Genomic DNA, 72,089 nt, shown 5'->3' on the forward strand with positions numbered 1-72,089 from the left:
ATTAAAACTACCTCATTCATATTTGCTCTTTTGAAAAATAAAGCAATTAGTGAAAATTCAATGGCTGTTATAGCTAAATGCTTTCACAAATATTTTATGTTTGTAGTCTCTTTTTTGCATATTTGTTTTCTTAAGAACATTATCTGTTCGATAATTTGAATAAGAATATTTTATATGTAACATCTATATACCAAAACAATAAACCACTTTTATTTTCTGGGATCAAAATTTTAGTCAAATATTTTGGCCTTTCAATTTTATAAATTGTCCATTTGGTTAAAAAAATAATGTATAAATATAAATGAAATGGAAGAGAGTTTAAAAGAAAGTAATCTAAGCAATACTATCCTATTTCAAAATAAGATAAGATTTATCTTTCATGGTTTTTCTTTCTTTCTTCTTCCTCTTTTGTTTTTAACATTCAACTACCTAATCCATCAGAATTGATTTTTATTAAGGCATGAACAAAGACCAAAAAGAGAAAAATTAAACACTTCCCTCATATCCAATTTTCTCAACACATCTTTTTGAATATGAGGTTCTTCTTCATTGATTCATTTATGCTTATTTTGTTATTGAGTAGGCTTATTTTGTTATTGAGTAGGCTTATTTGAAGAAATTATGTGATGATTTCGGATACGTCTGTAATCAGCCATCAGTACTTTATTAGCGGTGTTTAGATTCAGACATTGCTCCTAAATTTAAAGAGGTGTACATTCTCTCTCAAAACTTTATATAGAAGAGATTATCCTAACTAAGGAAGTCCCCAAATAGGAGATGAAAATGAAGTACCTTATGAAAAGTTTCTCATCCAGAAAGGAGCAAAGAAAGAGGAAGGGAAAAGATACAAAATGACTATACAAGAAAAACAAAACAAGAAAGGGAAGGGAGGGGAGGGGAGAGGAGGGGAGGGAGGGAGGAAGGAAATGCTGTAAGATCACAGTTTGATTTCAGTGCCTAGCATCCCCTGTTGGAAGCTGATCTACACAGTCCTAGATTATATATATAGAGAGAGATGCCAGTATACATGACACAGGCATCAATGCATATGATGGAAAGTTTATTATTAACATGGCAAACAACAGAGTTATTCCCCGGGAGGGACTATTGTTCTGTCTGGAGTAAAACAAGAGAAGAGGGTGGAGAGGTTTGGGGTTTTGTTGTGGCTAAAGGGGAGAGCCTAAGGAAAGGTATCTATTGGGTGCAGCTTACCTTATTTGAAATTTCCACCAGGGCCAAGGGATGAAGTGCTGGGCTTTCCTACTGGGTTGCCCAGACATGAGGCAGAGTAACGGGGAGGGGCGAGGACTTGAAAGTTGTGGGGGTCCAACGTAAAAAATGGTGTCTCTTAAGTAAAATTATAATTGTGCGTTTATTTTAAAATTTCAGTATAAAATTAAAAAACAGTTAAAATAATAAATTTTTTCTGATAAAAGGAGAAAATCTTTATCCTTTTATTTAAAAAAATAGTGTCCAGTCTAGATTCAAATTACGCCCTATTGTTCAGTTATGAATAAATTATAAGAATCTTATACAAAATAAATTGTGACATGCATATTAAATACACATACCAGGCAAGGGAAAATTATGGAAACTACCATGCATATGCACAGTACTAACAACTTGAAATTATACAGCCATATTCCTTTTCTCATTAGCTATTTAGTCAGCATGAGTATTATTGGCAACTAAATGACCTTACATTATTTATTTCATTCGCATTGTTGTATGATTTATGGCTCGAGCAAGATGGCAATGTTTGATCAAGACAGAGGACACGGGGTTTTAGCAAAAGGCAATGTTTTGCAAAATTAAATTACCGACCTATCTTTGCCTGAATCTTCCCTAAAGTAGATTTTTTCCTGCTAAAGTATAAAAGCTATTGAAGCATTTTTATTGTCTCAAAAAAACTTGAAATAATCCATTTCCTCTCAACATGACAAAGAGTAATTGTACTTTTCTGCTTCCTTGTTTCAAAATCATCTTTACAGAATGATTGCCTCAATCCTCCTATAGTCTCCGATTCATTCTCTCTCTCTCTCCCCCCCCTCCCTCCCTCTCTCTTTCTCTCTTTCTGTAATGAATCTTTAGGAACTTATAAAGGAGAGCACAAATTGTAGGGAAGGTTTATGATATACATGATCTGTTATTCCTTCTGTTTTCACATATTCTATCTGGTACGGCCAAATATGGATGGGCTGTACTTATGCAAAAAAAAATTATTCACAGTTTATCTGAAATTCAAATTTGACTGGGCATCTCATGCTTATTTGGTAAATGTGGTACCCCTCTTTCTATACCAGGAAGTTCTCCTCCATTCATGGTTTTCTTCCTCCTTCTCTTTGCTGACCACTGCCAACCCCTACCCAGCCATATCTCCCCACCTAAGATGCAGCTATAGATTCCCAGCTGCTCACTAGATGCTTCAATGGACACATAGATAGTGACCTCAAATTTAGCATTTCTAAAGCTACAAGTTTCATCACTTAACATTTCTAATAAAGGTTCCTACCCCCACCCACCAGCTCAAACACATCAAATTTACATGCATTTATTTCACAAGTATTTGTCCAGTGTCTCTTGTACAGTGAACAAAATAGGCAAATCTCCCTATAACATCTATTTCAAATCCTCTAGGATCTGAAAAAAAAACACATCCTATGTCTTCAAGCAGATTCTGCATGGATCTCCAGAATTTCTCCTATTTGCCCCATAAATATGTCACCCTTAATCTTGCCTCTGCTTTTGTCCCCTTTTATTTCTGCAACTTCCTACTCTTAGAAGAGTACTCTTCCTACTCATCTCAAACAGATTAAAATCGAAAGAGATGATTTATTTGCTCATAAAGTTACATCATCTAGAAGTAGGAGTCATCTTTCCAAAAGGCTGCACCCCGTGGATCAGTGACCATTACCAACTCCAGGTTCTCCTCCTGTCTCCAGTCAGGAGCCAACCTCCTCAAGGTGTAGTCTTCATTGTGTGTACTTCATTGTTCCCAGCACTGGGTCCACAGCATTTGACTTCCACTCTCATTAATATTCTTCTTGTCCAAACGATTGTGGTACTCTGCAAGCACAACCCAATTGACTCCTTGCAGTCCTCGTTTAACTTGATTTGTCCAAAGGATTTGCCCTTGTTTTCAACTCTTGCATCTTATATTTTATGATACCTTCTGTTCCTGACTCTTTTCCTGCCTCAGTAAATTCCTTACAGGTCCTTCTACCCATTCTCCACATAGAGAGAACTGACTATGGTTTTCCACAGAGTTTCATCTTTGAACCTATGCTCTTATTGCTTTCCATGCACAAATTAATTTAAAATATGTGCCTTCACCAGCTCCTATCTCTTTTTTAATATTCAAGCTGGATCTTTCTTCTGAACACCTATACCATATCCTGAATTCTCCACCAGCACTTAAACTCAACAAAACTAAGTTTGTTACTCTTCAATTTCTATGTCAAATTTGATCTCTTTGATTTCATTTCCACTTGTACTTCTTGATACCTCTCTCCACTTGGTGGTCTACACCAGAAATCTCAAGAATCATTCAAGAGTCTTCCTATGTTTCACTTGCCTTACTTAATTCCATTCATTCGAGCTTGTGATTCTTTCTAAGATAGCAAAACACTCCCCACTTTCATGCCTACTCTGGTCACTGTAGCTGAAACGTATGTGTTTTAGGGATTCAGATATTCTGTTACACATCTAAGCGATCACACAGCTTCAAGACATAAGGTATTCCACTCTGTTGACTATTCCACATCAAGAGTGGCCTTTCTAAAAACATCTTTTTCCAATCTTTCCATGTCTTATCAATAAGATGAAGTTCAAACTCTTTAGTGTGCTATAAGAAGCTCTTCAGAGACCACTAGCTTTTCATGTCTGAGGTTTATTATTCATTCTTCTTCATTCAGAATCATTCTCCATTCACCACATTCCTGTGCCTCTACACAATGGTGACATTTCACACATTTTTTGATTCCTTACTAAAGCATCACTTCTTTGAATCCTTTCCTAAACTTCTCTATCTACTTCAGGTAAAGTTAGAAATGCCCTGTATTATAACCTTATTGCACTTGGTCCAATGTGTTATGTCACAAGTTGTTTTGACTTGCTTGTTTTCTTTTTTCTGTCTCCCACTGCACTATGCCCCCATGGTGCATGTACTCTTTCTATCCCTAGAACATACCATGTAGGCTCAGGCTCATAGACTTTAGCCACAGTGAACTCTTGGCCATTTATTCATTCAACAATTACTTACTGAAGACCTTGCACAGTCCAGGACTCTCACTGGTGATGAAAATACAGCAGTTAAGAAAGTAGACAAATGCATACTGTTATGGAGCTAATATGCTAATGAATCCCCAGGAATAATACATATCAACAGTCATGTATCCAATTATTACTAAGTCCAGAGCATACATTTACTATTTAATAAATATTCATAATCAATTGATAAAATTTCCCTAAAACTTAGAGCTAAATGATAACCCAAGTTTCTCATTAGAGAAAATTTTTAAATCTAAAAATATGAATATTTGGTACAAAAACTCATTGTTTTAAAACCATAGCCTCTATTTTATTGCAATGCTGAGTTCTCTTTTAGGAAAATAAAATGAAATCAGAAAAGGTCACATAGGAAACTTTTCCTATAACCTCTTATTATTTTGATCTAGTATGTGGTTGGGCAATTCTCAATTTTTAGCTGTGTTATGAAGTATAATATTTTCTGTTCATTTATGGGGCAGTAGATCCTGCAAACAACAAACTACAGAGCCCCCAAAAATGAGTGGTTGGACTGCAGGAGAGGCTGCCAATCACAGCAAGTGAGATGGTAAAGACATAGGGAAGGTCTGTCTACAGAAACTAATGGAAGGAATACATGAATAATCAGAGAATATGTACAGAACATTTTAAGTGCCATGTGTTATTTAGCAACCTTAACTTGTGTTAATTTATATATTAACATATTTCTTCCTGTAGCATTCTACTTTAGCAGATGTCACACAATTTCCAGAACAAAGATCCTAGGAGAATTCTCTAAATCCTACTATGTTCTATTTGACTAAAATGGACTGCAATGGACCAGGAACAGAGATGATAGGTGTTTTGTATTGTTTCATGGAAAATTATTAAAAGCCACATAAAATGCTGACATAAATATGTTAAGTTGTTTAAATAATTAGCGCATATTAGGGTTAGGATTAAGGTTAGCCCCAAATAGTGTAATTCCTGAAGTCATTTTTATCAGTCTAGTGAGGGTTCATTGTTCAAAACAAGTTTATCAACAGCAAAAATCACTGGAAGAGATCTTTGAAATATCTTTTAATATTAATGAATTGCATTAAAATGTATATATGAGTAGTTCAGGGTATTTAAAAGAACAGATAATACTGGTTATTCAAATACTATTCCTATAGAGATGCCTTTGAAATGGCAATGATTAAACATAAGCCAAATTATGTATATTTAACTCTGTTGTCCTATTGGATAATTAATAATTCAAGTGGATTTTTTTGAGCAAACACTTTAATTGGCTTATTCACTTATATTCTTAGTGCTTATTGAAGGTGGGATACTCTTTCATTTTGGTCCCTCTCCAAAGAATAAAATTAAAAAACATAAAAATAATGTTCAGTTTTTTCAGCTATATATTTTCATTTCTCCTGTAAACCAATGCCAGAGAGCTCAGCAAGTAACATTCCTAGCTATCTCTGTAGTGGTTAGAAAAGCAGATTTACTTTCAATTTGCAGTAATTCTTGGACTGTACATTTCCAGTTAAATCATTTTTGCCATCTTCATAAGATGAGGACAATATGAATTCCTTCAACAAAAAAAATCTATGAGATTCTTGGGACACATGTTATTAGGCTATAATTTTATTGAATTAAAACCCTGTATCTGGAAAATAATCCCTAGAGACCTTCTATGTCATTTTTCTGATGAAATGGCAGCCTAGCATACTGACCAAAATAAGATAAATGCATGCTCTCATCAGTTAAAGAAACTTTTCCTTAAAATCTACATGAAAATTTCAGAAAAAGACTTTAAATTGAACAGACATAAGCATTTTTCAGTGATTTCACAATCAATAATTTCTAATCTTCATCTTATTTCATTCTCTGTCAAAAAATACCTTTAGATTATAAGACCATAAATTGAGTTATTCCCTTAAATCTTATTGCACTTATGGGACTAAAGCCTCTCGCTTTCATCAAGAGAACATGTTTATGGACAGAACAATTATTCCAGACTTGATACAAATCCATAAACTCTGATAAATTGTAACGTATCAAATTTTGTATCTTAAAAATAACCCAATATTGTAAAACTTTGTTGCAGTAATGGAGGACTAATGGAACACTTTCCATTTCTCTAGAATCTGGACCAAATGCTGGGGACAGAGATGGGTGAGACATTGCACTTTCTTAAACCTGCAAACAGTGGGAGCCATCAACCCTCCTGGAGTTTGCCAAAAGGCTAATTACTTCCCTTCACCCAAGCATCACTTGCTGTCCCCAAGCTATAGAAACAGAGAAGCAGTGGAGAGGAAGAGAAATTCAATCACTGGAGTGGGCAAAGAAACAATAAAAATAAAAAAAAAATTAAAAAAACCCTGAGCTTCTCAGTTAGGCAAAGAAACAGCTGTAAATAAAATAGACTTGTCTATCAGGTGAGGTGAGGGAGCATCAGAGAAGTTGGCATCTGCCAGTCACGCAGGGCAGTGTCAGAGGGCTGCTCCGGAGGAGAATGGATTCCTGCGGGTGCCCTCACTGCTGGCCTGAGTTTCAGGCATCCTTACTGATTGAGAGGCAGATGGGGCCAGGATGCCAGCACCAGGTGTCAGCACAGGCCTTGGGCCAGAAGAGGATTAAAGGGAAGCTGCTTCTGCCTCAGGAACAGTGTGCTGGCCAAACAAGTGCAGAAATCTCAGATGCAGGAGACCATGATGAGTCCAGAGGATGCTGAGAGGAAAAGGAAACTCTGAAACAGGACTGAATTTCTTGATGACATGACCAATCAACACTTGGTAGATTCTTATCTGTACAAAACTCATCAATTTTATCAATAATGAGTAGATAGGAAAGCATGTGATAGGAAATTAGAATGGGTTACAGAAATGCAGATACAAACATGAACCCTGAGCTTTGTCCTGAAATTCACATATATTTCATTGGTATTTTTATAGTAAATATATCAATGATTTATTCACAGACCAAAAATCCCCCCAAAACTAAAAACCAAAGATGTTAGCTATATGACAATGGTAGCAAGTTTACAAAAGATATTTCAAACCTGACATCAGTAACAAAAGGTACATTTACATGAAATGCAATTTTAACAAAACCACGGTTTAAAATTTTAAGTTCTGTGAAACACTTGACACCTTACAGCTGTACAAATAGAAAAACCAAGATTTCCTTCTTAACTGCTTTAAGAATTATACAATGAAGCCAGGCATGGTGGCATACGCGCAGTGACTCAGGAGGCGGAGACAGGAGGCTCTCAAGTTTGAGACCAGCCTCAGAAACTTAGCAAGGCCCTGTCTCAAATTAAAAAAGGAGCTAGGGATATGGCTCAGTGGTAAAGCCCTTCTTGGGCTCAATCCCCAGTGCCAAAAAAAAATTATTATTAGATGTTAACTCTAAACATGTTTGATTACAATTCAAACTACCAGAAACAATGAGAAATGCACAAGTTTCCAGCCGTCAGGAGATGACTACACTTCACTGGGACAAAACACCTATTTGCTTATAAGTCCTCCCCAAAATCTTTTCATATTGATTTTCACACCTTCAGAATTTAATCTAAAATGCAGCAGGTTGTTCTCAACGTCACTGACTCATTTAGCCTACAGGCACTATCCACTTGCATGTGGTTTTCACCTCTTGTTCATCCCCTAAACCTAGAATAAATAGTCCCTGGCCTGTCCACGAGGCTGGATGCAAGAATGAATATTTGACTATTAAATCATAAGTTTCATGACAAATGCAGAGAGGTACTGCTGTGGGTTGAGTTGTGTGCCCTCAAAATTCATGTGCTAAAGTCTTAAGAATGTGACATTTGGAATGAAGACCTGTAAGTTAAAAATTTGTCTTGGTGTCCCTAATGCAAGATGATCAGAGTTCTTTGAAGAAGAAGAAATTGAGACATAGACATGTACCAAGGAAGATGACCATCTATCTGCAAGCCAGAGAGAGAGGCCTCACATCCTAACCAGCCACCAGAACCAGGAGACAACACATTTCTACTGTTGAAGCTACCCCGTCTGTGGTCCTTTGTTATACAACCCTAACAAAATAATAGAGGCACTTAATGCACTTCTTATTGATAGAATAAATAAATGCAGAGAATTTCCAAAGAAAAGTGTGATAAATGTTAGATTGAATCATGCAGCAAACTCAAGCTATTACCACGAAATATGATTTGGTCCCTCTAAGAGTGAATTGAAAGCATTCATTCACAGATGGGGATGCAGCTCAGAGGTGGAGTGCTTGCCTGGAGGCATGAAGCCCTCAGTGGATCCCCAGTACCAGAAAAATAAAAGAAGAAAAATATCCGTTTTTATTTCTCTCATCATATTAAAATGACATTTGTGAAACTGTGCCAGAGAAGAAAGACCAGTAGAGTAGAGGAAGGAGAATGGGGGGAGGGAGGAGCAGAAGGAAAGGGGAAAGTACTGGGGATTGAATGGGAGGAAATTATATTCCATGATTGTAAAATTTCATTAAAATGGACCCCAATATTTTATGTATATCTATAATGAATTAGTAAAAATTAAAAACTACTAGATCCCAAACAGAAGTAAAGTCTATTAAATGCCCAGTAATATAGCAGACCAGGATTGTAAGGATACCTGGCTGTGTTGAGTCCTAAGAAACCATTGAGTGCACTGTAGCTGAGTTTAATTTTCATAGGAAATTTGTTCTCTCCGATTATACATCCATAAACAATTTTATGGGATGTTAGCGGACTGGAAAGTTAGGGTTACTCAACTACAATAAAAAGATGGGGTAGGAACACTTGTGCTTTTTTCTTTTCTGTAAAATCCCTTTGGTGATTCTATATCCCATGACTCTGCAAAGTTAAAATATTAGTGATTACATAAGCATTCAATATACCCTTCATTTTGAAAGAGCCAAAGCTTGTTTAATGTCATAGTCTTGTGTGTGGAACCTTCCCCAATATAAAAGCTATGAATAACTGCAAACTACTTGCCAAGTAATGTGATTTCAAAGTTCTAAAACTTTAAAAGCAAATGAGAGCCATATCCTAGAGCAACAAAATTTACATTGAATGGCATCATTTACTGGGGAAGTCTGAGGATCAAATGAAGCCAAAGGACTTGATTTAATTGTCAAAGACCTAAAATCGGTTATTAATCTTGTTAAAGAGACTTGAGTCTAGAACTAGAATCATCTTATCCCACTGATTGCACTAGACAGAAAATCCATGCGTAGAATGATGTTGCTTGCTTTTGAGGATTGTGAGCTGACCACATTTGAAAAGAACAATTAAATTTGAGGCAGTAATCTAAAGAAACTAAGTTGTTATGTTTTTTTGCTCAATACCAGAAAAGGCTGCAAACCAAAGGAGAGTAAGGCAAATAATAAAAAGAAAGTAGTTTTATTTTCTTCTCATATATTTCTCATGATACGTAGTCATTTTCTAAATATTAACAAAAGAATCCCAATGCCCAGCATCTATGAAATTATAATTGTATGTAACACAGAAGCTAAAACAATGCAATGAAATTATTTGGTATATAGAACTTCATATACAGTTGTTCAGAAATAATTTCTCTGTTTTTATTCTTAATTCACCAGTTGCTAATCAAATCAACATGCACAATGACGGCACATGTGATAAGATGTCCAGGCGTCAAGAAAATGAATGAAAATGTGCACAATATGAAATTGATACGTTGGACTAACAGATACTCAACAATGAAAGAGCTGGTAGAAAACTTCACCTCTGGGTTTTTTAACTGGGCAGTACACCTAAGCATATGTGATATCTATGATTCTAGACACCTTGTTGAATTTTGAGCCCTGAGAGCTTTGGAGCATGGATCACCATACTAGTGACCTACTGAATAGTGATCTGGGGAACTTCTTGGTTGCACTATTGTTTTCAAAATAAGCTGCAACCATGTGTTCACAAACAGGATATCTTTTATTTATGTAACATTATAGCAACCAAATGAATGTGTAATCACCTGCTTCTATTGTCTGTATATTAATTCCTTCAATTTTTGTAATCAACAGGGGTCCTTACTTTTCATGTCCAATAAATTACCATATTGCAAATTTTATTATTTAGTATTTATGGTTTTTTTTACCTACAATCAATGTCCAATGTCAATTTCTGGTTACTGCCTAGCTTCCAAAAATAGATCTTTAAATTTCTTCCTTATATTATAAAATAAATTATGTTCATAAAGCTGAAAAGTTTTATAGGATCAGCTTTCTGCCAGCCTACCGCACTTCTTTTCTACCGCTCCTGACTCTTAGATTATATTCCTGCATGCCCTATGTGCTTTACAGTCCTTGTATTCTATTGTTTCTTTACTTCTATATCATATACTATATACTTCTATACCATATACTATATACTTCTATATCATATACTATATACTTCTATGCCATATACTAGAGTTGTCCCATGGACCTGAAATCCCTGTTCTTCTTCTTCCCCCCAACCCCCACATGATTAATTCCTGCCTAAAGGTTAAGATATGGGGCAGATGTTGTCTCCTAAGGAAGCCTCCTAAGCTGGGCGACCTGTCCATAAAACACCTGTACTAGTCTTTTCCTCTGAATTTTCCCATTAGAGTTTATTTGTTTTGTGTTTTTCCTTCACTAGTAAAAAGAGCAACTTAAAGGAAGGAGCTACCTTGTTCACTGACACTTTTGGAGCTAAGAGCACAGTGCCTGTTCTATCATAGACACTTAGGGTTGCTGAGGGCCATTGCCAAGTAGGAATGATGCATCGAAATTTCCTTGCCAGCGTACCCCATGTTAAATGGAAATTTGCTGTGACATTGCATGTGTCTTTGAGAAAGGTGACCCTGTTCAAGGACCAGTGTGGATCCAGGTTTAAGGTGTATCCTGCAGGTTTTAGGAAGTGTCCCAGTTTAGGATAATTTGGGTTTAAGGCGGTTAAGACAATCTGGGTTTTAGGGAAGTTCCAGGTTGAAGGTTATTGCTGCTGGGAATAGGGCGTTCCTGCTGCCTGAGTTCCCGTTGAGTTCTTGTGGAACTGAGAAAATTTTGGGGACGTGAATTGTGCGGGCAGAACTTGAATTTCCCCAGAACGTGTTTGTAGAGGGCCGGTGTGAGTTCGGGAATAAAGAATTGTTGTTTGAATCTACAAAGCTGTGAGTGGCTCTTGATCTTGTGCCCAGCCAAGACTGCGGCATAGGGTGAGTGAGTGGGTGATTTAAGGAAAGAAAATTGCAATGAAGGAGATCTTATTTCCTCTCCTACTTCTCTACAAAAGATTCACTTTCTTTTTTCCTCTAAATTTTATGGATCTTTACCTAAACTCACCCATTTGGGCCTGTTGAGACTTAACTAGAAAATGCCACATGTTCTCTCTCATCTGTGGGAGCTGAAAAAAAAAAGGTCAACCTGATGTTTCATAGTTACTAGAAGTTGGAAAGGGTAGGGCAGAGGGCAGAGGGAGGCTGGATTTGATTAGTGCATGTTTTAATGTGTTCAAGTATCACACTGGATGACATAAAATGTACAACTTATACATGTCAATCAAAAATAAAATCAAAAATAAAAGTAAATTTTAATAATCACCAAATAGAATATTATGCCTTAAGTCTCATCCAGATGAAAACCATTAATATAAAGGGCAACTGGAAAAACGTTCTGGTAAATAGGACTCAATAAACATTTGTATTTATTTCAGAGTCTCATTTTTTCTCTAAAAACAGAATCTCATGATTTAATAAATGAAGATATTATTTATCAGCAAAATATACTTAACTGTATTTGGGTTTTTAAATTTTTTGTCTTAGTCCTTCTCTTTGAAGATTGTACATTTTGATTGAAAAAAATAGTAATTTTCATTCAAATTTTGCCCAAATTAGAAAGTAAAGAAGAAATCCAAGCAATCATTTAAATGTTTTCTATATGCTTGCAGCTTTTATATCATAGTTTGAAACTGTACAAACATGTCCAGACACTGTGTACCTGAAAGCTCTTTGCAGAAGTGAAATTACCACTTCTTCAGAAACTGGACCAATTTCAAGGACATACAAACATTAAATAGAAAGATGTCTGGGGATGGAGTGAAGAATCTATTTAAAATGTTGATAAGGTGGCTATCTTGGGTGTGAGTCAAGGGCAAATCTATTCTGTGTGTGAGGTATTTCAATTGACTTTGCAGCATATTCCCTCAGAATCCAATCTGCCCAAATCTTGGGTATTAGTTCATCTTGCCAGGTAATTATTGGCCATATTTTCTATCTATCCAAACAAATAACAGGCCAATAAAAGACCCTCTAATTGAGTCTACAGGGAAACACCATCTATCAGAAACTTTTAGTAGTGTACTCTTTAAGCCAAGAACATATTGTGCTAACAATTTAACAGACATTGGGAAAGAGTTATATAAGGTATTAGCCTAAAATAATTGTCACAAAAGTACATGGCTGTCAGACATGAAAGATAACATAGAATATTTCACAGAATATATTTCATTGAACATTTCATTATCGAATCTTTGATTTTTAAAAAACATTTTGTCTGTTTTGATAAGAATTTATTAGTGGTATAACAACTCTTCTAAGGCAAGCTGCTATGGACTGCCTTATTCCATCTCCAGTTGGGAGCTAAAAGGTTTGCACTATCTTTGGCTACATTTTGGATCACTCTTGCAGAATCCAAGGGTATAGAAAGCAAAAAGGGATCTTGGTAGTAATCTCCTAAGTAGCTATGCAGAGTTTTTCTTTTTTAATAATACAAAACCAAATTCATTTAAAAAGAGAAAGCACAATTAGTTAAAAAGTAACTGCCCCCACCCCTTTTTTTCTCTAGAGCTTCTACATATGAGAGAAAACAATTTACTGGGATTTAACTTTTCCTGAAGCTATTGCATTCAGGTTTTTGTTATTAATGCAAAGGGCCTCCCAGAGTTAGGCTGCTTCTCATTTAAATTTCAGCCCCAAATTATGCAACATGCTCCCTCTGTCTCCTTGATTTTTTTCCCTTAAGTTTCCTATTTCTTGATTTATAACATCCTTCCCTCTCTCTCTTCTCCCCATCCCCCTCTGTGCATGAGAGTTATGCAGAAAAATGAATTCATTGTGGCATATTCATACATGCGTATCACAGACTCTGACCCATTTCCTTCCCTAGTGCACCCTTCCTTTTGCTGTTCCTTCTTCCCTACCCTGCCCTGTTTCCTCTGCCCTACTGGTCTACCTTCTATTTTTTTTATTGTTTTTCCTTTTGGTTTTTTTTCCCTGTTTTTCTCTTGAGATTCCACATATGAGAGAAAATATATGACTCTTGACTTTCTGATTATGGTTTATTTTACTTAACATGATGTTCTCTGTTCCACCCATTTTTCTGAAAAATGATATAATTTTGTTCTTTCTAATAGCTGAGTAGAACTCCATTGTGTATATATACCATATTTTCTTTATTCATTCCATAACTTGGCTATTGTGAATTGTACTGTTATAAACATGGGTATGCATGTATCTCCAAAGTACACTGATTTTAAATCCTTGGGATAAATACCAAAGGCGGTATAACTGGGTCATGTGGTGTTTCCAATTGTCATCTTTTAAGGAAATTGCATACTTATTTCCATACTGCCCATACTAATTAACCTTCCTTCCTACAGTGTGTAAGAGTTTCTCTCTTTTTCATTCTCACCAGCATTTATTGTTATTTGTCATTCTAACTGGAGTGAGATGAGATCTCAATATAGTTTTGATTTCCATTTTCTTGGTGGCTAGAGATGTTTTGTTTATATAATTGTTGGACATTTGTACACATTCTTTTGAAAAGTGTCTGTTTAGTTCATTTGCCCATTTATTGAATGAGTTATTTGTTTGGGGAGGGATTGATCTTTTTGAGTTCTTTATGTATATTTTAAATATTAATCCACTGTCAACAAAAGTAGTTCAAAAAAGAGTTTCTGCCATTCTGTAGACTATCTATTAATTGCTTTCTTAGCTGTACAGAGTTGTTCAGTTTGATGCCATACCATTTATTGATTCTTAGTATTGTTTTTTGAGCTATCAGAGTCCTATTGAGGAAATTGATGGCTATGCCTATTGGAGTGTTTCCTCTATGTTCTTCTCTAGTAATTGCAGAGTTTGTAGTCTTATTCCAGATCTTGGACTCTATTTTCAGTTAATTTCCATGCAGGATGAGAGATTGGGATCTGTTTTCAACTTTTTATATATGAATATCCAGTTTTCCCAGAACCATTTGTTAAAAGGCTGTATTTTTTCCAATGTAAGTTCTTTACACCTTTATCAAGGATCAGATGACTGTAGTGTTTGTGTTTGTCTCTGTATCTTCTAATTCCACTCTATTGTCTGTGTGTCTAATTTTTTTTTTTTACCAATACCAAGCTGTTTTTTTTACTCTGACTCTATAGTATAATTAGGACTCAAGTATTGTGATGCCTTCAGCTTTATTCCTTTCTCTCAGAATTGCTTTGGCTATTCTGGATCTTTCTGTCTTCTACATAAATTTTAGGACTTTTCCCTTAGATTTTAGAAGAATATCACTGGTATTTTAATGGAGATTGCATTGAATCTGTACATTGCTTTTGGTGGTATGGTCTTTTAACAATTGCAATTCTGTCTGCACTTGAACACAGAGGTCTTTCCATCGTCTATTGTCTTCTTTGATTTCTTTTTACAGCATTCTACAAATTTTCTTGTAAAGGTCTTTCACCTTTTCAGTTAAGTTTATTCCCATGGTTCTTTTCTTCTTTGTTTTATTTTATTTTGGTTTTGAAGCTGTTGTGAATGGAATTATTTTTCTGATTTCATTCTCAGCAGGTTCATTACATGTATAGAAAAGCTATTGATTTTTGTATGCTAATTTTGTTATTGACACTTTGCAGAATTTGTTTATGTAGAATTCTTCTGATGGAGCTTTTAGGATCTTCTAACTATAGAGTCATTTTGTTTTCAAATAAGAACAACTTGACATCTTTATTTCCTATTTGTATCCATTTTATTTCCTTCTCTTGACTAATTGCTTTGGCTAAAATTTAAAGTATTATATTGAACAGGAGTGGTAAGAGTAGACATCCTTCTCTTGTTCCTGATTTTAGAGGAAATGATTTCAGTTTTTCCCCAATAAGCATGATTATGGCTCTCTATATAGCCCTTATGATGTTGAGGTTGATTTTTTTTCTATCTCTAGTTTCTTCAATGCTTTTATCATGAGTGCTGAATTGTGTTGAAGACTTTGTGCAACTATTTAAATGATGATGTAATTTTGGTCCTTAATTCTATTTGTGTGGTAAATTAAATCTATTTATTTGCGTATGTTGAAACACCCTTGCATCCACAGAATAAAACTGACTTGATAATGTGTTTTTAAATATGATTTGCTAATAATGTATTAGCAAAGATTTTCACATCTGTTTCCATCAGAGATATTGGTCTGTAGTTTTCCTTCCTTAATGTTTCCTTATCTGGTTTGGGTATCAGAGTGATACTGACTTCATAGAATACATTTGGAAGTGTTCCACCCCTTTTTATTTTATGGACTAATTTGAGGAATATTTGCATTAGTTTTCTAGAATCCATCTGACTCTGGCTTTTCTTTTTTTGAGAATTTTTTTTATTACTGTTTGTGTTAGTCAGCTTTTCATTGCTGTTTAAAAACCTATTAAAAACAACTTAGTTTATAAAAAAAACTTACCATCAAACCCACCCAAATAACCCAATTAATAAATGGGCACCTCACAGAAGAAGAAATATGAATGTTCAACAAATACATGAAAAAATGTTCAATATCTCTAGCAGTTAGAGAAATGCAATTGAAAATCAAAACTACACTGAGATTTCATCTCACCAGTCAGAATGGCAATTATTACAATACAAGTAAAAATAAATATTTGTGAAGGTGTGGGGAAAAAAGATACACTCATACTTGCTGGTGGGACTGAAAATTGGTGCAACCACTCTGGAAAGCAGTATGGAGATTCCTCAAAAAAACTTGGAATGGAACCACCATTTGATCCAGTTCTCCCACTTCTCAGCATTTATCCAAAAGACTTAAAATCAGTATACTGTTGTGACACAGCCACATCAGTATTTTATAACAGCTCAAATCACAATTTCTAAACTATGGAAGTAGGTGCCCTTCAACAGATAAATGGATTTTTAAAATGTGGTGTATATATACAAAATGAAATACTACACAGCCATAATGAGAAAGTAAATTATGGCATTTGCCAATAAATGAATGGAACTAGAGACTATCTTGCTAAATGAAATAAGCCAATCTGAAAAAACAAAGGCTGAATGTTCTCTCTGATACATGGATGCTAATTCACAACGGAGGGGCGGGGGGTAGAAATACTTTGGATTAGACAAAGGAGAATGAAGGGAAGAAGAGGGGATAGGAATAGGAAATATAGTAAAATGAAACAGACTCTCTTTCCTATGTGCATGTATGATTACACAACCAATGTAATTCTATATCATGTACAACCAGAAGAATGAGGTTATATTGCATATATGTAAAATATCTCCAAATATATTCTACTCATGTATAAATAATAAGATCAAATTTAAAAAGAACAACTTAGAGGAGCTCATGGTCAGCTGAATCTAAGGCAGAAATATCATGGTGGAAGGACATGGGGGAGGAAAGCTACTTAGCTCATGGCAGCCAAGGCGGAGAGAGAGAGGAAGAGGGAGAGGAAGAAGAAGAAAGAGAAATTTTAAAAAAGAGAGAGAAACAGAAAAAGAGGGTGAGGAAAAGTTAAATCCTTTCAGGGAATCCCCCATGACTTACTTCTTCCCCCTAGGACCCACCTCCCATTGGTATGTTCAGCTATCAATTAATCCATCCATTGGATTAAGGCACTGATGAGGCCAGACCTGTCATGAGCCAATAACTGCCTAAAAGCCTCCCCTCTGAACCCCTCTGCACTGGGAATCATGCTTTCAACAAATTAACTTTGGGGGGAACATTCCAAATCCAACCCATAACCCACTGTTTCAATCTCATTTCTTGTTATTGGTTTTAGGTCTATCTAAATCTTATTAGTTCAATTTTAGTAGGTCTTACATGCATAGAAATTTTTCAATTTCTCCTAGATTTTCCAATTTATTGGAATATAAGTTTTCAGAGTAGTCCCTATAATGCTCTGAATAGCAGTGGTGTCTGTTGTCATATCTCCCTGCCTCTAATTTCATTGATTTGAGCTTTATCTCTCTTGCTTTTGGTTAGTTTGGCCAAGGGTTTATCAATCTTGTTTACCTTCTCAAAGAATCAACTCTTTATTTCATTGATCATTTTTATTGTTCCTTTCTTTTTTCTTTCATTAATTCAGCTTTGATCTTTGTTTTTTTTTCTTCCCTTTTACTGGATTAGAGAGTGGTTTATTCTTATTTCTCTAAGACCTTGAGATGCATCATTAGGGTATTTATTTGGAATCTTTCTGATTTTTTTTAAGTCAGCACTCATGGCTATACACTTCCCTCTTAGAACTGCCTACTCTGTGTCCCAGAGATTTGGAAATATTATATTTCCATTTTCACTTGATCCTAAGAATTTTTAAATTTTTTCTTCTGAGTTTTTCAATGATCAATTCATCATTTGAAAGTATATTGTTCAATCCTCACGTGTTTGTATCACTTTTGTATTTTTTCATGTTGTTGATTTCTAATTTCATTCCATTATGATCTGATAAGATGTAAGGATTTAGTTCCACTCTTTTTAACTTACTAAGACTTGCTTTCTGGCCTTAAATATTATCTATTTGGGGGAAAGTTCCATAAGCAGCTGAAAAGAAAGTGAATTCAGCTGTAATTTGATAAAACAATCTAAAGATGTTTACTAAGTTCATTGGATTTATAGAATGATTTAAGTCTATAGTATCTGTTGATTTATGACTGGATGGCCTGTGTATTAGTGTATCAATATTATACCACATTATTGTATTGGAGGCTATCAGAGCCTTTATGTCTCAGTACTTCTTGTTTCATCTTCTTAGATGCACCAACATTTGAGGCATATTCACTATTGTTACATCTTATTTTTGGATTGTTCCCTTTACCAATATATGCTGACCTCCTTTGTCTCTTCTAATTAATTTTGACTTGAAGTCTGCTTTGTTTAATACGAGAGTAGCTACTTCTGCATGCTTTTGTGCCCCATTTGCATAGACTGTTATTTTCTATCTTTCACTTTCAATCTGTGGATGTGTTTGTCTATGAGGTGTGCTTCCTGCAGACAGCAAATACTTTGGTCTTTTTTTTTTAACCCAAACTTCTAGTTTATGTCTTTTAATTGGAGAATTGAAACCATTTATATCCAGTGTTATCATAGAGAGGTATATATTGTTATTATATATATATATATATATATATATATATATATTGCTGTCATTTGATTTATTTCTAATGTTTTGCTTTGATCCTAATTCTCATTGGCTTGCCTATTCTTCTAATGAGATTTATTTTTCCCCAAGCTCTTTGGTTGCTTTATTTTCATCTTCTACATGTGGGTTCCTTTAAATATCCTCTGCAAAGCTGGATTGGAAGTCATTAATTACTTTAGTTTATGCTTATCTTGGAAAGTTGTTATTTCTTCCTGTATACTGATTGATAGATTGGATATAGATGTTTGGCTGGCAGTTATTTCCTTTCATGGCATGAAATACATTATTCTGAGCCCTTATGAAATTTAGAATTTCCTCTAAGAAATCTTAAGCTATTCTGCTTTCCCTCTAAATGTTGCCTGGTGTCTCTCTTTTGTAGCTTTAAAATTCTTTCTTTGACCTGCACTTTTGACATTTTAACTACAGTGTGTCATGAAAGTTTCTTTTCTGGACCTGTCAATTTGGGGTTCTAAATGCCGACTGTATATCCTTCTTGTTACCAAGGTTTGAAAATTGTTTTGGTAATTTTACTGACCAGGTAATTGATGTCATTAGTCTTTATCATGCTGCTTCCTCAGTGAGGATGAGCTTTAAGTTTAGTCTCTTAAGGTTTGTCCTACAGTTATTTTATATTCCAGTCATAGTTTCTTTCTTTCTTTTTTGGGGGGGAAAAGAAAGTATATTTAGAATTAGACAGCTGGACTCTGTTTAGATGATCCCAATTTTGTTGGCTACGTCCAAAGCATCATAATCAGGAGCCAGTCAAACATATGCCTTTTTCTCTCCCTCAAGCCTGATCAGGGTGTTAAACTTGGCCACATCAATGCCATAGAGCTTCTTGACAGCTTGTTGATCTGGTGTTTGTTGACCTTGACATCCACAATAAACCCAAGTGTGTTGTCTTCAATCTTCTTCATGGCTGACTCAGTGGTCAGAGGGAATTTGATGATGGCTTAGTGGTCAAGCTTTTTTCTCCTGGGGGCACTCTTCCGAGGATATTTGGGCTGCCTCCAGAGCCGCAGTGTCTCGGGTCATTGGAAGGTAGGTGACATGTAGATCTTCTTCTCTTTATGACTGTGGACACCCTTCAACACTGCTTTTTTGGCTTTCAAAGCATTTGCTTTGGCTTCAGCTTTGGGAGGGGCAGGAGCTTCCTTCTTAGCTTTCGGCACCATCTTTGTGAAAAGCTCTAGTCATAGTTTCTTAATTTTTTTCTTTCATACTGCATGGATGTCCAAGGTTGGACACCTCATTTTCAAGCTCTGAGATTATGTCATCTTCTTTATCTAGTCTATTGGAAAGAATTTCAATGAAATTTTAAAATTCGATTTATTAGGCCTTTCATTTCCAGGGTTTCTGTTTAGCTCTTTTTCAGAATCTCTCTGTTGGAATGCTCTTTTAGATCCTGTATTTTTCCCTTAGTTCATTCTTTAGATATTTTAAAATTTATTGATAATTTTAACCATCAACTTTTTAAATATTTTGACAAGGGTTTCATGTAGTTTGATATCCGTGGATTCAGTTATTGGAGGATAATAAACTTTTGGAGGCATCTTTTAGACTTGTTTCTTCATGTTTCAGAAACATACCAGCACAGGTGTGGTCTTTTCCCACATCTCCTTCCTTGACAAAAGCAAACTCTGTCACCAGTTTTTTGGTTTTTCTTTTCACCTGGGCAAATGCCTGGTTGAAGGGATATGGGAATTACACTGTTTTCTCACTCTGGAAAAAGTTGCACAGTCACTGAGCTCAAATAAGAGAAGATGTGTCATACACCCGATTATGGTTTGGATCTTAGTTGTCCCCAAAGTCTCATATGCTAAAGGTTTGGTCATCATCCTGTGGTGCTGTTGAGAAGTAGTGGAACAGTTAGCAGGTGAGACCTACTGAAGAAAATTAGGTTACTGGGGGCACCCTGAAGAGACTATTGGGATCCTGAGCCCTCCTCTCTTTTCTTCCTGGCTGCCATGAATTGGGAAACTTTAAACAAACACATTTGACTATCACAAAATTCTGCCTCACCACATTCCCAAACACCATGAACTAAATAACTATAGACCAAAGTCTTTGAAATCATCATCCAAAATAATTTTTTACCCTTTTAAGTTGTTTACCTCAGGTATTTTGGTGACAGTGATGGAAGTCTGACTGAGGCACACCATTAAGTCACTTTAGACATTTTAAGAAATGAATTGAAGATTTCCTAGTCAAAAGCAGAAGCAACCTGAACACTAGTAATTTATGAAGGAAATCAAGATGTGTTTTTTAGGTGTTACAGGACCTCTTCTAGAGTCTTAAATCTCTTGGACATATGAAATAATTCACCTGTATGGAATTTGACTTTACAAAACAGTTCATTGTCCTCTACAGACTTTTTAAAAATATAACTGTGAAATAACATTACTTTTTCTCTTTCCTGTAATGTAAGATTTAGTAGACATCAAAAAACTTTGTTATTTTGCAACTTCTTATTTTGTAAGTCATAGGAAAATCCAAGAGCCTGGTGTATATTATCATACAAAACTATCAACCCTATTTCACCAGATGCAATCAAAAGCAGTAAACTAGCAGAAACACCATTCGAGGCATATAATACAAGAGAATCGAAATTAATGAAATCATAAAGGGAGGAATATCAAGTTTTATTACAAATTTGTTTGCAATAGTTTTATCCAAGCAAAGGTTCACCTATATATCTAAGCATGGAGTTTTGATTAACAGAAAAGTTGGGCTGTAAAATGACAGAAAGTCCCCTTAATTAAAAACTAATTTAAATTATGAAGATTATATTTATAATAAAGCTTTGAAAATATATCTGCTGCACATAGAAACCTATAACTTTAAGTATATATTGAGTTTTTAGATTGTTTACTGGTAGAGCCTTAATGAAGCAATAAACCTTGCCAGAATCCATCTCCACACTAAAGCAATAGATTTTAAATGTCAAACTGTACTTCTCCAACCCCCAAAATTCACTGAAAAGCAAAAGGTAGGTGTTTACAATGGGCTCTATTGCTATAAAGAACACCAGGTTCCTTGCAAAGGAGACTCAGATCCAGATTTGGGTTGCAAGTCTGTCTGTCTGTCTGTCTCTCTCTCTCTCTCTCTCTCTCTCTCTCTCTCTCTCTATGTATATATATATATATATATATATACATATCTATATCTATATATATAGATATGTAAATAAGTTCACTTGAGCATCTAATTGCAACCTACATGTTATTGAGCATGAAGTGACTAAACAATGTTGCCCTGAGCTGAGAATGGAAGTTTATTGATATATGAAGTACCAGGGAATGTTTGCACACAAAAAGAAACTGTCTTCATCAATAAGAAATTGAATTTAATAACCAAAAGTGTCTTTAAGAACTACTCCCGTGATCACAGTGGGCAAAATGTGGAGTCCTACAGAGAATGTGCAATTCCCAGGTAGACTACAAAGTCATAAAAAACGTAAATAAATATAGCTAATGCTTATATAGCATTTACTTTATGAAATCACAAGTAAAAGTGCTTCATACATATTAGTTCACTTAATTCTCAAAGTAATCCTTGAAATGATCATGATGATAATAATTATTGTAATTGAAGAGAGAAGAAAATGAGGCATATGCTTAAAATTTTTATACGTGCACAAAAAGTTATTATGATAAACCTAACTAGCACAACATGATTTTATTCTTAAGAGTGGTTAACATTTCTGAGAATGTACCAATAAGATGGGAATTTTATGTCTATATTTTCATGTCACTTGTGTGTGCATATGTGTGTGCGTGTTACTAGGGATTAAACCCACGGGTGCTCACTGAACTACTTCAACATTGCTAGTAATTTTGTTGTTGCTGTTGTTGTTGTTGAAACAGGGTCTCACTAAGTTTCCCAGGCTGGCCTCAAAATTGAGATCCTCCTGCCTCAGCCTCCCCAGTCATTGGGATTACAGTTGTGTACCACCATGGCATGTTTATATCAAATCAGTAAAGATACTGTGAATAAAATAGATGCCCCCCAAAAAGCAGTGGTTCTACCTATTTCAGAAAAAAAAAAAATCAGGAGTTCATGTGGAAAATCCAATCCCTTGGGGCTGGGGCTGGGGCTGGGGCTCAGTGGTAGAGCACTTGCCTAGCACATGCGAGGCACTGGGTTTGAACCTCCGCACCACATAAAAATAAATAAGTAAAAATAAAATAAAAGAAAAGCCAATCCCTTCAAAGCTACTACTAACTTTAATTTTCTTCTCTTTAAAGTCTTTTCCACCTTGTTTCATTGTTTAAGAAGTTTTCTTTTATAATGATCAAAGGTATTTGGCCTCTGGAATGAGAATGTGCAAAACTGGGCTACTGTTGTAGATGGATCTAATGTACTAATAGTTCAGATCTCTGAACCAATATAGGTGCAGTTTAATTAAAGGGAAAGAAGTACAGATGAGATCATAGCAACTAGATTATAATTCTAGCTCTGTTATGCTTAGAATGAAACAGGGACAACTGACATGTTCGTTTGGTTCTTATTTATAGAACAACATAATTAGACTAAAAATTTTTAAACTCCTATTTAATTAAAATTCTTCAAGTAAAAATAAGTTAACATCAAAAACCTAATTTCCACTTAGAAAGATAAAAATGATTTTAGTAAAAACTTATATGTTTTTGAAAGACAAAAACTACCAAAACTCAGTCAAGAAGTAGATTTGTGCATACATATTGGGAATATTACTTAGTATTTAAATGCTTTCCAAAAATTTTCCAGACCCAGAAACTTTCATTGATGAATTCTACCAGTATTTAAAGAAAAAATATCAAATCTACACTCTCAGTACCAGTGCCAGTTCTATAAGAAATAGAACCAAAGGTGTCTAACAGAATATGATTAAGATATGCATGTTGAAAACTACAGATGATGGCTGAATTATTCACAGAACTGTGCACCACAGTGAATCTTACTGTATGTAAATGTAAAACTAAATGTTAGATACAATAAGAAAAAATAGAAATTAAAAATTAATCTTAGTTTATACAATTCATCCACTCATCAATCAATTAATTGAGGTTAAACAATCTTTCTATTTTTGCAAAATGTGTCAGACACTGTGCATTACTGGAAACACCCTGAAGAAGAGTAAATGTTCTCTGCCATAAATGAACTCATATGCTTGTCAGGAGGACAAATATGCTAGCAATAACTGACATTCTAGCACAGTTGATTTATATAGTGCTATGGCAGAAGATTGAGCAACCCTGAGTTTCTGGTTCTGCTGGGGAAAGGTAGTGGTTAGACAGAACATGCAATGCTAAAGGATAGAAATGGGAGACATGATATCATTCTGGGGAAATGAAGGACCACAGGAAATTGTAAAAACAAAACAAAACAACAACAACAAAACAGTATTCCTTATCTTTACTTTCCTCATTGTTAAGACTATACTTGTTCCTTCCACTCTTTCACTCTTCAGGGAAATCAAATAATGTTCTCCCTCGTGTTTTCCATTCACTAATCTTGCTATAATGACCAATTACTCCACAACTACTCGATCTAGCAAAATTTTCTCAATTCTGATCTACTAGACAGCTCTGCTGGATCTGCACCCACGGACCATTGTATTTCCTTTGAACTTTCGTTCTTGATGGTCCATTGATTCCATTGTGGTTCTCTTTATACCACTTGATCAGTTCTTAGTCTTCATGTCAGCCATGAAAAAGTACCTGTAGGTCTTTAACTGAACAGGGCTTACCTAACCATGCAGGTCTCTGAAGACCATTGCTGTATTTGCCCTAAGATCCAACTTCCTAGAAGTTTCTGCCTACTCAGGTCCTTCACAGGAAGATACATATTATAAATGAGAGCAATGCATGTGTAAGGTGGTTGCTAAGCATTTAAAATGAGCAAAATTTTTGTAGTCAGAGTAATTTGGTCAATGAAAACATAGTTTTACACCAGCATGAATCTAGAACAAAGGATATTTTAAAGGGAAGGATCTGAAGGCACTTTTGGAAATGGGTTTTAGAAGGGTTGTAGCTTGTGAGTTATTATGAAGGGAGGCAGAGGGAAGATTGTCTGAAAGTTCACAGGAAGTTCTAAGACCATATATTTCAAGGAATGTGCCTCCTAACACAGAGTGAGCTGGGGTCTCTGGTAAATGTTTGATGAGGTTGCTGTCTGCACGTCCCCATGTGTCTCAGTTCAGCTGGGTGCAGTTTCATGTATTCACCTGTTTCTTCAGGACAAAATAATTCAAACATAAACCCCAAATCTGCCTTATGCTCAAAATGTTCCTGAAATATCAATTAAGTTTGGAACAAATTTACAATTTGGACTCTGATTTGAGAGTGTGGAAGATTGGGCTAATGTTGCAGATGGATTTCTTGTACCAGCAGTTCAGATCTCTGGGGTAACATAGATGCAGTATAATTAAAGAGGAAGAAATAAAGCTTTCTTACAGAACAAAGTTATAGTATGTTATATAAATGTAATAGTAAAGTAAAATGAGAAAAGGAGCACCCTATGTTCCAGTAAGTTTAGGAAGTAAGCAGTCTAAGTAATTTTCTTACAGTAGGAAATTTCAGAAACCCTATATGTTCATGCAAAGTTTGAAATTTCAAGAGAGACACAAGTTTTCAATACTTTCCAAAAATTATTTGACTTTGGAATTTTCTCATTTATTTCAAGTTGGAAAACACTTCTAACATTCCCTAAAAACAAAGTTCCAACTAGCACAATTTGGTAAACATTTCTGTATAATACTGTTTTATATCTGTTGTTATAAAATATAAGACAGAGTTTTTCTCAGAACAGAAATGTTCTGATCTAACTCAATTCTGTGTGAATTTTAAAAAGCACCTGCAATAAAATTTCAAAAATCCTATCCATATATCTAACATTTCTGGTTTAGCTTATTTGGGGTACAGAGAACTAAACCACAGAAGACAAATAAATTTCCTCCTTGGAGATACTTTCTTCAGCATAATTGACCATACAAATAATGTCTTATAAATACACACTAAATTCTTAAATTTGAGATTGTATATGTACATAATTTTCTGAGATTTCATTGTGATTCTCATGTTCATAATTAAAACCCCTTTCTTGTAAAAAAAAGGCAATAATTTTGTTCTCAAGTATTAACTTAAACTATTATTGTTTCCAAATATATTTTTTATTTTATTCAACTTTTCTACCAATTCTTTAATTCTTCTATTTTTCATATGAAAACTGATAAAATATTTAGAATAAGTATGAAATATTAAATTGTTCATCAAATGGTCTGCTAAAGGAGAAGATTGGCATAAATCAATATAATTTGATTTTTTAAGATAAAAATCAGGGCTGGAGATGTGGCTCAAGCATTAACGCACTCACTTGACATGCACGGGGTGCTGGGTTCAATCCTCAGCACCACATAAAATAAAATAAAGATGCTGTGTCCTCTGAAAACTGAAAAATAAATATTAAAAAAAGATAAAAATCAATGAATGGAAAGTCATATTACTGAGAATGCTGAAGTAAGGGCACTGAACATTGTCTGGCCAATAGCAAAAATTTGTCAGAATTAACATATTCAGGACTCAGAAAATTAACACGGGCTTTAAGGAATCTAGGGAGTATTTAGTCAAAAAAATGGCTGAATTGCAGTAATTAGAGTAAACTTTGTAGCATCTGACTGAACCTAATCTCACCTTCCACTTACCAGCTCTGTTGGTATTCTTGAAAACCAGCAGCTTGTCAAAAATACTGAAAACTAGTCACTGAGGAAGCAGAGGAGGAGAAATGGTTGGCAGCTCCTTCAGAGCCCATCCATTACCTCAGAAGGGTGATCACTCCACTGGCAGGGCTTTCTCATCTGGCCTGACTCAGAACTCCCCCACTGAGAAGAGAGTTTTCCCTGGGAGGGGTGTTGAAACCACCAGACAGTTGCTGAACATCATGGCTATCTAAGGCAGTGGATAAAAATTGGGGGAAATAATTGACTATCCAGAAAAAAAAAATTGAAAGGAAAGCTAATTGGGTATTCATAGGGGTTTAAATAAAAAGCTCTGACACATGGCTGGGCCCTAATGCTGTGCGTATCTGTAGGTCAGGGTGTATGCATAGGAAAGACCTGAGAAAACCCTAAGCTTGCACCTGTAGCTCTGTGCAAACAGAAAGCAAAGCTAAGGCAGAGCTGTCAGATGCTGTGTTTCCCCAACACACACAGAGCCCCTCAGCAAAGACTGGGAGACTTCTTGATTCTAGGCATGTGAGGAAACGCTGTCCAATCACTAGCTGACCAATAAGCCACAGAGCAGAGACTTCAGTGGGCACACAAGACAGAAGACAGGCGTTACAGAATTCTCTCAGAAAAGTCACTGCTAAGCAAACTATAACCAACAACAGCAACAAACCCTGAGTAAGAAAGGGAATCTAAATTCCAGAATTGCTACATTACATTATCTAGGATTTCCAGTTGAAAAAAAAAAGGAGTCTTGCAAATAAATAAGTAGGGTCATACATATAGGAGCAGGGAAAAAGCAGTCAATAAAAATTATTCCTGGGGAAGCCTAGATATTAGACTCAATATATAAACACTTTTAGTCAACAAATATAAACATGTTCAAAGTATTAGTGGAAACAATATCTAAAGAATTAAAGGAAAAGATGAGTCTCATCAAATATAGAATATCAGAAAAGAAGTGTAAAACTTCATTACCTTGAATTGGGCAATACATTCTTTGATAAGACCCCCAAAGCACTTCCAATTAGATGGATAAATTAGACAGTTTAGGGCTTTCTGAGTCAAATGTCCTTGACTTTTCTCCATCTGTCTCAGAAAGTGAATTTTAAGCCTTAGCCAATGGGACAATGTGCCATCAAGGGGAGTCAGGAGCACCCAGCAAGAGTTGAGTCAGGAAGGGGATTGCCCAGAATCAATTATCTGATGCTTAATAATTTGAAAGATTTCTTCTCTATTTTATATAGTGATAGATAATTTGCTGCTGAGGTAAATACAAAATAAGGAAAAGAAAGGATTCTTGTGGAATTTGGGCTTCTTTCATTTATACATGAGGCTTCTGAGATACTCTGTACTCATCTGCTTGACAGAGAAAATGCGAGAATAAAGCTGGCGAGCGGAAGGTACATAGTGAGCCTCAGTCGGTCCACACTCCACTAGCTGGAATTCAGGCATAAGGCCCCACTCCTTTCCAGAAATGGATGGAATCTGTTAATTTGACTCCATGCTCAGGAAAAAAATGCTTATAGCATTGTCTGTCACGAAAGGGAAAGAGATAAAAGTCCTTCGAATAGCGGAGAGTTAAGAATTAACTCTAAAAAATTCTCCCCTATTTTATACCCTATGAGCAGCACTAACAAACCAGGGACCGATGTCAGCTTTAAAGAAGAACAAAATTATGGCATTTGCCAGTAAATACATGGAGTTGGAGAATGCTATGCTAAGCGAAATAAGGCAATCCCAAAATAACAAAGGCCACATGTTTTCTCTAATATGCGGATGCTAATTCACAATAAGGTCGGGGCACTAGAGAAGAATAGAGTTACTTTAGATTAGGTAGAGGGAAGTGAAGGGAGGGCGTGTGGGGACAGGAAGGACAGTAGAACAAACCAAACATTATTACTTTATGTACATATGTGACTGCATGACCAATGTGATTCTGCAACATTGTACACTCAGAAAAATGAGAAATTATATCCCATCTACATATATCAAAGTGCATAAATGCATTCCACTGTCATGTATGACTAATTAAAACAAATAAAAAATTAAAAGAAGTGCAGACGAGCTGAACACAGGACAAAGGACAAGAAGGCCTCTGTAAGCAGAGGAGAAGGCCTGGGGCAGATTCTTCCCTTGCTGCCCTTGGAAGGAAGCCTAAGCGCACCATGATCACCCCGCAACCTAATGCACACCCGGGGCCTTCTGTCCTCTCCCTTCGTGTTTTGCTGCTCAGCCTTGGACCTTCCTTTAAGCTTTCAGGAGCCAGGACTCCATGTAACCAGGCCCCCAGCCCTAAGGAGAGCAGGCAATGTGAGATGTGGGGAAACAGGAGGAGAAGGAAGAGGAAAGAGAGTCCATTCATCACCTGTGTCCTCCAACCCTCACAGAAAAGATTCCAGAAAACCCCTCCCCCACAGTTCCTGCCATCTTGTCATCAGACGTCCCTTCTCCCACCAATTAAAGAAAAGTCTTTTCCTATTTAACAAATGATTCCTATGAAATGAAAATAAAAGTCTTTCACTGGGGGAATAAAAAGTAATCATAACAAGAAAATGACAATACATAAAATGCCTTAACCTGGTGTTTAAGGAATTTCAAAAGTAACTTTGTTACACTCTTTTGAAACTAGCTTAAGCAAAATATTCCTACTACAATTAATAATTTCCATCTACTAGTCTTGGCTTGAACAGATACAGTTGTCAAGGTTTGTAGGTCTAATTTACAAAGTCTTCAGCGGTGAAAGTAAAAGTAAACAAACAACAACAAAAGCAGAATATTGCCTTAAAAAGAAAACAGAATATTGCCTCTTCCTTCCTTCCTTCCTTCCTTCCTTCCTTCCTTCCTTCCTTCCTTCCTTCCTTTCTTTCTTTCTTTCTTTCTCTCTTTCTCCAGAGCAAATATGGTTACAATAATGCCTTTGGACTTTAAACGTTGTGAATGAAAACTTTTCCAGGTTTGAGAACCGAAACTCTGCAAGGGAGAAATATCAGATTTTAGTACACAATAAATGAACCCTTTCTTGGGCCTCTTGCCAAACTGTAATTATCTATATAGTTCTTTCATCCGTAGCATGCCTGCCTGTATTATAAGGTATATCTGTTTTAGATTTTTAAATTTTCCATTAGTGCATTTTAATTATTCAGAATAAGGGCTTCATTGTGCATATGTGTACATGCAAATACACACTTTGATCATATCCACCGTATGTCGAAATTAAGGAGATAAATTCAGTATCCTGGGGGGGTTTCAGGACATAGGACAGGGTTTTCCACTTCAACACACACACACACACATACACACACACACACACACACACACACACACACACACACACACACAAACACAGCTCTATTTTAAGGAGGAGGACTCCTGGCTGCTTTCAGAGAACGTCTTGTGACATCACAGAATGTCTTCTAGGGATTGTTTTCCTTGAAAACTTGAGAAGGGAAATCCCATGCCTCACATTCTGCTGGTCCCCGGTTTCACAAGCTTCTGCAAGTGAATCCGCGTGGAGCTGGATCCTGAACGGCTGGGGACTTGCCCTGCACTTGGATTGGTCAGAAGGAAGCCGAGGAGGAGCCAGGCTTCAGGTTTTTTTCCTCCGCACACCATAAAAGTCCGCGGCGGCGTCCTGGCTCCTCACTTCTCAGGCTCCAAGCCGCGTTGAGGCTGGGAGCGGTCCCTTCTCAGAGGCTGTGCAATGGCTCAGCCGCTCCCCGGAAAATCATTTTGAAAAGACGCGAATGCCTAAAGCTAAAGTTTAAGCAGCAGTGAGAACAAAAAGCAAACAGCAGACTCTGTCTTCGGAGAATGAGCATCTTGCAGCCTAAGATTCTAACCTGATAAGGGTCAGAGCTGTACCTGAAAGAGAGTAAAAACTCCATCTCCAGCTGCGGGGCTTGCGGCTGCATCCCCAGCGAGAGTGCCGATCTCAGCCTCCGAACTTTCAGACTGATCACGTCTGGGAGAAAAGAACGGAGAATCCTGACCCGGGAGGGGACGTCGACTCCGGGGGGATTTGAATCCATTTGGCGACCAGATGATGAACTCCACCCTCCCCCGTGGGATGCACACCTCTCTGCACTTCTGGAACCGCAGCAGCTACGGGCTGCACAGCAATGCCACCGAGACCCTGGGGAAGGGCTACTCGGATGGGGGTTGCTACGAGCAACTTTTTGTCTCCCCGGAGGTGTTTGTGACTTTGGGTGTCATTAGCTTGCTGGAGAATATTCTAGTGATCGTGGCCATAGCCAAGAACAAGAATCTGCACTCACCCATGTACTTTTTCATCTGTAGCCTGGCAGTGGCCGATATGCTGGTGAGCGTTTCCAACGGATCAGAGACCATAGTCATCACCCTGTTAAACAGTACGGACACGGACGCGCAGAGTTTCACGGTGAATATTGATAATGTCATTGACTCGGTGATCTGTAGCTCTCTGCTTGCATCAATTTGCAGCCTGCTTTCCATTGCAGTGGACAGGTACTTTACCATCTTTTATGCTCTGCAGTACCATAACATCATGACCGTGAAGCGGGTCGGGATCACCATAAGCTGCATCTGGGCGGCCTGTACGGTGTCGGGGGTGCTGTTCATCATTTATTCCGACAGCAGCGCTGTCATCATCTGCCTCATCACCATGTTCTTCACCATGCTGGCTCTCATGGCCTCCCTCTATGTCCACATGTTCCTCATGGCCAGACTTCACATTAAGAGGATTGCTGTCCTCCCAGGCACGGGCGCCATCCGCCAAGGGGCCAACATGAAGGGGGCCATTACGCTGACCATTCTGATTGGGGTCTTTGTTGTCTGCTGGGCCCCGTTCTTCCTTCACTTAATTTTCTACATCTCGTGCCCCCAGAATCCATACTGTGTGTGCTTCATGTCTCACTTTAACTTGTATCTCATACTGATCATGTGCAACTCAATCATTGACCCCCTCATTTACGCACTCCGGAGTCAAGAACTGAGGAAAACCTTCAAGGAGATCATCTGTTGCTGTCCCCTGGGGGGTCTCTGTGACTTGGCCAGCAGATACTAAATGGGGACAGAGGAGATCCTAAAATCCTGCTTAAAAAGACTTTTTCATTCTTGTGCCACCTGAGCAGTGTACTTAGGCAGCACCTGTTGTATCTTCTGTGCTGTGCTCCGATTGAGAAAACTTGTGGTAATTTAAGCTTATGATTTTTGATATGAAAAAATGTCCAGTCTCAGTATTATTAGTCACATCATGCTACTTTTTTTGGTTGTAAAATGTGAATCTGTATTATATATATTATAGGTAATGTGGATTTACAAAGAGTTAAGATGCCCTTATTAAAAGCCTAATATTGTCTCTTTCTTGTTATCAGAATTCAACACTTTGCTTGTTTTAGTAATACAGAAATCAGAGGTTCATTAAATATATTCTCATGGATGTTTTCATATATTACACTATACAACTTTGAAATGTAGACGTTTGATTTAACATGTAAGGGGAAAACATTTAAAGAATGGAAGATTAATCATTAACTAAATCAGCACCATTAGTAAAATTTCAAATAACTTAAGAAAAGCTTGCCCATCCTCCCTAAGCAGAAGCAGAAATGAAGCTCCTCCTGAGAGAAAAACAGCTACTGAAAAAGAAAAGTGAGATTCTCAGTCAGAAAACTGTGTGTGTTTCTCAAGAACAGAAAATTCATTTGCCCAAGAAAACTGCCTGATATTGCAATAAGGCAATGCAGTTTGGAGAGGAAAAATAACAGCTATGGAGATTAAAGTGTTCTGGCAAATCTAAATTGTCAAGCTGAACTTCCTGATACCAAACTGTCCCCAACCATCAATAATAACACAGAATAAAGTCTTTCTGCCCCTTTAAACAGGGACCCGGTATCTGTTGAAACATCCAGGAGAAGTGACATTGCAGTCAGAGGTGCAGCATTTGATCTCAAAAGAACTCTATGATTGACAACAAGTTCCTTCACATTCCACATGGACATGACTTATTTTTTTGAACTAGAGTGTAAGGACTGCTTGCTGATCAAGGATTTTAACTTTCCAAACAAAGTCCACAGTGCAAGTGTTTTTAGGCAATATTTGCAAATATCTAAAATGAAGGCACCTGTGATGCTGGTACATAGCCAACAGGAAGAAAGGCACCTACTGAGCCTCAGAGGAGGTCCTGAGATAAGCTAGCCTTCCCCGGCCACATTTGGAAGAGTGAATATTTGCTTTGCTCCAAAATAATCCCACAAATTTGGCCAGTGAGCAATAAAACCTGAGCTTTCTGGTCTGTATGTACTTTAAATAAAAGATTATATTAGGTTGATTAGCAGCAAACTGTCCTGGTATTTAAGTATAGCACCCTCAGATGCTCATGGGCAGAGCTCACATGGAAAGGCACACCTTCATTCAAATCTAAATGTTTTATATGTTGATCCTAAGACCTGAAAAACACTTCCGACATTCATGAGAAAATATTACCCCAAAGTAAAACCCAGAAGTCAAAGTCGACAAGTGGAAAGTGATACTGAAGCTGAATTTTAACCCCACTGAAAATCTTCTATTTTAAAGCAAAAACAGATATGAAGTTTTAAACACAGACCAACATAATAACATCATTACCCTGGGTACATGTATGACTGCACATATGGTGTGAGGCTACATCTTGTACAACCATAGCAATGTAAAGTTATGCTGCAATTGTGTACAATGAATCAAAATGCATTCTGCTGTCATATATACCTAATTAAAATAAATAAATAAAATTTTAAAAAAACTCCTACAGTTTGGATCTTAGAGGTCCAAAGGTCCATGTGATAGATGCTTGTCCCTACAGTGGCCCAATGGGGAGGTACTGGAGTCTTTAACAGGGAGGGCCTCGTGGGTAGTCCTCAGGTCATTGGGGGTGTGCCTTGTAGGGAATGCTGAGACCCTGACCCCTTCTTCTTTCTTTCTGCTGCTCCCTGGGTGAAGGTGAGCAGTTTGGCTCTGCCATGAGTTTCCACATGCTTCTGCTGTACTACCACAGGCCCACAGCCATGGTGCCAATCAATCATGGACTAAAATTTCTGAAACTATGAGCCAAAATAAACCTTTGTCTCTTTAAAAATTAATTATCTCAAGTATCTGTTCTAGAGACAGGAAGCTGGCTCACACATAGCCCATAGCAATCACAGTACACAGATGGTGTCTTTATTATCACTACTATTCCTGTTCCTTCTGTCACATAATGATTCTGAGAAATCCCAGGGGCTGGGACACTGGAAAGAGAGCTATAAGCATGCCATTCTTCTGTAGTGGCTCTCCTTCCAGTGTATTCTCTTCTCCTTCCAGTGTCACTCCTGGTTCCTTCTTCACATTCACACCTTCTAGAGCAGGGTATGGTGTTAGGGTGTGTATTGGCCATGGACCAGCTGCACACCACCAGCCTCCCCTAGATGTTCATGGCTTCAGTGTGTCTGTAAGTTCTGAGACTGTCCCTTACTCACTTGTCCTGTTCTCCAAACCTTCCCCTATAATGTTACTTCCTCTTACTTTAGTAAAGTCCAGATTCCTGCAGAAAGATGGTCTTTATCCAACCCCCTCTAAACTCTATCCCACATGCAGTGAAACTGGGAAGCCCACCAGCTCTGATTGGATTGCTGTTGGATTAATCAAGATGATGTTAGGGTTGAAGCTCTAGGCTGAGGCAAATATATTTAGTATCAGGGGAGGTGGGAGGGGTGAGTGGGGCGAAATTGAAGGTTTGGGAGAAGGAAGCTTGAAGGGTACAAAGTGAAGACACCACAATTGATTATTCCAATTAGGAAAATTTACATATATTAGGAACAAAGACGTGTGCAACACAGAACTGAATGGGAACTTTCCCCATGGAGGAGAGGATTGAACTTCCATTTTCTCAGCCTACATCTAATGGAAACATGTCATTGGAATAAAACTCAGAATGTTATCCAACCATAATGTGCAGATTCCAAATTGGCTCCCAATCCCTGGTTAGTTCCATATCACAGTTTCAGTTTTCCTGATGTTTAATTTCTGTGCATTCTACATCCTTTGAGAATAAAGAGCCTCCAAGGCTGCCTTAGTTTCATGGCAGGTCACTGCCCTGTGACACAAGTTCTGTCCACTGGATGATTTACCAGGAAGCATAGAGGTAAAAAGTAGTAATTTTATTGTATCATACATTGATTCTTCCAGTTATGAAACTGGGAGTTAGAAATATTTATGGCTAGAGCACTGGCATGTCTAAAACTTACCACAAATGAGAACTACTTTTTCCTGTGGCTTGTCCATTAGGGATAAAACATACATGGATTACAGCAAGTGGAAATCAAGATACCATTTAGATCTATGATGTTACACAGCACCCTCCCATCCACCTAGCAAAGTACCTCTAAGAAAATGAGATGTAGGGCACAGTCTGTCCTCAGATCCAAGAGCATCCCTCTCCTATGATATCCATTGACATCAGCCAAAGGATAAAAGTGCTCAAACATCATCGCTGAGAAGAAAAGAGGAAGAAATGTATAGAAATAGGAAAAGGAGAGGGAGAATGCTTAATGGGCTCTGGATCAGCTTTCCACATCAGCTGATAGAAAAATAAATAAGCAAGCAAACAAAGCCATAAAATGTGCACCCATGAGCAGAGTCTTTAAATACACACATTAGTACAGCCCCTCTGGTGGCTCAGGAATTTCTACATGGGGAGGCTTAAGATGCTATGTGGTTAAAGGAGTTACAAATGACTGTCTTGAACACTTTTACATAGCAGTCACGTTTTACTTAGCTTGTATCTTCCTGAAATGGTATTGGAGAGAGATCTTGGTGTAACCCACAAACATGGTCATGATGGGAGTCCCAGAATCACACTCCATCAGAAAAGTGTTTCTTCTGTTTGGTGCAAAGATTGGAATGGAAGGAAGAGGGAGCATGGCAGTGAGTACTGTTGTCTCCTCTTTGTTATTTTTGGGATGTTTGTTTGTTGTCATTCCATTAACTGGGTGTTATCCTGACACTTTCAAACTTATAGGCTGCTTGGTCCTTTAGTTTTCTCTCACTAATCTAAAAACCATTATTATTATCAAGATAAGCATTTTCCATCAATGACTCTAAGCTGAATTCTTCTTTAATATTTCTTTTGTGTTTTCTTTCACTCAATTTGTTCTGTTGTGGTTTACCAATGGAAGAGAAGAATGAAAAAGAAATTCAGACATTTGTATCAGTTTGGTTCAACAGACCAATGATTCACTTCAAGTGGATGACAAGGTGAGCACATTCCTCTGCATTCAGTCTAGTCTGCCCACTCTGCACAATCTTACTAGAAAGAACACACTTCTAGTGAAAAATATAAGAAAGGTTATATATGCCGCAAAAATATTGCAGCATAGATACCAAGACCAAAGAGATACATCTTCATCATCTATTCATATTTATGACATCAGAAAAGAATTGAAGGAAAAAAAGAAAATTAGCCTAAATTAGTCAAGTTCTAAGTAAAGACAGATGTGTCCTTCAATTATTCCTAAAAACAGGAAATATTGCCTATAAAAAAGATTGCCAAGATTTTAATTATAGCACTGAATTGTCTTTGACATATGGTTGCTGTAAATTTTAGTCTATCAAATTTATAACATTTTTTAAAGCTAAATGGAAAATGTTCAAAGTTGTTGAGAAGGCAGTAAAAAATTGACTTATATCCTTTTATGTTTAAATGTAAATTGATATGATTTTTTAAAATTTTAATTTGTTATATATGACAGCAGAATGCATTACAATTCATATTACACATATAGAGCACAATTTTTCATATCCCTGGTTGTACACAAAGTAGAGTCACACAATTCATGTCATACATCTACTTAATGTTCATCTCATTCCACCATCTTTTCTACCCCCTGCCTCCCCCTTACTCTCCCACCTCTTTGCCCTGTCTAGAGTCCATTTAATCCTCCCATGCCCCCCCAACCCCATTATGAATCAGCCTCCTTATGATATGATTATTTTTAAGGATAGTATGTGATAGGTTTCACAAACAGTAAAAACATCCATCTTTTGATCATCTCATTACAATTCATTGCAGACATGGCAGTGTTAAGTTAAGAAGTCAAATCAGTTGGAGAACCCACGTTGTCTCCCAGAAGTACCTATCTGAGGATTATTGGTGCAACATCAAAAATCCCAATGTCTGCGGTATGTTTGCAGCACAGATAACCCTTCTTATATTTTTCACTAGAAGTATATTCTTTCCAGTAAGATTGTAATGCCCCATTTCATTGTTATTCTTTCATGAAAATATTGGTAGATAAGAAATGAGGAAATTATTTGTAAAAATTTACTGATATCTAACAGTAAGTAACCTTTTTTTCTATTCAATTCTATTATTCTATTACTGGTGATCTGTGAAAAGAGTAAATTAAAAGAAGTTATATTTAAAGAAATTATTTTTGAATGAGATCAGATATTAAATATCATCTCTCTGCTGCAGTCTGGCTGGGCACAAAATCACGAGCCACTCACAGCCTTGTAGATTCAAACAGCAACTCTTTATTCCCGAACTCTCACCGGCACTCTACATGCATGTTCTGGGGAAAATCCACCTCCACCGGGCTCTGCATCCCAAATACTCTCTGAATCCGGTGAGAACTCAATGGGAACTCAAAAAGCGGGCGCCTGAGGCAGCAGGATCCACCTTAAACCCGGATCCACCTTAAACCCTGATCCACCCTAAACCTGGATCACCCTAAACCTGGATTGCCCTAAACCCTGAGTAAGGTCACCTTTCATGCAATGTCACTGCAAATGACCTGGGTCCAAGGCAAGCCCATTTCCACAATGGAGAGTCCTCCCTCTAAGCAACATTGGGTAGGCTGACAAGGAAATTGCCATGCGTCATTCCTACTTGGCTATGGCTCTCAGCATCTCTCCATCATCTAAGTAGACTCAGAGAAACTGCCTGATGTCACCTGCACAGAGAGCAGCAGTGGCAGTGCCTGATTCCCCAGCCAGGTCTCCCTGCACCATAAGTCAAGTCCCTCCTTCCTGGATAATTATGCCTTCCCCAGTCATAGAGACCTGGGGCCAAATTTTGATAACTGTACTTTTTGGCTGTAAGGTTTTGTTAATTTCCTCATGATTAAATGTGCATAATCATACATGCCTGATTGGTATCTTAAAATAATTAAAGAATTAAATAAGATCAAGGGTGTAAAGTTCCAGAAAACAGTGCCAATTCACGTTGGCTCTACAAAAATGATAGTTACTACTATTTTTAAAATATAAGTAAATGGATAAACCATGCAAGAATAAAGATGTCTTAGCATTGCTATCTTTTCCAGACACTCGATGCTAGCAATAAATATACTATGGGCTTGGGTTAATTACATATCTTCCTTAAATCATATATAATTGTTTTCTGAGCTTTGTTTGGGTTTTATTTCTTTAAGTGAATATCTTTAAACATAATAGATATGGGGCCTACTTGTACTCTAAAAGGATAATTTGTTGTCACCAATAATTTGTTATTTTGAAATTTGCAATGTCACAATTTGCAACATTGATATTGTGAAAGGCTAATTAGAAAGATAATGTGTCAAACATGAAATAATGATTACGCCCATTTTTTTCCTGAGATTAATTGATACTCATTAACTTTACACTATTAATTCAAGTATTAGTGCAAAACAATCATTATTTAATCTGAGGTTACTAATTTATGCCAAAGTTGTGTATATGAAGGTAGAAAGGACATCTGATTTGGAGCAAGTATTGAGTTCAAATTACAAATATACTGTTTTTCAACTGTAGAACTTGAGCAAGTTACTTAACTGTCCTAACCATCTCTAGACTAATCTTTGAAATGATGGTATCTATTATCCTATGATTAGGGTGAATATCAGAAAATGTAGAGCTAAAGGGTCTAGTATAGAGCTTGGCATTTCGGGTATCTATTATCACAATGATCTTCAAATTATACTCAAAAAGGTTTTCAAAGTTTTGATCATAGAAAAAGTTAAACAGTGACAGGGATGTGGATATATTAATTCCCTACTGTGAAGAGACAGAAATACATTCGAAATCTGTTGGCACTATTTCATTTATTTCTAACAAGCAGATCAAGTAAAAACAAATCTTTATTATTTTAAATACAAATAAATTTTGAACATTCCAAAAATGTTCAGTGGACATAAAGAATGGAATTCAGTAAGAAGACAAAGATTGTTTCATGGCTTAACCAATGCTTTATTTCCTAGGCTGAATGGTGGGCTTAGTGTACATGTCAATATTATGCTTTGAAACTTAGATAAAGATGGGATATACTCTTGTACATATTCAATATTGCATGAAATCTAAATGAACATAATGCACTTATTTTGTAATGCACTTAGTAAACACAAACTAATTATTTTTATAAAACAAAAGATGAGTTTTGATCTAAGGTAGCAATGATTGAATTTGGACCCAGGCTAAGGAATTAATAATCACAGTTTACCCTTATGAAGTGTTTCATTGCCAAGAGACACCTGGAAACTCCACAAATATCAAGTGGTGAAAAATTTCAGAAACTCAATCAGCAAACTATTCAGTAAAATTTTGCATGGGGCTACTTACTGCAAAGGAAATTCTTAAGGCTTGACATCTAAACCTGACATTCTGAATAGTGCAAGTCATTCCACTATGATACCCAAATCACCATGGAATATAATTCAGAAGTGAAAACATAACAATAAATTTGTCATAATTCCATTTGAGGAAAAACATTTACATTAAAATTGTGTTTGCTATACAATTAACTCCTCAATTGAAATTTGCTTCATCTGTAATAATGAAGTCTCAAAATAGCCACATTAAAAACAAGATATTCAAATTTTTTAGTTATAATATCCTGCAGATTTTGTTTAAAATAACATGTAATTTTAATTTTTAATTGATGAATATTAGCTGTTCACATTTATAGGGTACAGTGTATTCAACATGTGTACAATGTATAATGATCAAATCAAGGTAACTAGCATTTCTTTCTTCTTAAACATTTGTAATTTTTTATGTTTGACCCTCTAAATTATCCTCTTTAATAACCATGTAATAGTTCATCAATAACTATGGAGTATATTGATGTAAACTAGTCACCCTACCGTGCTACAGAACACCAGAAGCTACTCCTCCATCTTACTGCATTTTGTCCAATCTCCTTCTGCCCTGCCTCCCTTTCACAGCTTCTAGTAATCACTATTCTACTCTCTTAATCTATGAAATCAACTTTTGTAGCTTCCACATGTAAATGAGAATATGTGTCATTTGTTTTTCTATGTCTAGCTTATTTCACTTAACATAATGTCCTCCAGTTTGATTTTATTTTGCCTCAAATGATAGGGTTTTATTCTTTTTGCGGGTGAATAATATTTCATTTGTGTATATATACTACACTTTCTTTACCCATTCATCTGATAATGAATACCTCAGCTGATTTTATGTCTTGGTAATTGTGAATAATGCTGCAATACATGGTGCATATGCTGAGTTTATTTCTTTCAAATATATACCCAGAAGTGGGATAACTAGATCATATGGTGGTTCTATTTTTATTATTTTGAGTAGCCTCTATCCTCTTTGCTATAATAATTGTACTATTTATATTCCCTCCAACAAAATATATGAGTTCTTGTTTCTATGTATCTTTTTAAAAATCAATTTATTTATGTATTCTAATTAGGTATATATGACAGCAGAATGCATGTTGATTCATTGTGCACAAATGTAGAACAACTTTTCATTTCTCTGATTGTACACAATGTAGTGTTGCACAATATGTGCAGTCATACATGTACTATCAAGGGTATAGAATTGAAGACACAGAGACAAACCCACATAAATACAGTTATCTCATACTAGACAAAGGCACCAAAAACATACATTGGCAAAAAGATAGCCTCTTCAACAATGGTGCTGTGAAAACTAGAAATCCATATGCAGCAAAATGAAATTAAACCACTATCTCTCACCATGCACAAGACTCAACCCAAAGTGGATCAAGGACCTAGGAATTAGAACAGAGACCCTACACCTAATAGAAGAAAAAGTAGGCCCAAATTTTCATCATGTCAGATTAGATTCTGACTTCCTTAACTAGACTCCTAAAGCACAAGATATAAAATCAAGAATTAATAAATGGGATGGATTCAAATTAAAAAGCTTCTTCTCAGCAAAGAAAACAATCAATAATGTAAAAAGAAAGACCATAGAGTGAAAGAACATCTTTACTAAATTCACATCAGATAGAGCACTAACCACAGGATATATAAAGAACTCAAAAAACTTAACACCAAAAAAATAAATAACCCAATCAATAAATGAGCTAAGAAACTGAACAGACACTTCTCAGAAGAAGATAAACAATCAATCAACAAATACATGAAAAAATGTTCAATATCTCTAGTATTCTAGAGAAATGCAAATCAAAACTACTCTAAGATTTCACCTTACTCCAGTTGGAATGGCTATTTTGTATGCATCTGTGCCAACAGGTGTTAGGTTGTTTTGTTTTTTTTTAACTAAGATTTTGCTATGTTAGTGGTGAAAGTGGATATTCTTGTCTTGTTCCAGATCTTGAAGGAAATATTTCCAGTTTTTTGCCATTTAATATTATATTGGTTATGGGTTTTTCATATAGTGACTTTCTTATGTTAAGGTATGTTCCTTCTATACATTATTGTTTGAGACTTTTTGTCATGAAGCAATATTTAATTTTATCAAATGCTTTTTCTGCATCTATTGAGAGGATCATGTGGTCTTTATCTTTCATTCTGCTGCTGTAATGTATTCTGCTTATGGATTTGTTTATTTGTTGAACCATCCTTACATCCTTGTAATTATAGTGTAGCTATTTTTGATGTATGATTGAATTCTATTTGCTAGAATTTTCTTGGGAATTTTTGCATCTGTGTTCATCAACGAGCTCGGTCTTTATTTTATTTATTTATTTTTGGTTGTGTCTTTGGATGGCTTAGGTATCAAGGTAATGGTATCTTTGTGGATGAGTTTAAAAGGTTCCCTGCCTTTCAATTTTTTGGAATAATTTTAGAAGAATTCGTATTAGTTCTTCTTTAAAAGCTTGGTAGAATTCAGCAATGAGGGCATCTAGTCCTAGGTTTCTCTTTATTGGGAGATTTTTTTATTATTGATTCAGTTTCCATACTCATTAACATGTAATATTTACATTTTTCCTTAGTTATTTCATTTAGAAAGAAATACAGAAATCTTTAGAGTAGTTGTTTTTGCAATTTTCTTTATACAGGATGATTTGTATAATATTAAAAACTGTATTCTGGATCTAATTTTTACCTAGTATTTATATGGATATTAGCTATTTACTATCAATATCAAAAAGAAAATATAGACATTTCAGCTCTGGCCTGTATCTAATTTTCCTCTTTAACTTATCATGTCAATCTCTATTTTTTCCACATCAATGTCTTACTTTCACATAATAGAGTTTCAAAGTATGGTATTTAATGAGACAAAACTTTGAAACTTTGATACTTTATTTTTTTCTTTTTAGTTTTCCTATACATTCATTATTTCATTGTTCTCCCTGGAAAATAAATTCAAAGCCTCAGCACTCTGTACTTTCACTCAAAATTTAGATTAAATTAGTGACATTTTGAAGAGAGGTACCTTTAGGTACATCAAGCCTGATGCAGATGTGTGAGCTTTTTGGATGGACATTGGAGAGGTATGGACAGAAAATCAGTTTCTATGAATTCTTATTAGGACAAAAGAGGAGGACAATGACATGATTAATTTGGGAGAAGGGGTATTGGTAGAAACTTTTTAAATCCCATGTACAGAAAAGTCTAGAATATGCATAAAATTTTGGTAGTCATGAGTATGTATATAGCAGAAGATAAGCACTTGAATGAACCCCAATGCCTGGCAGCCGGCAATCCTTTCAGAAAAAGAAAAAAAAAAGGAACCAAAAGATGCTCAGCAAATTTGCCAACCAGAAATTCAATGTCTTTTATTTGAGATTGGAATTGCAAAGATGATTGATGAAATTATTATTTTAAAAAATAGGGAACATAGAGGGAAGAGCCAAATTCCAGTAAAAGAGACTGGATCTTGATACCAGATTCTCTGGGTCTCATATGGGGACATAAAAGTAAAGTGGGAGCTGGAGAATAGAAACAGCATACATACTCTCACAGCTATTAACAAAATGCACCGGATAGAATGAAGCATAGAGTAATAAGGGATAATGTCCTCAAATGGGTTAGATTTAAAGATGCTCATACAGAGAAGCAAAGGACAATACAGACTAAAAGGCAGAAGATACTCAGTGGCTTACTCAAAACTCTCAGTAGTACAGCTAAGTCATCTTCCTGTCATTTCCCATAAGTGGTTGCCTTTTTCACTGAGTTGGTTTTTTCCCAGTTATGCCAAGAAGTAGCTCGGTGAAGAGCTCTACTCAGGAACTAGACCTTTGAAAACCCCAGGAGATGAATTTTGAGATGTGAATACCTTCCTGATCCTGGAGAGCAGACCACTAGCTCAGCACTTACCTGAAGATGGTGACATCATCTGGGCACACTTGTCCTTCTCGCTCCAGAGCAAGAGGCCTATCACTCATGGATGGAGAGAACCTAAGTTATCTCAATCAGCAGAGGCCATCCACTCATAGACAGTGAGTCTCCACATAGAACAAGAAAGCTGGAGCTCCAACTGCCAGAGACTGCAGACTTCAGGACCAGGCAGAAGTATGCTGAGCACCTACAGCCATTACTGTCTGTAGCAGAAAGATGAGGGTCTTTTCAGGCATTGGTGATAGCCAATGCCACTGCAGAAAATGGGTGGGCAAAGCAAAGGGTATGTCACCACATTCGCACACACATGGCCAGATGTGACCAAGGGCCACTGTTGAACAGGATCCTAAACTTGGCTTTTATTAAAATTCTTCTTTGCAGCAGGGTGGGTCAGCTATTACATATAAGCCCAAGTGAGTACTGGTTACATTTATCTTCTCTTCTTTTTGAGTAGCCACACTACTTTGGCTGCTGTTATAAGAAATGTTTATTTTTGCTTGATTTATTAATTTCAACATTTTGGTAACTAGCCCTGTATTATATTATTATTTTTTTATTTTTAAAGAATTATTATATAATTCATTGTAAATTTTGGAAAACAGAATCTCGATTTTACTTGATTATTTGAGATCAAAGAAAGATGATCAGTTTCAGGGAGACTAGAGTTAAAGACAATATGATAGAGGTTTTCATCAGAAGTGCTGATGCCTAAAATGTGGTAGAGCCTAAAGCTAGAGAGGACATGGTCCTTCATGGTATCACTGGGCCAAGGACCTAACCAGGCCTGGAGCCTGAGCAACATAATGCTTCAGCCTCCTCATTTGTAAAATGGGGAAAATTATAATACTCACCGGAGTTGTTATCAAGAGCTAAAGGTCAAAACATGTAAAGTGGTTAGAATAATGACTGGCTTATGATATAAAAAGGAAGGAAGGAGAGAGGGTCAGAAGGAAAGGGGAAGAGAAGATGAAAAGAAGAAAGGAGGGAAGGCAGGAAGGCATTGGTTTGAAAGGAAAGTGAGATGCAGTTTTGGAAAGCAGTGTTGTAAGAGAAGGCCTACCTGACCAAAGGAATTCGTCCAAGTTAAGGACTGAGGATTCCTAGAAGCTGTAAGAAGAAATTATGTGAGGCACACAGGAAAAGGAATGAGAAGATGAGAGACTTTGGAATGTAAGAGAGAATTGAGAATTGATCGATAAATGAAAGAGAATTGAAAATTAATACAGAAACATTGATACAAACACTGCACAGATACACTAGTTTGACTCATTACGATTTTGTCTCATTACCGCTGGATACATCTTTTATTCAATGGTATCTTAATCAACAAATTATTCTTCTTAAGGAGAAAGCAAATTTTCAGGCAACTTTGAGAGGAGAAACTTCAAGTTGAAAAATGCTAAGCTGAAGTGAACTGAAAAAAGAGCTACTTCAGGCAGAATTTCTAAACGGATAAAGCCAATGTCACGCCCCTCTGGTGTTCCACTGCACGTCAATTCTATGACTTCTGAAAATGTGATGCAGCCTACACTAAAAACAACCCTCTCTTCTGGTGCCAATGTACAGATAAAAGAAGAGGCAGCAATAAGTTTAAAGAGAAAATTGAAAAGAAAGGACAGGAAAAACAGCAATAGTAGAAAGTGTAGACTCTAAGCTGATGGATGTTACCTGTCTGGATCTTCAAACTGGTTGAATTGTTACTGTCAGAAAACACTCTTATGCAGACTCTTTGTGTGGGAAAGAAGTAGATGTTGGTGAAATTGCCTAAGAGTAGCTGCCAGTCACCTGTCAGTCATATTCCTCTTAAGCAGACAAAATCTGATGGTTATTTTACAGAGAACAAGAGGAGGGCCATCTCAGGATTTTGTGATGTGTACAATTTCACCAGGGAAAGTTCATGCTTTAGCTCCTCCCAATGGATCTGTTCCTGGAGACAAAAGGACTTTAGATATTTCCCATGGACAGCCCAATAGGAGCTACTTCCTGAGTAGATCTGGAAGCAGATGCATTGTGATCTTTGCAACCATGAGTACAGGGCCATGTCAAAATATCTCCCTCTGAGGTGAAGGAAGGGAACATGCTGGGCTCAAACCACAACCAGTGCTGAAGTCAAATAAAATAAAGTACTACTGAAATGCATTGGGATAACTTTAACAGTACTAAAAAGAAACATACCTGTGACTTGCAAAAATTTCTTGCTCAGGCATAGTACTGAATTTATGCACTGTTGTGGAAACCATATCTAATTTTTTCATACTTTCTTTCCCTGATGCTGCTTTCATCAATAATTAATGAGCTAGAAAATATGTTTTTTTTAAGTTCCACATTTGTTTTAGCACATTTGAAGTCATATTATTAAAAATTATACTTTCCAAATTATTAAAATAAACCTCATAGCACACATGCTATTTGACCCTAAGTTGTAACTGCTTTGCTCATTTTTATTTTTATTTCACTTATTGATAAGCTACTTATAAATGGGAAAATACATTCATTCATATTATGTGCCTGAGCTAGAATTCCCAAGACCTTTCTCAGCTTCAGAAAATATGACAGATTATTTACTTACTTTTTAAAAATCAAGTTCATAATATTAGAGTTCCTATTTTTGTCCTAGAAGAGAATAGTGACATAGTCAGAAATCTAAGTTTTACAAAGTCAAAGAAAAAGTAAATTATTTTTAACTGACCAATTTCACTTCCAGTCAACCCTAAATGTGTCAAACAGAATGCTCTGGCAATTGAATGAACATTTACTGAGAATTTGTTATGTTCTAGGTTTTAATGAAAATCTTGTTATAAAAAGAAAACGTTCTCAGGGTTAACCACTGAACCATTTTAATAGTGCCTTTATCATGTCTTAACAACATAGCAATAAAAAAATGAAAGGGTTAAATGGAGGAAGGAAGTTTTAAGACTTGAGATACAGTCATGAAATTAGAATGGAAGATCTGCCACGTGTGGTGGAACAATGAATAGGGTCTATAGTGATGACTAACACATTCTATGAAAATTCTGGATACTAAACTTTAAGCTCCTTAAACCCTCAAATTTGTTCTTTCCTGATTATCACTCCAAGAGTCAGATGAGATATCAAAGTAGAATTTTTGGTTTGAGATGAACTTGACAACATAGTAATGAGATGAAAGGGAAGAGAAAGAATTCATACTCAGAAAATTCTGAAGTTGATAAATCAGCCAAAAGTTTGTTCCCAAAGGGAATGAAAATTAATGAGCTAAAACTCTTTGTAAAGGTCTTTGAAATTCCTAGTGCCTATAAAGCAACCCTAAGCTAAATTTCCACAATGAATAAGGTGTTTCTAAGAGTGCCCTGGTGCAAATCATCTCATGACCAATGACCAGAATTTAAATTCCCCTTCCCTCCTTTATATTATTTCTCTATTTAATTTTGACCTTTTTTAAAAAAATCTGTTGAATTTATCTGAGTTTGCACATGCAAGAATTGAGGGTCTCCACTGCTGTTTCAACGGTTTCAGAAGGGAATATGAAGTCCACAGCTCTCTAGAGGAAGGCATCATGATATCAAGCACACTGAGGTCCCAGCTAAATATAGTCACTGGTTATTTATTCTTTGGTCATAGTGAGGTCAGGAACACCATTGTATCCACAGATTCAGAATCTTTCTGTAGATTTTGGGATAAGCTTCAGTGGTATAAACTAAAGCTTATATAGAGCCATAAGGATACTGTTATTTTATATTTTGGAAGGCTGATCCAATAAAAACTTCAGGAAACTTTTCAGAATTGATTTCTCCCTTCTCAGAAGCTACCCAGTAAGTGAAGTGAGCTTAGGGTAAGTCTCCATGCTAAATCTGGTAATTTGGACCTTCCCTAGGACACCTAGAATTCAAGGCTGTTGGATGCTGCTCCAAGGCTTTTTACCTAAGCATTCTGTTTATTGATTATTCATTCACTTGAAAGAATGGTGGTTCAAATTTGCCCATCCTGTGAAATGCATTGTTAACACCAGGAGAGATTTCTCTGTTGGAGGAAAAAACAATATGAACCATATTAGATTAAATAGATGTTTCAAGTTCAAATTATTTTTTTGTAATTTTTACATTTTAACTTAACTTTTTGAAACCTAAAACTTGCTATTTAGTTAAAAAGAAATAACTCGTAGAAGCAAGATAAGACACCTTGGATCCTTGTTCTCAGTTTTCAGTGATAACCATGATTGTAATATTCAGGCATTGATTAGTGATATTTTATTCCACTGTGACTCAGTCAAAAGGTTTTCAAACCTGAAATTCTGGTATTTCCAAGCCACAGAAACCAGTAAAGATGAGAGAAGTGAAGACTAGAGAAGCAGAGATGTCACCATAATCAGTAGCTTCCTTTGAGAGTGGGGCTGATCATGTTTGGTGTCACATGAACCAAGAAGAGTAGGAAGAACACGACTGCATGAAGCCTCAGTGCACTTTGGTAGTTACTTCATTGCCTTGTTAAAAAAAAAATCAATGATTTGTTTTTCATACTACTCTAAAAGTTCCAAAGAAAATCAAGATCAGAACTTCTACATTCTCAACAAGAGAAAAGAGTTGAAGAGACAAAGCTTTGGAGGGGTCTTAAAGGAAGGGACCTAGACTAGCTGAGGGGACAGAACAGGATGAGGGGCACTATGACAGTGACGCATGAAATAAGGAGAATAGAAAGCAGGTTTTGCTGGAAAGTAGAGTCCAAAGAAGAAGGAAGAGAAGAAGTTGAAAGAGGTAAATTCTAAACTGTAGAAGGTCTTGATGTGCAGATTCTCTATTGTAGGATTTTCTTAATGTTTTCCAAATATACATAATAGTAATAAAAATGATCAGGGTGCAGTGGCACATTCCTGTAATTACAGTGACTCAGGAGGCTGAGACAGGAGGATCATGGATTCAAAGCCGGCCTCAGCAATGGTGAGGCACTAAGCAACTCAGCGAGACCCTGCCCCTAAATAAAAATACAAAATAGGGCTAGGGATGTGACTCAGTGGTTGAGTGTCCCTGATTTGAATCCACTGTATCCTCTAAAAAATGATTTGAAAGTATTTAAAAAGGTCAAAAATTTGCTAAGAACCCTCTATAAAACTAAAGCAGTCTTTAAGTACTTTTAATGATTCATCCATCTAACATCCTTGAAATAAGTACTATTTTCTTGTGAAGTTTTACAGAAGATGAACATTTACTGAGCAAAGGGATAAACTCTCCCAGGTTCACATAAAACATAAAACTTGCTATTTAGTTAAAAAGAAATAACTCCTAGAAGCAAGATATGACACCTTGGATAGGAAACTAGGAAAAATTAGATAAAGCACATTAATGTGGAAAATTTGTAAAATATCTTTCCATAATGAACATGATCCTAGAAATTCAAAACTTTCCTATCCATTTATAGTTTCTGAGTTTATAGCACAGTGTTTACAAAACCAACAAACAACTGGAGGTATGACTGGTGATATATACTTCTCTCCCAAGGCCAACAGGTAGTATCTTTGTCCTAATACTTCTGCCTTCTAGGGAAGCATGTATTCTCAGTTGAGGGAGGTAATCATATCTCTTTCTAGAGTAACTCAGTATCTCTTTTTCTACTCATTATGTTTATTAATTCTCTCTGCCTGTTCCGTAGTTAAATATTCAACTGTATGATGGATATTAAAATTAAATATGTAGCACACAAAGGTCATTTGTAATATTAATGTAAAATTCTTCACAAGCCTATTTGGGTGCACACTTTGGAAAAGAAATAGGTAGAAATATTAATAATGCAGAATATTTTCTCCAGTTCAGCTCAACAAAGTGATATCAGAAATGACTCATTAAGTAGAACATATTGTCAGCAGGCAAAAAGGCAGCGGTGATTCAGTTTGGGGTAAGTAGATGGTGTAACAATGTTTTGGCATTTATGGGACGGGCTTTAAACACCCTTGGCATGTGGGTTTGAATGGTTTCTGCAGTGTTCCGCTGTCTGACTTTTATTGAGCTGTGATTTTACTGTGATATTTCCCTCTCTGCCCCCTCAGTGCTCTTTCTGAATTGCTAACAGGTGCAGAGAGCTTCGGCCTGCAGTACTTTTGTTATTGTTCTTTTTTTATACAAACCGAATCACCCAAGGGTGGTTGTGTTTTTTTTTAATCTACCCCCTTCTATGATGCTTAGAAAAACCCACTGTCATGGTTGTATATGATTAGGTTTAGGTTCCAAATATATTCACAAAGCAAGCTAGGCACATTGTCACAACGCCATTAGAATAGGAGATAAAAATCTTCGAAACCTTTCTGTTGTGCTTCAAATCTCAATCCCAAGTCCCTGAAGTTACAAACTAATTTCAATATGGGCTGTTCCATATGTTGTCAACAGTAAACTCACTGTGTCTCAAAATATTATTAAAAAGCCACTTTTATTCAGTTTTGACTTTGTATTTACTAGTATTTTAGGGCCTGGTAGCCTCTTTCTCTTCCTCCATATTTCTGAGGTCCTCCTTCACTGCCTTTGGATGCTGCCATGTAGGATCAGTTTCATCCAGATTTGGTGACAAGGGTAAGCTTAGGCAAGAGGGCTCCAGGAAGCTCTTCTGCAAGCCTCCGTCAAATCCCTCCTGAGGCTGGTCCACTTTCTTGCATCCCAGTGCTGGTCACTGGAATTCTGGTTTACTCTGGGTCCTTTTCATCTGTCACATGCCCCAGCCCTCTAGGACTTGAGATGACTGCAGCCCAGCTGTCTTCTGTCCCGTGTCACTGTCTGCAGCCTGCTACAAACCCATCCCTGTCTTTCCTGCCTGACTGTGAAGCAGTGCCTGACAGTGTGGGTACCCCTCCCGCCCCAGGCTCCACGGGTGAGGGTTAGGAAGTCCTTGGCACTGGGATGCTTTCCACCACTCCCGTGGACACTTCCAGGACTGTCCACACTCTGGCCTGAAGGGCTGATTTTTTTTCCCCTACTATTTGCCTCATTCTTTCGCCTGCTGAATTCTAGCTCTTCCTGGACCTGCCCCTCAGTTTGCTGTGAATAACAGAAATCCAGGCGCTGGCTTCTACCATTTGGTACTGCTCCACTACAGTGACAGAAGCATATCTGACTGATATAGTTTTTCCTGTTCTGGGTTCAATTCTCAGTTTATTTAGCAAAGTCTCAGTTTCCCTATTTGTAAAGTAGGGACAGTCTACTTCAGTAACTGGTTTGTGATTATTAAATTATGTAACACATATAAATAACATAGTACAGTGTTTGGAATATATATACCTTCACGTATTAATTACTTTCCTTTTCATCTTGAGGTGTGGCATGGAACACTGTTAATTTACAGTACCAAAAGAAAATAGTAAGTAGAATTCTATCCAAGCTATTATTTTCTACTTCAGACAAGCATCTTAAATCCCACAGGATGCAAAATTAAAAATTAAAATGGAGGAGAATCCGAAACACTCAGAACTACTGAGTGGAATTATGGTTTGCATGTATCTTTAAGAACACACAAAATTTTTGAATTACAACAAAAAATTCATAATTATTGAAATTACTCTAAACTATAATATAACTTAATTAACACAGAAGTCTGTGTCGCTTGTATAATTGATAGGGATTTTTCCCCTTTAGATTGAGACACAACTGACCCTATCCATGGGGAAAGTCTGGCTAAATTTCACTTACCAGATGGCCAAGGAAAGATGTATTTGCAACTACTAGACTGAGAAATCTTAAAAGGGGCGGCATACAAGTCTCTCACCATGCTTTCCACACCTCAGTCAAGACTAAACACTCAGCCTTTGAGAACAGTACAGAAATGCCAAATCCCAGGGTAAGGCCAAGTGTGTAACCCAAAAGGACTTTTCAAGACAGAGGGTTGGGACAGCAGATTCCCCCACAAAGTGATTGAGGGAACAAATACTCTGTCAGAGGAAGAGGCAGACCCCAGAGTTGGGATGCATTCTGTGGTTTTCAAGTGAGAAATAGTCTTCTGAACTCTTGAGTTTTCATTGAAAGAACACCACTTTGACATTCTCATCTCCTACCTGGTAATTTTCTCTGGGGTTGTTCTCACGTCTCCCAGAAGTTGTGATACACAAGAATGGTCTTGTATGGTGGCCTTTTGGGGTAGAAAGGAAAGTGTTGTTGAATCCAGATCAGAGTCTCTGCTGTACTTCCTTAGACTCCCATGTGAGGACCAGCAGTGAAGGGAAGCGGGGCAGGGACTTGACAGGAGAAAGAGCCACAAAGAAAAAATATCCAAAGGAAGAACTCAGGAGCAGGCATGAGACGCAACCCTCACCCAGGATATACCAGAAAGGACCTGGAAAGTGGGGAAGCTGGGTTTACTTCACATTTTTTTCCATGTGACTTCCTGTTTGGAACTATAAACAAGTACAGGGAAGGTGCAAAGCTACTGATGGCAGGTTGTTATGGTGCACTGCGTCCCACAAAATTCATATGCTGCAGTCATCCCCAGGACCTCAGAGTATGACTGTGTGGAGAGAGGGTCTTTAAAAAGGAAATTGTTATGATAAAATGAGGTCATTGTGATGTGCCCTAATCTACCCTGATGTCACCCTAAATTAGGGTACAGACAAACAAATACACAGGGAAACAGCCATTCACAAGCCGAGGACCAGAGACCTCAGAGGAAACAAACCTGTGCCACCTTGGTATGGGACTTCCGGTCTCTGAAGCTGTGAGAACATGAATTTCTGTGTTCAGGATTCCCAGCAAGTAGCACCTGTTGCGGCAGCCCTGGCAAACTAATGCGCAGGGCCAAACAAGAGGCTAGACAAGAATCGCCTCACCTTGGAACAGGACAAAAGGGTTTGGGTTCCTTCAAAAGACATGGACAGTTTCCTGTCTCACTGAGGAGAAGGCAACAAAAGTAGAGGCAGGGCAGACTCACACCAGAGCTCAGGCCCAGCTATCAAACTCCTTGGTCTATACCTAAAGGACTTAAAATCAGCATACAACAGGGACACAGCCACATCAATGTTTATAGCAGCACAATTCACAATAGCTAAACTGTGGAACCAACCTAGATGCCCTTCAATAGATAAGTGGGTAAAGAAGCTGTGATATATTTGCACAACAAAATATTACTCAGCATTACAAGAGAATAATATCATGGCATTTGTAGGTAAATGGGTGGAGTTGTAGAATATTATGCTAAGTGAAGTAAGCCAATCCCAAAAAACCAAATGCTAAATGTTTCCTCTGATATGAGGATGTTGATCCATAATTGGGGTGGTGGGACGTCATGGGAAAAATGGAGGAACTTTCATTGGGCAAAGGGGAGGAAGGGAAGGGAGGGGGTTTGAGGGCAGGAAAGATGGTGGAATGAGATGGACATCATTACCCTAGGTACATGTATGATTGCACATATGGTGTGACACTAGGTGCAACGCCACATTGTGTACAACCAGAGAAATGAAAAGCTGTGCTGCAGCTGTGTACAATGAATCAAAATACATTCTGCTGTCATATATACCTAATTATAATTAATTAATTAATTTTAAAAGTAGATGGCAAAAACGAAAGAGGGCAGCTCAGTTAATAAGGAGCCATGTGATGAATCTCCAAACAAGATTCCTCCAAAACTCAGTGAATGTGTTTCTCTCCTGGTTTATCTCACTACCACGTTTTGTTATGTGAATCTCACAGGTAGGGAGGTCCTGGGTGAGTCTGTTTGCTATGTGTCCTTGGACAAGTCTTTTCAACTCACCCAGTAAAAATGTCAACCAGATTGCGTCACTCCCTTTGTTTCTTGTTCCACATTTTTGATTGGTGCATGACATAATGGTGGAACTTGTTACATATTGGTACGCACACACAACATAACAACATAATTTGGCCACCATCACTCCCCAGCACCTCTCCTCCCTCCTGTCCTCCCATCCCCTGGTCCCTTTCCTCTACTGATCTCCCACCCCCACCTGTCTTTTCCTTTTTCCTCTCTAGCTTCCACGGAGGAGAGAAAACATATGTTGTTCGACCTTCTGAGTTTGACTTATTTTGTTTAATATAATGTTTTCAAGTTCCATCCATCTTCCTGCAAATGACATAGTTTCCTTTTTCTCTATGGCCAAATAATGTGTCACTTCCTTTCTTAAAGCCCTGAAGGATGATGGCCCATCCCTCTGAGAATAAAATACAAGTCCTCTGGAGGCCCCAGCAGGTCCTCCATGACCAGGCCTTGCTCCTGCTGAGTATTGTTCCTGGGGCCTCTGAACTTCATCCCCCCCTTTCTGTGGCTTCCCCACACAGCAGGTGGCCCTCCCTTGGGCTTTTCATGCACTATTTCCTTTTAAGGAAATAATCTTGCCCAGACACCCAGGAGCTTCATTCCCTCATTACAAAGTACACAAAGTATCGCATTTTCTAAAATTGTGCCCCACCCAGTCATTCATCCCTCATGGGTTTTACTTTCTCTGCTGCTCTCCCCGCATCCTGTCAAAGGTCTAATACCTGCCTAGAGTGCATGGCCTGTCTTCCCCACTAGGGGCCTGCTCAGGGCTAGGACGGGGTTCACCCCTCCACTGCCGCATCCCCATAACTCCAACAGCACCTGGCCATAGCCATCCAGTTCACCTTCTTAAAGAAATGATAAACAGGGACACTAGTTGTATACCCTTAATAGATTCGTGTGTGATGCTGTTTGTGCACAGAATCATTTGTACAGCCTTTCATAAGAAAAACTCATGTTTTAGTTATTATTTTACAGAAGGAACAGATAAGAAAAGAAAACTCACAAGAGGCAGGCATGATACCGGTTGCATGATGAACAACTACAAGGAATAACCTTATAAGCCAAAACCCAATGAATTTTCCTTGCCCACGACCAGACCAATGCGGATTAAAGAGACAGCGAGCTTAAAGAGAGATAAACATGACCTGGTGATGGCTTCGTATCAAAGTAAGTGAAGTGTGGTGCTCTCCAAACCTAGCATTTCTAACACTTAAGCTGGAAAACAGGATTAAGTTTGGAAGGATCAATCATTTTTCAAATAATTACTTTTGCCAGTAGAGGAAAATAGTGTATGGTACTTGAAGAGGTACAAATTCCAGAAAAATCATAGTCCTACCAAAAAAAAAAACTAAAAGAAATTAAAAACTTGGAGGCTACCCACATCACTGCCTCCCTCTACTGGCATAAATAAGTAGGAGCTGATAGTAGGGCTGCAATTCCAACTTAAAAGGAGCCAATAAGAATATCGAATAGCAAACACGTACCTCTCCTACGTACATATACTATTTCTATCTCTAAATTTCAAGTCAATAAGATCAGTAACTGGATTATGTCAAAGCCCCATGATATAAACAATATAATTTGATTGGAGGATACATAACTGATAAATTTGCATGCTACTTGGAAAATTACTTAATCTCCTCCTTTTTCTTTCTTTGACAAGTTTTCCTCGATTTTATATACTTGTTTTTTAGCTCCTAACCTCTTTGACTGTTTCAAGGTTTTTGTCTTATGGGCTTTTTTTTTTCCCCTTCAGAATGTTAAAACAAATGAGATTGTTCAGATTACCAGACGACTAAGAAAAATGTTTTCTAGGTTTCTAAGCTAAAATAAGTAGTCCCGCGGATTCTTTTTTAAAAGAAATAAATCCTGGGGCTTGGGTTGTGGCTCAGTGGTAGAACACTTGCCTAGCATGTGTGAGGCAGTGGGTTCAATTCTCAGCACCACAGATAAAGAAATAAAGAAAAGATCCAATGAAAACTTTAAAAATAAAAATAAATTTTAAAAAAAAGAAAGAAATCTGCTGCAAATTAAACATAGGGAATTCCACTAGGTACCATGGACAAATGGTCAGAGATGATCTTTTGAACACATAACTTTTAGCTTATTTGCTATTATAAGAAGTGTTAATATGTCAATGTCCTCCCGGGTGAGTTTACATGAGGCAATCCAAAGACTAAATATTAAATTGTCACGAGCCATGTGTGGGCTGTGTGTGGACTGTGGCACATAGGAGCCTCCTGAGGGGATAAGTGTGGAATTGGGAACCCCCGTGGCACCCGCAACAGGGACTGAGAGCCTGATGCAGGTGAACTTCCCCTTCAAGCTCTGCCAAAGATCCACACACAGCACCTGAGATGGGTGTGACCTTCCAAGATGTCAATCAACCTGCTGATTACAAGACATCACAGAGCAAGTAAGTCCTCTGCCCTTGAGAGCTTGTCCCTGCCTTGATGTACCTCCTTAAATAAACCACCAGAGTCATTTTTCCTTTGTCTAATTCCAGAACCCATATGGACTAGATCTATTAGGGGCTTCCCTTTTTGTAAATATATTTCTGAGTATTTGTGCTTCATTATTTTACTAATTATTTGAGATTGTGAGTTTTAGCGTGGCTTAGATTATCTTGAGAAGGAAGAAGAACCTCTCAGTGAGACTCTGGCCATCAACTTCCTGTATAAAATATGATTAATATCACATTAAAAATGAGATATGGCAATGAGAGCCCATTGGAAAAAAAATCAATATGGATAACAAGCAAAGGATCTTACCTGAAAATCAGACTTGTAATCTTTAAGCCCCATGGAAGTGGAACACAAAAGAGGACATGTTTTCTTTTATGTAGGCATTTGAGAGCTGTGTAACTAGAGTCACACCAGACTCTAGGAGTAGTTAGAGACTTAGGATAGTTAAAGACAAAAGGTGTCACTGAGTAAGTAAGGGAGGCTTGTACTTTTCAAACAAGGTCAACATAAGAAAATACTTCAAACATTTGTGGCAGACACAAAAGTGATTCCTACATAAAGAAAGTGTTTTCCTTTTTATTAATGTTTGGGGCTAAAAAAAATAAACAGAATGGAAAAGAGAAAAGCACGTAGACTCATTTAATATTTTTTCTTTTCTCATTTTTTTAAAAACATATACAGTCTTCAGAATGAGAAGGAAATCCCAAAGGACTTTAGACTCAAAAGCTAACATAGCTTTCAAACACAAAGAATGATAAATTGAGCAGATGTGACAAGACCAAGGAGTCTGGGAAACATGCATAAATTGTGGAACAGTGACCAGGAATATTAATGGAAGATAAGTGTTATTTTAATATATTTGTTTTTGTGTGTGTCCATTTCAGCATAACAGCCAGCACCCAGTGATAAGAACGTTCTTCTCTGCCTGGTTAGGTAGGGTGCTTTTCTGATTGGAAATGTCATGACTTGCTTTTATGCAAAAAGGGGAGGTCACAGACTCCTTTCTCTTCTGCTATTTTTCAGGTGCCTTCAGCTCAAAATAATCAACATGCCAAAGCATCATATTTTGAGATAGAATGTTCTGAAACCTTTCAACTGTTTGCTACTCTTGTTTATTACTCCACTACTTGTCCATTCTAAAAAAAAATAATAAACACAGAGTTGTAGATGACCATCTCCTATTCCTAATTAATAACTTACAAAAACTGGTTAATTCTTCACTTGTAATATAACTTAATGAATCACTGATATTTTATATCCTCATGTTTCATTCATACTCAGAGTAGAATACAGACATCAGATAGAGACATCAGCTTTCAGGGATTTAATGTATATATAAAATGAGGCTGAAAATGTTTCCCAGGTAGAACTCATGATTAAAACTTGAGGGAGAGTTGAGTAGACAGCAGGTTGATTGGAAAAGTAATTCGGCCACGAAGAGTAAGATAGTTGCTTTATCTCCAATTCAGCGTCAGACATCCTGAAGGAATGACTAATTAGTAGACACTAAGGCTGCTAACCTTAAAATCCCATGCTTCTATAATAATAAAAAAGCAACTAACGAGAGGGATTTTTTCTCTAAGATTGCTTAACCAAGAGTTGATAACTCAACATATAGGTTTTAATTTACCCTTAGATTATCTGATTATTTTTAAATATTTATTTATTTATTTATTTATTTATTTTTAGTTGTGGTTGGACACAATACCTTTATTTTACTTATTTATTTTTATGTGGTGCTGAGGATTGAACCCAGGGTCTCGCACACTACGCAAGCACTCCACCGCTGAGCCACAACCCCAGCTAGTTTACCTGATTATTTTACTGACTGTGGATTTAACTTTATATTTTAAGGGGTAAAAGGCAGTACATGATGGTGAAAATTAATGATTAAAAGCCATAAGAAACAAAAGCTAATTTTCTGGATATGCTCTCTCTTTACACAGCTAGAAGTTTTAATGAACTTTGCTTAACTTTTGGTCATTTATTTTTAATGACTGGTGTGATTGTTTCCTCCTCATTCTCTGTGTATCAAATGAAGAGCTGAGTAAGAACACTCAGATTCAAGACAGTACTTTCATCTGAAAGAGAAAAATGAAAAGGAGAATTATCCCAGCTAGCTAGGAAATTTTATAAGTGCGTGCGAGGCAAAAACAATTACTTCCTTTTGCTGTTTTCCAATCAGAAAGACACACTGTTGGACTGGAAATTGTGAATTAGCCTGTTTCTTTCCATATCTGTAGGGTATTGAATTCTCATATTTACAGAATCCTTACAGTCATTCAAGAGGAAAAGGGACTTGCCAGACTGAATCCCCCACCTCCCAGAATTTCGGCTAATCTCAACCCAATGCTTCCTTCTCTGGTGTGCGTCTTTCTCTCTTGCTCTCCTTCCCCCACCCTTTATTCCTTATTCTTTGATTAACAGTCTCCTACTCTTCTTGCCCTCACCATCATGCCTTTTAATGCATCTAAGAACTACCAGCAACTTATTATCACTGGGGACTGAAAAGATTTATATTCTCTGAAAAGACTGACTCAAGGAAGGCCTTAGAGACAGAGGCAGCAGTCACTGGTCCCAGACTGCTAGACACCTGAGCTCACCTGGAGCAACCAGCCACTTGTGGCCACTGCACCTTATCACCCACACCTACTTGCAAACAAGATGATATGCAAGTTGAAATGGGCCATCGGTGAAGCCGAAGTCCCCCCAGTGGGAGTTAATATAATACAGCATATTAATATGATAAAGAAAAAGAACACACGATCTTCTGAATTGATGGGGGAAAGCATTTGACAAAATTCAACAACTTTTATGATAAGATCACTCGACGAACTAGAAATAGTAATTGCTCAGCTGGATAAAGGGCATCAATAACACCCATAGCTAACATTCCCCTTAATGGCAAGACTGAAACTTTTTGCCCTAAAATTGGGAACAAGACAAGATGCTGGCTCTCACCACTTCTATCTGACATTGTCCTGGAAATTCTACCTGAGGCAATTAGGGAAGTAAAAGAAATAAAGGGCAACTAAATTTGAAAAGAGGAAGTAACACTGTCTCTGATCCCAGCTAACATGATCTTATATATAAAAATATACCAAATAATTTAAAAATTAATTAACAGATTTAGAATAAAGAATTTAGCAAAGTTTTGAGATACAAGATCATCATACAAAAGCCAATACATTCCTACATACTTGCAGTGAACACTCTGAAAGTGAAATTATGAAAAGAATTCCAGCTAAAATAGCACTCCAAAGAATAAAATACTTAAGAACAAATTTAACCAGAGAGGTTCAAGACACGTAGGAAGAGGGTAACTTCTTTAGTTGTATTAAGAGATAAAAATGAAAATATGAAAAGTTTCAAAGATATGTGGGGAAAATAGGATATTTTGTGTGATGGTTTATTATTTTTTGTGTCTGAGTTAGAACTATAGGTTTTTAAGTATGGTAGTGAAAAAAAAGTAGCCTCAAAGGTTAAGAAGAGAGGATAATATTTGCAATGCTTGACTTGAAAAGACAGAAAACTTACTTTATAGGAGACAAAATGTTGGACTGTCTGACAGTGCTAAGAGCCCAACTAATAACCTCCTATCAGAAACTTGAAATTAAACCAGTGAGCCCTGTGGTATGAGTTTTTCTCACTGTTTTTACCTATATGAGTAAGAAGGCATATGACTAAGTTCATCCAGAGGTGGGGTTCTGCAAGGCAAATTAGCCATTAGACTGTGGGCTGGAAGAATAAGTTGAAGATATGTGCAAGAGAAAGACTGTATTTATGGATGAGCATACTGAACAAATGAAAAATTGGACAAGAAGGTAAAGGGACCAACAGTGAAAGAACATGGTGGAATCAATGAACTGTTAGTCAATCAATGTTGACTAACTGTGGCAGCTGGAGCAACTGAGCACAACTTAGACGGATTGGTTTTTGTGGTTGGATAGAATGAGGAAGTTTGAGTTTGATTTGGTAGGTGGAAATTTTTTTTTATTAAAAAACAAGTCAAATGCATGACCATGATAGTGGGTGGGTAATATAACAAAGATGGGAAATTTTAGAGCTAAGGTTAAGAAACTAGAAGGACAGAATGTAGACTGGGCATCATCGTGGGTGTCGACAGAAAATGGGTTGGAGGAGGAAAGAGACAGAGAACTAGCATCCCATGTCTTCTGTGAATGAATGAATGCCCAGAGAGTCATAGGATGACACCTGTGAAAGGTGAACAAGTGCATGTGTGTGGCTAGCACAACCTCTGACTGTGTGAGCAAGGATTTCCAAAACAGGGTTAAACAGCAGTGACCTGCAAGATGACAGACAGTGGCAGGAGGCGTGAGGGGCAAAGCATATCAAGCATCTTCTGATCTCAAAGGACGTAATATAAGAGGAAAACTAGCATCCGCTTGATATATATACAAAGGGAAGCAGTGGCTTCAGAGAGCAGTAAAATTTAGTTAAGATGAAAAGGTTAAGATACAGGGAAATTACTTATGAACACACTAAGAGCTACAGAACAGGATTTGAGAAGATGATAAGGACTGGAGGCTCCCTGAAGACATGTGGACAGATATATAGATACAGAGATGATAGATAGATAGGTATCAAGTAGAGATTAGGTAGATGATGGATAGATGAAATTCAGGTATTTATAGTTGACCAGGGAATCTTCTACTTTATCTACTGACTAACAAACAAGACCCAGTGTATAACATGGCTATCCAAAAACACACTCAAATCACAAACCTACAGTTCATCTTAAAATCCTCCCTCTTTCATTTATCAACCAATCCCATGATGTTTTTAGAAGCTATGTCCTCCCTCCCTCCTCCCACTGCCTCTTTCCTGGTTTGAGCACTTTACGCTTATCCCTTGTGTCTTTAGCACAGCTTCTAACTTGCATTCCTGTGAGGAGCCTCAAACCCACACCTCGGAGCCCATCACTTGTTTCTGGCAAGCTTGTATTTCTTAAAAGTAAATCTCATTTAAGATTATTGTGAACACTGTGGACTCCTTGTCAGTGCGGCCACGGACCTTCATTATCTGTCATCTAGCCCTACATTCCTCCAAAGCCAGAGCTTTCAATCCTGTCCCAGAAATTTAAAAAAAAAAAAAAGCTTCCTTTATTTGCATACTGAATTTTTATAATAATTTTTAAGGCCCCTTTTTCTCACGGAACCTATTTTCCTTATTAGCTACACCATTCCCTTCTGTCTTCATCCAGCTGATCCCAAATCTCTATGAAGCCTCACTTTACATACGTACACCTGGGGCTTTTAGCCTGACCCATGGACCAACATTGTCAGCTGTCCTCGGCTCCCCTATGATGTGCTGACCATGCATCTGTTATAGAAGCTATTTCACTGACCCTTGCGACAAAGACACAGATTTAAAAAGTCATTTCCTATACCATAGAACAAATGTACTTTAAGAGTTTCATCCTTTTGTTTTTATTGAATGAATCTGTTTGACTTTTGGTTCAAGATTTTTGTACACTTTTGATGCCTTGTAAATGGGATTGTTTTCATAATTTAATTTTATATAGAAACAGAATTTGATTTTTGAAGGTTGGTTTTTATATTCTGTGATTTTATGGAATTCATGCATCAGTTTTAACAGCTTTTTTGGTGAAGTCTTTATGGTTTTCTATGTATAGGATCATTTCACCTGTAAGCAGATAATTTTACTTCTTTCACAATTTGCATGTCTTTCACTTTTTTCTTGCATAATTATTCTGGCTAGAATCGCCAATATCATGTTGGTGAAGTCATGAGAATGAGTATTCTTGCTTTGTTCCTGATCTTAGGGGAAAGCTTTCAGTTTTTGACTATTGAGTATATGTTAACCATAGTTTTTCATATATGACCTTCATTGAGTTAAAGTGATCTCCTTATTATTTTTTTTTTTTTAGTTTGTTAGGTGACTTTATCTTGAAGAGAGATCAAACTTTGTAAAGAGCTCTTTCTGAATCTGAGATAATCATCTAATTTTCATCTTTCACTCTATTAATGTGGTATATCACCTTGACTGACTTTCATATATTGAGCCACTTTGCATTCCAGGAATAAATTCAGCTTCATCATGGTTCATGGGTGTGGGGAGCAGTGATGTGAATCAAAGTGTCTGATTACCTTGTGGTTGTGGTGTGCTTGTGCTGGGATTTCCCTGTGCAAAAGTACAGGGTTAACATTTTCCAGTTGCTGTGGCAACACCAGCCCTTGGTCTCTCTGGGTAAACGTCCGGAGATACCAATTTTAATCTTGAATTGCAGGCACTGACTCTCTGGGATCCAGGATTCTGAGCATAGAAAGATAAGTACGATATTTCACTGGTGCTGTAATCTCCAGGCCTGACCCCTTAATAGAAACTTTGGACAATGGACTTCCTGGCTGTCACAGGAAGCTCCTAGCATTGCAACCATGGAATAGCCAAAAAAAAAAAAAAAATGTGTTTCTAGCCCTGTAACTTTCTAGTGCATAAAGAGCAATGCCTCTATTGTCTTTAACTTCCCAATTATGAGACCCTACATAATAAACCTGCTGGGCCAGCTTTGTGGTATTGTTTCTCCACCTGAGATCAGTGTCCCACCTGATCCCGCTTTTCTCTCTCAGTGTGTGTGTCTTTGTTAATCCCCCATCGCCTCTTGCCAGTTTTCTGAATTAACAGTCATGCAGGTCAAACCACATGATCCCTTTAACATGCTGTTGAACTTGATTTGCTAGCTAGCACTCCACTGAGGATTTTTGCATATCTAGGAATAAATTTCACAAAGGAAATGAAAGACTTGGACACTGCAAGTTATAACATTGCTAAAGAAATTAAAGAGAACACAAATAAATGGAAAGCCATCTTATGTTCATGAGCAACAGACAATATTATTGAAGTAACTATGCTAATCAAAGTGATGTACATGTTCAATACAATCTGCATCAAAATTCAAGTGGCATTTTTTTAATGGAATAGGGAGAAATCCTAAAACTAATACAGAATCACAAAGAGCACCTACTTGTTAAATAAATCTTGAAAAAGAAGAACAAAACTTGAAGCATCATATTTCCTTATTTTAAAACATATTATAAGGTTACAGCAATCAAAATGGTATGGCACTGTTGTACAACAGACATGGAAAAATGGACATAATAGAGAGCTCAGAAATAAACCCTTAGTGCAGCTACTTCCAGAGTGTTAAGAAAATATATGTGTGTGTGTATGTGTGTGTGTGTGTGTGTGTATAATTATATGGATATATAATATATAATAATAATATATATTTTATATAATATATAATAATACATATATTAGATATATATGGGGAAAGTATAATCTCTTCAATAAATGGTGTTGAGAACATTGGAAAGCCACATGTAAAAGAATAAATTAGACTCTGGTCTCACACCACACACAAAAATAAACTCAAAATGGATTAAGACCACAATCTTAAAAACTCTTAGAAGAAAAAAAGGGGAAAATCTTCATGACATTGATCTTGGCAATGATTTCTTGGATATGACACAAAAAGTACAGTTTACAAAACCAAAAATTGACCAGTGAGATTACATGAACTAAGATCTCCTGAACAATAAACGTGTTAATCATGAGTGAAAGGGCAACCTAAGGGATGGGAAAAAATATTTGCAAATCACATTTGTGATAGATCAATACCAAACTCCTCCAACTCAGAGTGTGGGAAAAACCCTAAAATAAACCAGTTTATATAGCATTATGTAAAAATGTGGGTGTGTAACCGATGTGATTCTGCAATCTGTATTTGGGGTAAAAATGGGAGTTCATAACCCACTTGAATCTAATGTATGAAATATGATCTGTCAAGAGCTTTGTAATGTTTTGAACAACCAATAAAAAAAAGAATTGAAAAAAAAAAGTAGATGAAGGACCTGTAGACCTTTCTCCAAAAACATGCAAATGGTCAACATATATTAAAACATGCTCACTCACCAGTCATTGTGTTAACATTAATCAAAATCACAATGAGATATCACTTCACACTTGTTTGGATGGCCGCCCTGAGAATAGACAAGTGTTGGCAGAGATGTAGGGGAAAGGTAACCCTGTGTACTGCTGCTGACAGTAAAATGGTATAGGCAGCAGGGAGAGAGTACAAAGGTCCCTCAAAATTAAACATGGAACTACCATGTGACTCAGCAATCTTACTTCTGAGTACCTACCTAAAAGAATTAAAATCAAAATCTTGAAAAGATACTTACACTCTCAAGTTCATTGCAGCATCATTTACAATAGCCAAAATGTGGAAGAACCTAAATGTCCATTGATTGATGAATAGACAAAGAAAATGTGGTATATGCATACAGCAGAGTATTATTCAGCCTGGAAAAAAAAGAAAGAAAACCTACCATATGCAGCAACATAAGTGGACTCTGAGGACATTGTGCTAATCACAAGGACAAGTGCTGCAGGGTGCCACAGATATTAGGCATCTAAAGTAGTCAAACTTAGAGGCAGAGAGTAGGATGTTGGTTTCCAAGGTCTGGGGAAAACAGGGGCAATAGGGAAATGTTGTTCAATAAGTGTAACATTTTAGATGTGCAAGATGAAAAATTTAGAGATCCTCTTACAACCTATCTTTAGTGTACTATTAATGTACAATAAAATTTAAAATTTTATTAAGGGGGTAGATCTCATTTTATCTGTTGTTGTTTAGTTTCAACTACAATTAAGAAAAATCTCTTTACATCAAAAGGGTAATTGGAGAGGTAGAAACAACCAAATAAAAGGCAAAGAAAGCTAGATTATATAACAACGCCTCATGGAGAAAGTTCACTGTAACCACCTAAAGACTTCTAACTCAAGAATCACAGTAACCAGTAGTTCTTTGTCAGTTACACTGTCAGAAAAACTGAATCACGAATGGTAAGTCTAATTCCAAAAAAAAAAAAAAATTGTGTGAGAAACTGGAAAAAATATGTCCTTGTCACCTGTATATTAAATGAGGTCACTGTCATTTAGCGACCTTGTTGACTTTTATGGAGATTCTGCTGTGTGATCTTACATGCCATTGCTCATAAAGTAGGTGAGGTGAGAAAAGAGATGGATCAAAACAAACTCAGTCACCTCTGATGGGAAAACTACTTACAGCCCACAATGTACTCAGGAATCTTTGGCAACCTTTCCATAAACAAAATAGAGCTCACAGCCAAGGGCTTATTGTAAATTTGAAACTAGCATTTATAAAATCCACTGCTTTGCCCTACATTAGGGCAACAGAGCTTAGAGTGGGCAATAATATGGAAGGGGGTAATTCTGCAGGATTGATCTTTCCATATCTTGCCCACAGATAGCAAAACTGCTCTGTCAGTAACGACAAGTATTTTCTTTACTCCCTATTTTTCTTTACAGAGAATTTCTGAGCACATAACAGATTATGTAAAATAATTATGTACATAAACATATATTACAGTCAGTTTGTTGACTGCTTAAGCATATGCTGAATATTATGCCAAGTGCTTGCATAAAAGTCTCATGCACAATGTTGTACTTCCAACATTAGTACCTATGAGCCTTTTACTATCCTTATTTGACCATTATAGAAAATGAAAAAAATGAAATAAGATTATGGGAAACACAGAAAGTAAAATCTCTGCTATGTCTCTGGGTCAGAAAAAAATTTCAGTTCCTGGCAGTAAGCTAATGTTTTCAGATACTCACCCTAAAATGCTTTCTCATATTGTCTTTCACAAAGAGAATGGTCAATAACTTCAGCAATGCCCCAGAGAAAATTCATCACCAGGTTTTATGAAACTCTTTCTTTTAAAATTGTTAAACATAAAATTGTTAAGAGTAAAACACAAAAACTCAAGTTAGTGGTGTAAGTTCTCTGAGGTGAAGGAGGAAGCTCACCAGTTGGCCCCTACTGAAGCCACTGGATAAAAGAATATGTCAAATGGATACCTCTCCAGACCCTACTGCCATCCTGGGGCATTGTACCCTCTGTGACCCTGGCCGTTCTTCACAATTCCCTCCAGTCTAAACTCAAGACCTCCATGACTTCAGCTTCTGAATTTGGCTTTACAGTCCTTTCCATTTTTGTCTTCTCCAGAGTCCTGGACTTGGTCTTTTCTCACTTCTCAGGTCACACTCCTCAGTGAGAGCCTAGGTCATCTTGTCCCCAAACAGAAACATCCAATTCTACACTCCCATACCATCAGTCTCTCTCCACCCCTCTATTCCCCCCCTCTTTTTTTCTTTCTATAAATATTTGCCAAATACTGTGTGACCGTCATGATTTTAGCTGCTAGGAGTGAAGTAGTGAATAAGTTGGGCAAGACTTTCTCAAAGAACTAAAAATTGAGGAAATTCATCGCTAGCAGAACTGCACTAAAGAAATGTTGACTTTTATCTCCCTCTTTTTAAAAAATTGATCTGCATGTTTAAAATAATAATTGCAATAATGTGTTGGGTGATTGATTGATATTGCATATGGATATGTGAGGTGAATGACAGCATTGTCATAAGCAGTGGGAGGAAGCCACTGGGAATTCTCTGCTATAAGGTAGTTGCACCACATGAAATGAATACTGTTACTTGAAGTCGACTATAATGAAAAATTCATATTATAATTCTACCTTATAATTTTAGGGAAACTACCAAATATTTTTAAAATGGAATCATAAAAAATGTTCAGATAAGTAGAAAGACAATAAAATAAAGTTTGTCTGGCAACGAACAGAAAAAGAAACATTGTTAATATTAATCCAAATATGTCAATAATCACTTTAAATGTAATTATATAAATATGCAAATTAATAAGACAAACAGAATGAAAAATAATACTCAATCATATGGGTTTGTAAATATAAAAACTAATTATAAAAGATTCCTAAAGGTTAAAGTTAAAGGGATGGAGGAAGATAAACCATGCTTACACTAATCAAAAGGAAGAGGGAGTAGCTGTATTTATTTCAGACATAATAGGAAAATTATCACATAAAAAAGAAAATTATCAAGAATAAAGAGAGGAGGATTCATAAGAACAAACTGAATGTACTACATAACAATCTTAACTACCTACAGACCTAACAGTGCCAAAATATGTGGGAGAAGTTTTGCTAAACACCTATCTTATGAAGGAGTTGTACTCAAAATAGAAAGAATTCTTAGTACTCAATGATAATAGGTAATTAGAGACCTCACCAAAGAAGATATAGATAACAAATAAGAATATGAAAAGATCATCAATATTGATTGGCAACAGAGAACTGAAAATTAAAGCAACAGCAAAATACCACGATATTGCCTATTAAATGGTTAAAATCCAAAAACCTGACACCAACTGTGGGTAAGGATGTAGAGCAACAGAAGCACTCACTCATTACTGCTGGGAATGCAAAATGGTACAGTCACCTTAGAAGACAGTTTGGCAGCTTCTTACAAATCTATTTCCATGTGGTCCAGTCATCATGTTGCCTCCAGGTGAGGCATGCCTGTTTTGCATTCCCCTCCTCCCTACTTGAAGGCTATTCCCATAGCTGGTTCTTGCATAATTTATACTAGAAACTCTGACCTTCACTCCTGAACCAGGCTGAGCAGGTAGAAACCTATGCAGTTACGCTCATGCCCATCATTGCAGGTAGAAACCTATGCGGCTACACTCATGCCCACCTCTAGCTCTTCTTCCACCTCCAAGCTGCACTGGCTACCATATTGAACCATCTGATATGTGGAAGTTCTCTTAGAGGCATACCCAGAGATGACTAACACCCATGTTCTCATAATATTTCCCTCAACCTATCTGGATATTTATGCCTTCTCCCCTAAATATCTTTAGTCTTGGGTAAGAGTCAGGATATCCCTTATGACTTAGTGCCCCTACTTGATCTGGCTAAGTCCAGGCTCTCCTTCCTACATTCTCTTATGTCATATTCTCTTTTTATCTTCCCAGTTGTTTTCTTTATGCTCAATCCTTTAGGCTTTAAGTTGACAGAGAAAAGACAATTTAGAGAAGTCTCAGAAAATATTGTTTTCTTTAGTAATATAAAGTCTCTGTAAGATCATTTTCACACTGTAGACTTTTAAGAACTTTGCTTTAAAACTCAAACTGAGCAATTATTTCCATGTTCTAGGCAGGTCATGCTGTTCCTTTCCTGGGGCATAAATTTGGATACAGTGGCAGAAGGACAGTGAGTGATGAAAATAAAATAATTATCCCTCCATGGAGGATCCTCTTGTCCTATCAGAACAATTTATGGACAACTACTGGCCTAGAAAATCTATTAAATATACAAGAAAGAATGAGCAACATTTCTTTCATCTACTCTTTCTTATGTTTAACTTCCCTAAACTACTTATATCATAGTTTTTCTGGAATCAATTTAAGTTTGTATTTTCTGATCAGGTTCTCACATTCTGTGTAAGGAATAGGTTGTTTGATCAGCCACATTTATTATCAAATTAATATTTCTGCAAACAAACGATCCAAGGATGTCAAACTGAAACAAAATTATGATTCTGTAAGTTTCCAACCTACATGTCTGGAGGATCACCCATGGTTTACAGGGGCCCTGGGCATACCCCTGAACCACTTTCCTCTATCCCAGGGAGGGTTTCCTTCAGAAAACAAGAAGGAATCCTTAGCCACTGTGTCACTTCCTCTGGAATTAGAAATAATCATAAGAAGAAATAATGGTTAAACATTTCTTTTGTGTCGGTCACAACCCCTAAGAGATGATGGATAAACACTTCTTTTGCATTAGCCATTGTGAGGATTGCTGCTCACAAACTATCTTGCTCAACTATCACAGTAACCTACGGGATGATGGTAGTGATTTCTTGTCACATACAAAAATTCAAGGCTTTGAGAAGTTGTTTAGCATGGCCAGGCCACAGAGGGATGGCCCTGTGCCCAACTCTAGTGCTCTCACTCTTACAATGTCTCTTGTGTCCAACCTGATTGCCTACATCTAACAGGGAATATGATACATTATTCTTCTGATATATACCATTATGGATCCTTTTACCATTTTTATTGTCTTTGATATAGTCAGCTTGTGTTGTCTTCATTTCTAACCCACAGAATAGTAAGTTGGGAGAAAATTCTGAAATCAGAGCCAAATACTAATGTGGAGGGCGGCTAAAAGAAAAATCTATTTTTTCTGCATTTGTCATCAATATAGAGACACATTTTGTAGAGATAAACTTTACATACTTCATGGCATGTCTTTTAGGAAATCTTAAATTTTCAGTATGATTTCACTATTCATTTAATTAAACAGAAATTCTTTCTTAAGTATCTAAAACTGAAGTGCTCAACTAGCATCTAAAATAGCCCTAGACAACATTTTTTTTCCTTTACTTTGGAAATATCAATAAATTATTTGCCATGTCTTAAGCATAAGAAAGATCAGTAAAATTAATTTTAGCTCAGCTTGAATAATTTTCACTTTTCTTGAATACTTATTGGAAAGAGATAAATCTTTAATACTGTCTGATTCTTGAAAATATATAGGGAGATGTCTAATTTCTGGAATAAAAGGGGTGTACTGGAGAGCCACAAGTTTTAAAAATGGAAAAAGAAGGAGCAAGGGAGGGAAGAAAGGAACACTTTAAGTGGGAACACATTATTGTTACAAAATAATTAGTTAACCTTTGATTTTTCAAATTGAGAAAGATGGCACAAACTATCAACAGAAAGGGATATGTTTTAAAAAATGAAGTACAGAATATTAATTAGAGGGCTTTTTAAAAATATATTTATTTATTTATTTATTTTAATTAGGTATATATTGCATCAGAATGCATTTTGATGCATTGTACACAATTGCAGCACTACTTTTCATTTCTTTGGTTATACATGATGTAGCATGCACCACGTGTGCAGTCATACACATACCTAGGGTAATGATGTCCATCTCATTCCACCATCTTTCCTGCCCCCAGGCTCCTTCCCCATTATGGATCAGCATCCACTTATCAGAGAGAACATATGGCCTTTGGTTTTGGGGGACTGGCTTAATTCACTTAGCATGATATTTTCCAGTTCCACCCATTTACCTGCAAATGTCATAATTTTATTCTCTTTTAATGCCTACTAATGTTCTATTGTGTATATATATCACAGTTTATTTATCCATTCATCTATTGTAGGGGCATCTAAGTTGGTCCACAGTTTAGCTATTATGAATTTATTATTATTGATTAAACACTATGAATTGATTATTATGAAGTATGAATTAAACATTGATGTGGCTACATTCCTATAGTATGCTGATTTTAATTCTTTTGTGTATAGACCAAGGAGTGGGATAGTTGGGTCAAATGGTGGTTCCATTCCAACTTTTATAAGGAATCTCCATACTACTTTCCAGATTGGTTGCACCAATTTTCAGTCCTACCAGCAATGTATGAATGTGCCTTTTCCACATATCCTCTCCAACACTTATTGGTGTCTGTATTCTTGATAGCTGCCATTATGACTGGTGTGAGATGAAATCTTATAGTAGTTTTGATTTACATTTCTTTAATTACTAGAGATGTTGAATGTTTTTTCATATATTTGTTTATCAAGTATATATCTACTTAGAAGTGTCCATTCAGCTCCTTAGCCCATTTATTGATTGGGTTGTTTGTTTTTCTGGCTTTAAATTTTTTGAGATCTTTATATATCCTGGAGATTAATGCTCTATCTGATGGGTGTGTGGCAAAAATTTGCTCCCAAAATGTAGGCTCTGTCTTCAACTCACTGATTGTTTCTTTTCCTGAGAAAAAGCTTGTTAGTTTGAGTCCATCCCATTTATTAAATCTTGATTTTATTTCTTGTTAAGAAGTTGGGGCCTAATCTGATGTGATGAAGATTTGGGTCTACTTTTTCCCAATGAAAGGACTTTTATTGTCACTAATAGAGAATGAACATTGTTCCTAATAGAAATGAAAATTGGAGTAACCTTTCCAGAAGCCACTTGGAAAAATGCACATATTCAAAATATTTTCATTTATACATTGTTTATATGAGGGAGATGGAAAAGAGCTTGTGTTGAAATATACAGTGTGCTACATAAAATGCATGTGTTCCATGAAATATCCTAAATTTTCATTTTTAATATTTAATCATGTATATTTAGTAAAATATTTTCAGTAACATAGAACTAAAAAGCTTCAGCATAGTAAAGGAATCTACCAACAAAATGAAAAGACAGCCTACAAATTGGGAGAAAATATTTGCAAACCATGTATCTGACAAGGGGTTAATATCCAAAATATATAAGGAACTCAACTCAATAGCAAAAAAGTGAATAACCAAATTTAAAAATGGACCAAGAACCCAAATGGAAATTTCTTCAAAGACAACAATTGCCAGCAAGTCTACGAAGAGGTGTTCAGTATCACTGGTCATCTAGGTAACCGAAACTCCAATGACATATCATCTCACACCTATTAGGATGGCTTTTTCCAAAAGGCCATACTTTTGTGTTGATGATTATGCAAAGAGAAAGGAACTCTAGTATAGTGTTGATTGGAGTATAATATTTCTAATTATTAGAACATAATAGTTTGTCAACATTTGAAATTTAAATGTATTTTTTTTCCTGGCAACCTAGACTTTTAAATAAAATTATTTCATATGCCAGGTAGCTCACTGATAAGCTATTAGACAGCATTTATAAGTCAGTTGTTTTATAAGTGAGGAAAACCCTGCTCACTGTTAAAACTGCCAACAGCCCTCCTTGTTGAGCAATAAAAACACTCATAGAGCATCAGCCCTGATGACTTCCTGTGAAGAAAAAAAATAAGCAAATGACATCCAAATCCTAATTTAATATAAACATATTGTTAATATAAACTATTATGACAGATATTTACTCTCAGTACATCATAGAAATATTGCTGATAACTTATTCTAGGTATAATCATTTTATGATACATTTTATAGAGTTTTAATTCATTCTAATTTTTAAGATGTCACTGTGTGAGGTTTTTTTAGGATGGCCTGTATAAGGGAAGATAATGAACTATGGGAGACACTGCTAAAACTTCTGGAGCAGGTGTGGTATATTGTTACAGCACTTCTAATGGAAGCAATTGGGCTTCACCCTTAATCTCAAAAATAGACTTAATACTTTTCTTTTTACAAAATTTAAGGATATATTTAATGATGTAGTTTCATAGTTCTCAGGTGATTCTAGTTTTGTCAGTGTAGCTACAATAAATAAAACATTTCATTCACATTACACATTTATAATAGAAAAATAAATAGCTCTTTGCAAAATTTAATTCATCCAACTTATTTGTCCAAGGGGATCAATGGATATGTTTTCTGATAAAATGGAACTGAACTGAGTAAAATTTGGATGACCTCTAAAAATGCTCCCCGAAGAATGAAACAGAAGGAACAAAATGTGTCAACAAGGGTTATTAAATTTGGGAGGTCAAAGATCACTTTGAGATTTCCTTGTTGGAAGCAATGGCACTCTGAACCCAAAAGCACATTTGTTGAAAAATGCAGAGCATTTTCTACTGGACACGAATTTCACAGGAAAAAGAAAATTGATTTGCTTCCCTCCATCTCCTGATTTCATGAAAAAATAAGCCACTTTTTTTGGAAAATAAAAGGAAAGAATTAAATCCAAATGTTAATAAAACTTTAATTCTTCTCAAAGATAAAATTCTAAATTAAGGTCGCTATGCTCTGGTTTGACTAAAAGATTGTTAAGTTTAACATGGGGCACATGTGTGACTTTCTTTTCCTTTTCACTGTTTTTTTCTCCTTTATTTCTACAGTTGGTTCCAACTTGTTTTGTTGACATGGCTCATGTCAAGAAAATCTAATATGATTTAGAAACTTGAAAATATATCATGTCAGTATCTTAGTTCTCATGGCATGAAGTCATCTTGACCTGGTTTTTTATTATTGAAGACTGAAAAAGATAAAGAAAAAAAGGGACTTCATTGAACAATAGTTGCCTTCAAATAAGTATGTTTTTGAATGTCTTCAAATTTATACCTGCAGTGAAACTGTGAAGGTTTTTATACCAAAAAACAACAACAACAAAAAAAAACTTATACTG

At 36.6% G+C, this 72,089-nt stretch overlaps 1 protein-coding gene and 1 pseudogene across 1 annotated transcript; one reads left to right on the plus strand and one right to left on the minus strand.

The window, feature by feature from the left end:
• Positions 1-19,315: 19,315 nt before the first annotated feature.
• On the minus strand, positions 19,316-19,782 carry LOC113185929 (large ribosomal subunit protein uL23 pseudogene; annotated as a pseudogene).
• Positions 19,783-30,354: 10,572 nt separating this feature from the next.
• On the plus strand, positions 30,355-31,356 carry Mc4r (melanocortin 4 receptor). The gene has a single exon (XM_026393196.2). The coding sequence runs from the start codon at positions 30,355-30,357 to the stop codon at positions 31,354-31,356; it is 1,002 nt and encodes a 333-aa protein (XP_026248981.2).
• The last annotated feature ends 40,733 nt before the right edge of the window (positions 31,357-72,089 follow it).

The sequence above is a fragment of the Urocitellus parryii genome, chromosome 13, assembly GCF_045843805.1.
Source record: "Urocitellus parryii isolate mUroPar1 chromosome 13, mUroPar1.hap1, whole genome shotgun sequence".
Lineage (NCBI taxonomy): Eukaryota > Metazoa > Chordata > Mammalia > Rodentia > Sciuridae > Urocitellus > Urocitellus parryii.

Coding starts and splice junctions, on each gene's coding strand:
- Mc4r (XM_026393196.2), top strand. CDS start 30,355: ATGATGAACTCCACCCTCCCCCGTGGGATGCACACCTCTCTGCACTTC.